Source organism: Chiloscyllium punctatum, chromosome 12 (assembly GCF_047496795.1).
Source record: "Chiloscyllium punctatum isolate Juve2018m chromosome 12, sChiPun1.3, whole genome shotgun sequence".
NCBI lineage: Eukaryota > Metazoa > Chordata > Chondrichthyes > Orectolobiformes > Hemiscylliidae > Chiloscyllium > Chiloscyllium punctatum.
This window is the reverse complement of record NC_092750.1, coordinates 94,940,998-95,013,086: the sequence shown is the minus strand read 5'-3', so window position 1 is coordinate 95,013,086 and position 72,089 is coordinate 94,940,998. Positions and strand designations below refer to the sequence as shown.

The 72,089-nt window shown below is 42.2% G+C and overlaps 1 long non-coding RNA gene across 3 annotated transcripts; it reads left to right on the top strand.

The window, feature by feature from the left end:
• Window positions 1-22,342: 22,342 nt before the first annotated feature.
• On the top strand, window positions 22,343-48,431 carry LOC140483961 (uncharacterized). Of its 3 annotated transcripts, XR_011962098.1 has the most exons (7): window positions 22,343-22,439; window positions 25,175-25,257; window positions 28,410-28,496; window positions 32,148-32,252; window positions 40,923-41,037; window positions 43,105-45,824; window positions 46,132-48,431. It is a non-coding gene; the product is annotated as an uncharacterized lncRNA (long non-coding RNA). The 3 variants fall into 3 exon arrangements; XR_011962099.1 differs by lacking the exon at window positions 40,923-41,037 and having other exon boundaries at window positions 22,362-22,439; window positions 45,706-45,824; window positions 46,132-48,421; XR_011962100.1 differs by lacking the exons at window positions 28,410-28,496; window positions 32,148-32,252; window positions 40,923-41,037 and having other exon boundaries at window positions 22,371-22,439; window positions 45,706-45,824; window positions 46,132-48,421.
• The last annotated feature ends 23,658 nt before the right edge of the window (window positions 48,432-72,089 follow it).

Below are 72,089 nucleotides of genomic sequence, written 5' to 3'. Positions count from 1 at the left end.
TCAGAAAGAAAGTTGAGGTTGGTACAAATGTTCAAGAGAGCAATATAAGTAGACAAGGCAGGCAAGAACATAGCAGACAATTAGGGCAAACTGGTGGATTAAACTGCAGTTATTTCAATACAAAAGGCCAAACAGATAAGGCAGATGAACCCAGAGCATGGATGGGAACATGGGATTGGGATCCCATAGATATTACAGAAACACAGCTGAGGGAGCAACAGGAGCAGCAGCTCAATATTCCAGAGACAGCTGCTACAGGAAGGATAGAACAGGAGGGAAAACAGGAGGAGAGCTGGTGGGTTTGATTGGGGGGAAACATCCCAGCAGTACCTAGAGGGAGAATTCATGTCGGATCGCCCAGTTAAACGATATTAGTGGAACTGAGAAATAAAAATTGGTCATTAGTTTTCTGCGGTCGGACTACAGCGATAGGCAATGGGAGATGGAGGAGCAAATATGTCAGGAGATTTCAGATATCTCTTAGAATAACAGGGTTGTAATGATAGGGGATCTTAACCGTTCCAAACCTGGACTGGGATTGCTACTAAGTTAAGCATTTGGATGGAAGGTATTTGTTAAGTGTGTTCCGAAAACTCCCAGTCATTATGTAATTGGCCCAACTGGAGAATGGGACTAAACCTGACCTCCCCTTGGGAAACAAGGTCAGGAACGGGACTGAGGTGTTAGTGGGGGAGCACTTTGGAAAGTTACCACAATTGTATTAGATTGAAAATAGCGATGGAAAAGGACAGGCCTGGTCCACAAGTTAAAGTTATTCAATGGAGCAAGATAGTATTAGACATGAATTTTTAAAGTAGATTTGGGGAGGCTATTTGCAGATAAAGGGAAGTCTAGCAAGTAGGAATATTTTAAAACCGAGATAAAAGGAGCGTTCAGCGCCAGCGTGTTCCTGTTATTGTGCAGCTCAATGCTGACTGAATTAGGAAACACTGGCTGAGTTTCGAGGCTGTGGTCAAGGAGAAAAAGGGGTCACATGTCAGATATAACTGGCTGACTCAAGGGAATCCCTTCAGGAGCATCGGGGCTGTAGGAATACACTTAGGATGGAAATCAGGAATGAAAAAGGGGACATGAGATCACTTTGGCAGAGACAGTTAAGGAGAATCCAAAGAGACTCTACAAGTGTATTAAGAGCAAAAGAAGAGCTCGGGACAAACCCGGTCTCCTTAATGATCAATGAAGGCAACGATGTGTGAAACGACAAGATCCAAAACAAATATTTCACTTTGGAACTTACTGTGGATAAAGACTGGGGCGCTCAGGGAACGAAACAGTGTTTGGCCAGACCACTATTGGAATAATGTGTGCAATTCTGGTCTCACTGCCATCGGAAGGATGTCGTGGAACATGAAAGGGTTCAGAAGAAATGACCAAAGATGTTGCCAGGGTTGGAGGGTTTGTGCTTCAGGGAAAAGCCTGAATAGGCTGGGACTGTTTTCAGTTGAACATGGGAGGCTGAGGAGTGAACTGATAAAAGGTGTTTAAAATCATGGTGGGCATCGACAGGGTCAATAGTCAAGATCCATTCCCCAGGCGAGGGAAACTTTTCAAAGGGGTCTAAAGGACAACTGGCTCCCGCAGAGTGGATGGAATAAGCTGCCAGGGCAAATAGTGGAGGCTGATAGAAATACATTTAAAAGGCATGTGGATGGGTGTATGAATAGCAAAGGTTTAGAGGGAAATTGGCAAAATTGTGGCAAATGTGACCAGAAACGTCATGTAGGAGTTGGTCCGAAGGGCCTGTTTCTGTGCTGTACATCTCAATGACTCAATGTCTTGAAATGAGTCCACTTTATAGAAAAGGAGGTGCTGGAGGTTTTAAAACATAAAGGTAGATAAATCCCCAGGACCTGATCAAATGGATCTCAGGACATTGTGGGAAGCTGGTGAAGAAATTGTAGGGCCCCTAGCAGATATATTTGTACCATAGAGAGCTATGTGTGATAGGCTGATAGACTGGAGGGTGGCATTGTGGAGCGTGAAGAAGGTTTTCTGAGATTACAAAGAGATCCTGATAAAATGTGTGAATGGCTGAAAAACTGTAGATGGAGTTCAATCTGAATAAATGTGAGGTAATGCATTTGGTACAACAAACACGGGCAGGCCTTACACAATTAATGGCAAGACCTTTGGTAGTGTTGTAGAACAGAGGGACCTCAGGGTTCAACTACATAATTCTTTGAAGTTTGCAACATGGAGAGACAGGATAGTTTAAAAAAAGGTGCTTGCCTCACTTGCTTCCATTGCTCAGTCCTTTGGATATAGGAGTTGGGAAGTCGCATTGAGATTATCCAGGCCATTGGTGAGTCCTCTTCAGGAATACTGTGTCCAGTTCTGGTCGCCCAGTTATAGGAAGGATATTATTAAGCTGGAAAGGGTTGGGAGATTTACTGGGATGTGGCTGGGTATGAAAGGCTTCAGTATAAAGAAAGGCTGAATAGGTTGGTATTTTTCACTGAAACCTGAATGTTGACAGATGACCTCATCGAAGTTTATAAAATCATGAGGGGGATAGATAGAGTTAATGGGAGCTGTCTTTTCCCATGGACAGGGGAGTTTCAAGACAAGGCACTACATTTTTAAGTTTAGAGGAGAGACATTTAAAAAAAAAGACTTGAGAGGCACATTGTTACACAGAGGGTGGGTTGTGTGTGAAATGAACTTCCCAAGAACATGGGGACAATTACAATGTTTAACAGACATTTAGATTAGTCCAGGAATAGGAACGGTTTGAAGGGATATGATCCAGAAACAGGCAGGTGGGATGAGATCTGTTTTAGAGTATGGTTAGCGTTAACTGAACAGTGCGGTCTGATTCTCTGACTATGATTATAATGTTGTGTCATTAATTAAGAAAGGCTGCAAGAGAAATCCAGGGAACTACTGACTGATGAGCCAGACATCAGGGTGGGTCAGTTGTTGGAGGTCATTCTGAGAGGTAGGACTTACATGCATTTGGAAAGACAAGGACTGATTACGGCAGCCAGCATGGCTTTGTGCATGGGAAAACATGTCCCACAAACTTGACTGGAGTTTGCTCAAGATGTGACCAAAAAGATAGACGAAGGGGCCAAGGAATGAAAGATGGAGTTTAATTCAGTTGTTGGATTTAGTTCAGACAAACCAAGGAGGACTAACACGGGTAATGGTTGGGCCCTGGACAGTGTTGTAGAAAAGGGAGAGACCAAGGGGTGCAGTTACATTATTCCTTGGACTGGCATCACAGGGCGACAGGGTGTTGAAAGCGGCAATTGGCACACTTGTCTTCATTGGTCAGAGCATTGAGTACATGAGTTGGAGATATTGGTAACACTGTCGTCAATGTTTCTCCTGGGCAGAGGAGGCCACGGGGTGACCTTATACAAGTTTATGAAACCATGTATGGTCTAAGTAAGGTGAATTGCCAAGGGTAGGTGAGTCCAAAGCTAGAGGCATAAACGTGAGGTGTGAGAGCAACGATTTAAAGAGGGAGCTGAGGGGCAACATTATCCACAGAGGATGGTGCATAGACGGAATGGACTGCCAGAGGAAATGGGAAAAACATTTACAACATGGAAAAGACACACATGGAGAGGAGAAGGTTTGAAGGGATATGAGCCAAACACAGGCAAACGTGACTCAGTCCATTTAGGAAACCTCAGCCGAACAGTCGTGCCGCACAGAAACAGACCCGATGTCTCCAGTTGTTGGAGGAGGAGACTATCGAGACAAGGCATGTTGTAGAGACTGAAGCAAGTTACAGCGATACGGATGGTCATCTGGACTGGAGGTTTCAAATATGTGAAATAATTGGTGAGAGGGGAGGGGATGACAGAGATAGGAACTGTTATAGGAGTTAGAATGATTGAAGACACTGGTCCTCAATACAAGCCATTGATACAGTGTTGGAGAGGGAATAGGGAACAGAAAGATCCCAGGCAGCATTACCACCCTCTCGTGGGAGGCCTGCTTTCCCCTCAGTTGTACTGATGCTCCCTAAGAAAGCACAGGCCTGGACTGATAACTGGGAACTCCCGATGCTGTCTCATTACAACGAAATGTGCAGCAAGCGTGGTGATTGAGCCTGGGGTGTGTCTGTACTGTGCTCCCCCTCCAGCACTTTCTCTATGTCATGTCTTGTTAGCTGATGTTTGGATCCCCCTTATTACTTTCTGCTCTGTGCACTGGAATGATCTTACCTGGCAGCAGGATTTATTGAAGACTCCCGACCTCCCTGACTTTGTCTTTCTGGCTGACCAACCATCATCCCAACCAGCAGTTGGCAAGTCTATTGAGTCTGGAACTTCATGAGTACCTATAGAAGACACAGAAATAGGCAGAATGGGCAATTAGACGAATGCTTTGAGGGTTACACATATAGAATGGCACTGAGCCCACAGAGATCTGGAAAATCCCAGTCTCCATTCCTGGCCTGTGCTGCCTCATCTCTCTGGAGTGGAGAATTTTGTTGGCTCATGATCTGGAGTAGCTTCAAAAGTGAGAGACGCTGACAGAGGCAGCAATTAGACCCACACAGTGAGAGATACCACATGGAGAGGTACTGAGTCACATCACCAGAGTGCCGGCTCAAACAATTGTGCAGGAAGAAAGAGTTTTGATTCATGTTGCACTGTGATATACAAACTGTGAGCAGGCGAAGTGATGGCCTAGAGGCATTATTGTGTGAGAATTTATCCAGAAACTCAGCAAGTGTTCTCTGGACACAGGTTCAAATCCCACCATTGCAAATGATTGAATGTGAAGTAAATGCTTCAAAACAATGTAATTAAAAACCTGTAAGTGAGTATTAAACAATTGCTGATGTTAATAAAAATCCATCGGGTGCATTCCTGTCTTTAGTGAAGTAATCTGAGATGGGACTGGGATATCACAGGTATTAAAGAAACAACAGGTGAGGGAGGGAAAGGACAGGCAGCTCAATGTTCCAGGGGACAGATGCTACAGGAAGGACAGAAGGGGAGCTGAGAGAGGAGGAGAGCTACTGGTTCTGATGGGGTGAAACATCCCAGCAGGACTGAGAGAGGATATTCCTGCAGGATCGCCCAGTGACGCTGTGTTCGTGGAATTCATCAATAACAATGGGGCTTCCCTTTCCTCTGATTGTTCTACAGACCCCCAGAGCCCCGCCCTCCTGCACCTTGACCTTCTCAAGATGGCGGCCCTGAGGCCCGCGCTCCCTCTTCCCTCAAACAAATGGCGGCCGTGACTCTGGGCCACTTCCCTGATCAGAGACCGCCACCTCCTTACCCGGGCCTGGAGGGTCTTTTTCGAGTTATTTTTAACCTGATTCCAGGACTTGTGAAATCTCTCCGCTCCTTTCTCCCAGCTTGGCTCCCACACAACAACTCTGAGCGCCGCTCTCTGAAGCTGATCGCAGCCGCTGCCGGAGAAAGAAGCTCCATGTCTATCTTTCTCCGTGACCTGATCAATGTGACACTGCGCATGCTCTGTATGGAAACCAAACTGCGCGTGCGTTTGAGATTGCCAGTGAGTTTATCGATAATATTCATAACTGCACAGGATTATGGGTGAAATATTAGTCATTAACAAATGCTCTGTCGAGTTGCAATCATTGAGTGGTTTGTATGCAAATAGATTGATCGATCCAATTTAACCATGCTAGCCAGGTATGTAAATTACCAATTGTTCTTGGAGTTTCAAAATAAGTTTCTTACTCGACTTGTGTAAACCGACCTGTGAATTATTCTCAGCTCGTCCCCCTACACTATTTCAAAATCACCCATGTGTTTCTCTCAGGATTGTTTAAATCTCCCTAATGTACGTTATCAGATTCACATCTCAACTATTTCTTAAAAATCTCACATTGATTCATGGGAGAGGTGTCATGCTCCACTGTGTCGTGAGGATGATCAATTCTGCAAAATAGTTTGCTTTCTGACAAATCCTGAAGCGTTCAACCCCGAGAATTCTTTGGCCCCGCTCCTCACTCACTCTGGTTGGCGGACCGGCCGCTGCTCGGTCCTCCAGTCCAGCCCCTTCCTCCCAATTGCAGAGTTGATTCAGGCGTGACTCAGCAGGCTCAGGGACAAGGGAAGTTAGAGTCGATGCCTTGTGATATCTTGAAACTATCCCGAATCTTGGATCGAGAGGCCTGAGAGGTGCAGGTGTCCCGAAGATATTCCCTAAAGTGCTCTGCTCGGAGGTGTCCAGTCTCCCCAATGTAGAGGAGACTGCATCGGGAGCAACGGATACAATAAATGATATTACTGGATGTGCAGGTAAAACTTTGAGGTAATTGGGAGGCTCCTTTAGGGCCTTGGATAGAGGTGAGGGAGGTAGTGTGGGCGCAGGTTTTGCAATTCCTGCAGTGGCAGGGGAAGGTGCCAGATTGGGAGTGTGGGTAGTGGGGGGGGCGTGGACCTGACCAGGTAGTCATGGAGGGAACGGTCTTTGCGGAAGTCAGAAAGGGGTGGGGAGGGAAATATATCCCTGGTGGTGGAGTCTGTTTTGAGGTGGCAGAAATGTCGGCGGATGATTTCGTTTATGCGAAGGTTGGTAGGGTGGAAGGTGAGCACCAGGGGCGTTTTGTCCTTGTTATGTTTGAAGGGGTGGGGTCTGAGTGCAGAGGTGCGGGTTGTGGACGAGATGCATTGGAGGGCATCTTTAACCATGTGGGAAGGGAAATTGTGGTCTCTAAAGAAGGAGGCCACCTGGTGTGTTATGTGGTGAAACTGATCCTCCTGGGAGCAGATACAGCAGAGGCGGAGGAATTGGGAATACCGGATGGCATTTTTGCAAGAGGTAGGGTGGGAACAGGTGTAATCCAGGTAGCTGTGGGAGTCGGTGGGTTTGTAAAAAATATCATTGTCAAGTCGATCATTATTAATGGAGATGGAGAGGTGTAGGAAGGGGAGGGTGGTGTCAGAGATGGTCCAGGTAAATTTAAGGTCAGGGTGGAATGTGTTGGTGAAGTTGATTAATTGCTCAACCTCCTCGCAGGAGCACGAGGTGGCACCAATGCGGTCATCAATGTAGCGGAGGAAGAGGTGGGGAGTGGTGCTGGTGTAACTATGGAAGATCAACTGTTCTACATAGCCAACAAAGAGACGGGCATAGCTGGGGACCTTACGTGTTCCAATGGCTACCCCCTTGTTCTGGATGAAGTGAGAGAATTCAAAGGAGAAATTGTTAAGGGTGAGGACCAGTTCAGCCAAATGAATGAGAGTGTTGGTGTAAGGGTACTGTTGGGGAAGTCGGGAGAGGAAAAAATGGAGGGCTTGGAGGCCCTGGTCATGGCGGATCGAGGTGTAGAGGGACTGAATATCCATGGTGAAGATGAGGCATTAGGGGCCGGGGGAACTGAAGTCTTGGAGGAGGTGGAGGGCGTGGGTGGTGTCTCGAACGTATGTGGGGAGTTCCTAGACTAGGGGGGATAGGACAGTGTCGTGGTAGGTAGAGATGAGTTCAGTGGGGCAGGAGCATGTTGAGACAATGGGTCGGCCAGGGTAGTCAGGCTTGTGGATCTTGGGAAGGAGGTGGAACCGGGCAGTGCGGGGTTCCCGGACTGTGAGGTTGGAAGCTGTGGCTGGGAGATTTCCTGAGGCGATAAGGTTCTGCATGGTCTGGGAGATGATGGTTTGGTGATGGGGGTGTGGGGTCATGGTCGAGGGGGCAGGAGGAAGAGGTGTCCTCGAGTTGGCGTTTGGCTTCAGCGGTGTAAAGGTTAGTGTGCCAGACTACCACTGCGCCCCCTTTATCTGCTGGTTTGATGGTGAGGTTGGGATTAGAGCAAAAGGATTGGAGGGCTGCGCGTTGTGAGGGTGAGAGGTTTTAGTGGGGGAGGGGGGAACGACAGGTTGAGGCGGTTAATGTCCTGGCGGCAGTTGGAAATGAAGAGGTCGAGGGCAGGTAATAGGCCAGCGCGAGGTGTCCAGGTGGATGCAGTGTGTTGGACATGGGCAAAGGGGTCCTCGGAAGGTGGGCCGGAGTCTTGATTGTGAAAGTAAGCTCGGAGACGGAGGCAACAGAAGAATTGTTCGACGTCACGGCATGTATTAAATTCATTGATGAGTGGACGGAGGGGGATGAAGATGAGTCCTTTGCTGAGGACTGATCGTTCGTCCCCAGTGAGGGGAAGGTCTGGAGGGATGGTGAAAACTCGGCAGGTCTGGGAGCTGGGATCTGGTGTGAGTGTGGAGCTGGGAGTGGGGGCGGAGCCTGTAACTGGAGTGGGGGAAATGGAGGTGGAGTCATGAGCAGGGTTCCACCCCCATTCCCCCCATGCTGACGTCATCATCCTAGGAAAAATACCTCCATTGTCTACCTTTCTAATCCTCTGATCATCTTGTATATCTCTATCAAATCCCCTCTCGCCTTGTTCTTGCCAATGAGAAGAGTTTCAAGTCTCTCAGCCTTTCCTCACAAGACCTTCTCTCCAGACCAGGCAATGTTCTGGTAAATCTCCTCTGCACATTTTCTAATGTTTCCAGATCCTTCCCGAAATATGGGCACCAGAACTGAACACAATATTCCAAGTGTAGCTGCACCAGCATTTTGTATACTTGCAGTATGGTATTTCAATCCCTCCACGAATGAAGCCGAACACACCGTTTGCCGCCTTAACAGCACTATCAACCTGGGTGGCAACTTTCAGGGATCTATGTACATGGACTCAAAGATCCCTCTGCACACCACACTACCAAGATTTTTTCCATTGACCCAGTATTCAGCCTTCCTGATATTCTTCTCAAAGTGCATCACCTCACATTTAGTTGCATTGAACTCTATTTGCCACCTCTCAGCCCAATTCTGCAGTTTATCCAAGTCCGCTTGCAACCTGTAACATTCTTCCATATTGTCCACTACTACACTGACTTTAGTGTCATCTGCAAATTTCCTAATCCATTCACCTATACCTGCAGTGGTCCCAAAACAGATCCTGGTGGCACATGACCAGTAACTGGACTCATCACGTTTGCCTCATACGCAAAAGGTCCCCAGTTTGAAACTGGGCAGAAACTGCTTTGTTATTCAACTGCAGAATTTTACATGGACAAGAACGGAGCTTTCTTGCTTGCTTTCCCATCTGCAAACCTGCCTTCGAATTTGCTTGAACAAATCTGCTCTCGTAGTGAGACTTGTTTCTATGCCTCTGCATTTTCTCCAACAGCCTACCATGTGGAACCTTGTCAAAGGCTTTACTTTTGTCCATGTATACCACGTCAAATGCCCTACCCTTATCTACAAGCTTGATGACCGTCTCAAAAAACTCAGAGGTTTGTGAGACATGACCTGCCCTTGACAAAACCAAGTTGACTATCTGAAATCAAATTGATGTTTGCCAGATGATTTTAAATCTTATAATCCTTTCCTAAACCTTTCCTACAACAGAAGTAAGGCTCACTGGTCTATAATTACCTGGATCATCTCTCCTGCCCTTCTTGAACAAGGACACAACATTTGCAATCTTCCACTGCTCTGGTACGAAATCTGCAGACAATGACAACTCAAATATCCAAGCCAAAGGCTATGCTTGTCCATTTTCACTCCTTCCAGCATTGATAACACCTGTTCATAACTAACCTTGATGATTTCTAGTCTAATATCTCATACCTCATTCTGCTCCTCTACAATATTCTCCTTTTGCTGAGTGAAAACTGATGAGAAATGTTCATTTAGCATCTCTCCGATCTCCACAGGGTCAACACTCATCTTCCCATTCTGTCTGTGATTGGCCCTATTCCTACCCTAATCATCTTTTTATTCCTCACATACCTATAGAAAGCTTAAGGGTTCTCCTTTATTCTATATGTTAAAGACTGGTCGTGTCCTCTCTTTGCTCTTTTTAACTCTCTCTTTAAATCCTTCTCAGCTGATCTGTAATTCTCCATCTTCTCATCTGAACCATCTTGCCTCATCAACATTTAAAAGCTTCCTTCTTCTTCGTAACAAGAGATGCAGTTTCCACAGTAAACCAAGGTTCCCTTACCTTATCACTTCCTCCTGCCTGACAGGGACATACCTATCAAGGACACGCAATATCTGTTCCTTAAACCAGCTCCACATTTCCATTGTCTGAATTCCCTGCATTTTGCTACCCCATTCTGTGCATCTAATTCTTGCCTAATAGCATTATAATTGCCCTTGCCTGATCAATAACTCTTGAACCGTGGCATGTACTAATTCCTTTCCCTCACTAAACTAAAATTAACTGAATTATGGTCACTCTTTCCAAAGTGCTCACCTACAACTAAATCAAACACCTAGTCTGGTTCATTACCAAGGACCAGATCCAATGTGGCCTCCCCTCTTGTCGGCCCTTCAACATACTGTGTCAGGAAACCCTCCTGTACACATTAGATAAAAACCGATCCATCCAACGTATTAGATTAATAACATGTCCAGTCAATTTTGGGGAAGTTAAAGTCCCTCATGTTGACCACCCTGTTACTTTCACTCCTATCCAGAATAATTTTGCTAATCCTCTCTTCCACCTCCCTGGAACTCTGCAGAGGCCTATATATAAAAAAAAATTCCAAGCAGTGTGACCTCTCCTCTTCTGTTTCTAACCTCAGCCCACACTACCTCAGGAGACTAATCCTCATCAAAAGTTCTCTCAGCCACCGTTATACTCTCCTCGACTAACGTGACATGCATGGGCCCATTGCAGTGCTTCAAACTCCATGAGGCAGCCATACTCTCTGACAGACAGACTCAGTCTGGAATCTCCTCTGTCCTTAAGACATTATGCTCTGTCTGTGCTCCTCCATTTCCCCTTTGCACATTCCCTTTCCAACCCATCCCACTTGCATCACTCCACGAATGGTGCTGTCAAGGGCAGAAGTCTATGGAATACCCTCCCTCACCTTCTCTATCCTCCTTTTAAGATGTATTTTAAAATCATTCTCTTTAATCAATATTTTGATCATCCATGAAGCACCTTAGGGGATTTGCCATTGTAAAAGACTCCATTCAATGCAAATAGTTGTTGTTATTGCTGTACATTCGGAGAAACTGGAATGATGCATTTAAAATTCCAACAAGAAAGTCACTGACAGATGTTGTGTGCAGGCCACCAAATAATAACATCACATTGGGATGGGCAATAAACAAAGAAATAACTATTGCCGGTAAAATGGTACAGCTATTATCATGGGTGATTTTAATCTACATGTAGTTTGGTCGAACCAGCTCAGTCAGGGTAGCCTTGAGTTTATTAAGTGTATCCATGATAGTTTTCTTGAACAGTATGAAATGGAACTGACAAGGGAGCAATCTATCCAGCATTTGGCCCTGTGCAATGAGACAGGAATAATTAATGACCTCAGAGTTAGGGATCCTCTTGAAAGAAGTGATCACTGTATGGTTGAATTTAGAATACATATGGAGAGTGTGAAGATAAAATCTAACACCTGGGTCCTGTGCTTCAAAACAGGGAACTACAATAGAATGAGGGAGAACCTGGATAAAGTAGACTGGAAACAAAGATTTTATGGTGGGACAGTTTATGAGCAGTGGAAGATTTTCAGAGGCACTTTACAAAGTGCTCAGCAATGATATATTTCAGTGAAAAGGAAGGACTGTAAGAAAAGGCATACTCTGTGATGGGTATCTACGGAAAGCAATCAAATTGAAAGGGAAAGCATGCAAAGTGGCCAAAAACAGCCTGAAACTAGAACTGGGAAAACTATAAAGGTCAACAGAAAGCCACAGAAGAGCTATAAAGAAAAGTAAGATAGAACATAAGAAAACAGACTATAAAGACAGAAAACAAAATTTTATCTTGAATGAGAAAAGAGTGGCTAAAGTAAATGTTGGTCCTTTGGAAAATGAGAAGGAACATTTAATTATGGGATATCACAGTGGAGGAAACTAATATCTTGCCAATAATTAGCAAAGAGACAAAGATAGGTGAGGATTTGGAAACTGTCATTATTACGGAACAGCTAGTGTTGGACTGTTGGAGTTAATTGAGCTAATGACAGAAAAGTCTTCTGAGCCTGATGGAATGCATCCCAGGGTACTAAAGGAGATGCCAGGAGAAATAGCAAATGCACTGGCAGTAATTTTCCAAAATTGACTGGACTCTGTGGCAGTCCCAGCAGATTGGAAAGCAGCAAAAGTGACGCCACGTTTTTAAAAAGGAGGTGGACAAAAGGTGGGGAATTATACACAAGTTAGCTTATTCTCTGTCGTGGGAAAGATGCTTGCGTCTATTATTAAGGAAGAAATAGCAGGGAATCTTAATAGCAATTGTCCCATTGGACAACAGAGCGTGGGTTCATGTAGGGCAGGTCATGCTTCACAAATCTTTTGGAATTCTATGAAGACATTTCGAGCAAGGTGGACAACAAGGACCCAGTGGATGCGGTGTACCTGGATTTCCAAAAGGCCTTCAACGAGGTGCTGTGCAAGAGGCAGTTGCATAATATAAAGGTGCATGGTGTTAGGAGTAGAGTATTATCATGGATAGAAGATTGGTTGACTAACAGGAAGCAAAGTGTGGGGATAAATGAGTACTATTCCGGCTGGCAATCAGTTACTGATAGTGTGCCTCAGGGATCAGTGTTGGGACTGCGATTATTTAGAATTGATACAGATGATTTGGAGTTGGGGACCACATGTCGGGTGTCAAAGTTTGCATATGAGACTAAGATGAGTAGCAGAACAAAGTGTGCAGAGAACTGTGAAACTTTGCAGAGGAACAGAGATACAGTGAGTGAGTGGGCAATGGGCTGGCATTTGGAATAGAATGTACATAAATGTAAAGTCCTACTGTTTGGTTGGAGTAACATTAAAAAAGAGATTATTACTTGAGTTTTAAAAAGTTGCATTATTTGCTATGTAGGGGCACCTGAGTAACCTTCTGCATGAAGGTTGGTCACCAGGTACAACAATCAATTCAGAAAGCAAATGGAATTTGGGCCTTCATTGCTGAAGGGATTGTGTTTAAAAGCAGAGGTTATGTCCCAGCTGTATTGGGTGCTGGTGAGGCCACACCTGGAGTACTGCATGCAGTTTTTGTCTCCTTACTTGCTCAAGGATGTACCGGCACTAGAGGGGGTGCAGAGGAGGTTAACTAGGTTGATTCCGGAGTTGAGGGGGTTAGCTTAACAGAGACTGAGTAGATTGGGATTATATTCATTGGAAATCAGAAGAATGGGAAACATATAAAATAATGAATGGAATGGATAAAATAGAAGTAGAGGGAATGTTTCCACTGGCAGGTGAAGCTAGGACAAGAGAGCATCACTATAAGACTAGAGGCAGCAAATTTAGGACTGAATTGAGAAGAACTTCTTGACCTCTGTGGAATTCATTGCCCAGGGAAGTAGTTGATGCTAGTTCAGTAAACGTTTTTAAAGCTAAGGTAGCTTTTTAAAAAAGAATTAATTAATTAATTAAGGGATATGGTGAGAACGTTAGTAAATGGTTCTGCGTCCACGAAATGATCAGCCATGATCTTAATGAATGGCAGAGCAAGCTCAAAGGGCAGGACGGCCTTCTCCTGTTCCTAGTTCTTTTGTTGTTATATTTTGCATTCCTCCCACACTCTTGACTTTCAGGTGCTGGTGTTAGATTAGGATGGACAAAATTAAAATTCACAGAACACCAGGTTATAGTCCAACAGGTTTATTTGGAAGGACTAGCTTTGCAGCTTCTTCATCAGGTGGTTGTGTGATTTTTAACTTTGTGTCTCACTCTTGTAACTGATAAACAGCAACAAAAGCCGTGAAGCAGTGCGCATGCTCCAGGCAACAATGGGCCCCTGGTAGTTGATGTCAGCGGAAGACCAATGGAAAGGCAGGGGCACAGCTGGAGGACCTGGCGGGGCATTTGGTGCTCCGACCAATCAGAGTAAATGAGGGACGGGACTAGACTATACCACGTGATCATCCTCACGGTGGGCGCGGATGTGCGGGACATGTGGATGGAGAGCTGTTGGTAAGGAAAGAAATAAACAGCAGGAAGCGGGAGGGAAATGGTATTGGTATGGGCTAAGAGGTTTTACAAACATTTGGTGCACATCGGAAAATACAAATTTGAAACTTACAGTCCTGTTTTTGCAGTAAACTGGAAAATAACCTCATTGTGTGATCGCTGCCATCTTTATTCGGGGCAACGATTCACTGGACACGTGCGCGGCTGCCAGCTTTGTTGGGGGCAAAGTTCAGAGGTATGTATGTGCAGCCCTCCCTGGTAGAGATTCATAGGGCAGGATTTACCCAGAGCACATTCAAACCCAGAGAAATTGATGTTTTTTTTCTTGGATTTGTTTCTTCATCCATTTAAATGATTTGATTGTGAATAGAGCCGGTACTGTTCGTAAGTTTGCAGATGACACCAAAATTGGAGGTATTGTGGACAGTGATAAAAGTTGTCTCAGAATACAATGGGATATTGATCAGATGGGCCAATGGGCTGCGGAGTGGCAGATAGGGTTTAATTTAGATAAATGTGAGGTGCTGCATTTTAGAAAAGCAAATCAGAGCAGGACTCACACTGAATTGTAAGGTCTTGGAGAGTCTTGCTGAACAAAGTGACCTTGGAATGCAGGTTCATAGTTCCTTGAAAGTAGAGTCACAGGTAGATAGGACAGTGAAGAAATTGTTTGGGATTCTTCCCTTCGTTGGTCAGAGCATTGAGTAAAGGAGCTGTACAGGACATTGGTTAGGCCACTTTTGGAATATTGTGTGGAATTCTGGTCTCCCTCTTATCAGAAAGAGGCACTGAAACATGGAAGGTTTGAGAATTGATTTTTTTAAGGATGTTGCCAGGGTTAGAGGATTTGAGTTACAGGGAGAGGCATAATAGGCTGGGGCCATTTTCCCTGGAGTGTCATAGGCTGAGGTGTGATGTTGAAGAGGTGTATAAAATCGTGAGGGGCATGGATCGCATAAATAGACAAGGTGTTTACCCTGGGGAGGTGGAGCCCAGAACTCGAGGATATAGGTTTAGGGTGAGAGGGGAAAATTCAAAAGGAGCCTAAAGGTCAACCAAAATTGTAACATTTAAAAGGCATTTGAATAGGAAGGGTTCAGAGGGATGTCAGTCAAGTGCTGGCAAATGGGAATAGTTTAGGTTAGAATATCTGGTTTGCATAGATGGGTTGGACTGAAGAGTCTGTTTTTGTGCTAGACATCTCTGACTGTGGGATCATAAAAGTGAACAGTGCTCTGATTCACCTCTGGGCTCCTTGATGTCCACTTGTTCGTTATCTAGCTTCCTCAGTCTCACGTGAGTGTATTTTTGCCATGTTTAGTATTTTACTACTGCGTTCACAGACCTTTTCATAAATGGATTGTCCACTGCTGCCCGACTCCTGACCGTATGCTGCTCCATGATCAGGTTATTTTTTCCACAATATCTTTGACAGTCAAGAATTCTTGTTTTCCAATAGTGAGTGGATTTTCCTTCCATTTCTGACAGTCAAATTCTGCACCATTTTCATTCCCTATAATTCATATTGCACTCCCTGAAACATCATGTGTATTTCTCCTTCCACAGATATCAGTGATCAAGGCCAAAGCCGTGTTGCCTGTGGAGAGGCTGATGTTTGACTTCCTTGTACAGCTGCAGTTGGTATGGTGAAGATGCTCCCACAACGTGGTTGGGTAAGAGACATTACAGATTATTCACTCAGCAATAGTGAAGAGTAGAAGATATCTGTACAAATCAACATGTTTTTAATTTCACAAAAATATTGAGAACTTTTGACATAAGGCCACAGCTGGAGAATATTATGTCCAGTGACCAAAACCATTGCCAAATAAGCTATTTTTCAGGAATGCCTTAAAGGAAGAAAGCAGATCTTAGAGGGTGGGAATTCCTGACCATTTTGCCTTGGAATCTATAGAAACAGTCACACAGCTGAACTCAAAAATAAACCCATCATTGGGAGTCTAAACTAAGTTATTGAGATATGAAAGGGTGTGTGGTGCAGGAAGATAGGAATGATTACAGCCCGGAATTAAACCAAGGGTGTGAAAGTAAATTGCTGTTGCTTATAAATGGGAGCCTTTTGATGGATCAGCAAGTTTTGGTACAAGTGAGCACTTGGCCGGTAGAGTTTTCAATATTCTGGAGATTATAGGGAGGGTGATTGTGGGATGCTGGCCAGGAGTGGGTTAAGATAATGAAATCTAGAGTTAACAAAATAAATGAATGAGAGTTTCAGTAAATGAGCTGAGACTGTGGTGAGGTCAGGTGATATCACTGAAGTCGAAATAGTGGTCATGGAGTGGGACTGGGCTATCACCCTCACCTCACCTCTGGAATTCAGCTGTTTGTCAGTTTGTGAATCAAGTCTGTGACAAGATCAGGAACTGAGTGGCCCTGGCAGAACCCAAACTGGGTGTCACAGAAGGTTATTGCTGAGCAGCTGCATGACAGCACTGTTGATGACACTGCAAAGTGAATGTCGACTGATGGAGGGAAATTGGCTGGGTTGGATCTGCCCTGTGTTTTTGTGTTGAACATCCCTGAGCAATGTTCCACAATGTCAGTAGGTGCCAGTGCTGGACTTGTCTTGGTGGGCAGCAATTTCTGGAGCACAGCCATCAGTATTATTGCCACAATTTTGGTAGGGCTGACAGTCTTTACACTACTTCTCCATTTCTTGATCTGATTTGAAATAAGTTTTCAACCAAGTCGATTCACGTCTGTGATGTCAGGGACCAATGTAGAAGGCTCATCCACTTGGCACTGCTGGCTGAAGATTGCTGCAAATGCTGTTGTCTTGTCTGTTGCATGGATGTGTGAGATCCCTCCATCACTAAAGTTGGGGATATCTGTGATGCTTCCTCCAGTGAGTTGTTTAATTGTCCATCACCATTCCTGACTAGGTGTGGCAGAACTGCAGAGCTCAGATCTGATCCATTGGTTGTTGGATCACATCGTTCTATTTGGTGTTGCTTGCACTGTTTGGCATGCAGGTTGGGTAGCTTCACCAAGTTGGCATCTCATTTTTAGTTATGCCTGGTATTGCTCCTGGCATGCCCTGCGGAACTCTCCATTGAACTAGGGTTGATTCCCCTGGCTTGATGATAATGGTTGAGTGGGGAATGTACCAGGCCATGAGATTTCAGATTGGGCTGGAGTACAGTTCTGCTGCTGTTTTGGCCCACAGTGAGACAGAAGTTGCAGGGTCAAGAGGGCTGATTGTGTTGTATTTTCCAGTACATTGGTAGATGTAATGTGGTCCATCCAGTTTCATTCCTTTGTTGAGACTGTGCAGTGATTAATACAATGAGTGATTTGATGGGCCAATGTCCGGGATGCAACTTTTAAAAAAAGGTTTTGTGATTTACACATGAAAGAAGTGAAACTATCATGGTATTCGAACAGATGAAAGACTCAACAGACAATCAAGGTATTTTTCAGTGGATAATTTCAGTTACATAACACTAAATTTTTGCTATAAATTCCGTGCCTTAGAATTGTGCCCTCCACAATCACCTGATGAAGGAGCGGCCCTCGGAAAGCTAGTGTGCTTCCAAATAATCCTGATGGACTATAACCTGGTGTTGTGTGATTCTTAACTTAGAATATTACAGCACTACTAACAGGGCTGCATGTAAACAGGCTCAGTCCAGTTAATCAATATATTTGGAAGGATTTCCTCCAAGTTTGATGATGCAATATTCGTCAAAACCGTCAACATTTACCCGCAATGTTGCTCTTAACAAAAACTTCAGGCTGAACCAAAGCTCCCCACCCCACTGCAATGTGGTAACTGCGCCCGGCCCAGGAATTGGAACTGGGACATTTGTGAAATGTGATCTCAAAGGACGCGAACAAACACAATTCTGACAGATTAGTCCTCAAAGATGAGTAGCAATGTTGAGACAAGGCCAGTGGTATACCATCTTGCACTTAGCTTAATTGTATTTCTTATTTACAGTCATGTTTTGCAAAGTATAAAGAACTATGTGTTCTTTTTCATGGTAGGAGAGTTTTATTCTAGTTGATCACAGTTGCTGCCTCTTGCTCCCCAAGTCAAATCATAGGATCTATAACAAAACAATAAACTGCAGATGCTGGAGATCTGAACCCCAGAAACAAAGTGCTGGAGAAACTCAGCAGTTCTGAGGGCATCAGTGAAGAGAAAAATAATGTTACATTTCAATTTCAGTGACTCTTCGTCTGAACGGACAAAAGGTCACTGGACTTGGAGCTTTCAATGATTTATTCCCCTCAGAGATGCTGCTGGACCTGCGGTTCTCCAGCACTGTGCTTTCTATAGTGAACTTTATTTCCAAAACAGATCGGAAAAATACTAATCTTCAAAAGTTAAATTCTTCATTGCAAACGTGAGCATAGTTTCCACATTTGAGTTACACAAGCACGTCTCAGTTGAAAAACAAGATTTAACTCAAAGTAATATTCCATCTCAAAATTAGCCAAGTTACACCAGTAATAAAGCTCCTCCACCCAATTAGGCACTTCAGCACAACATCCTGCAGTGTTGCACACAGCCACCTTTACCAAAGAATGATCACATGTCACAAAATTGAAGGCCGGGAGCATGTCTCTTTAAAGGAGCTGAGGTCAAACTCTCAATTTTTGGAAAGATTTTTATTAAACCTGATTGAACACTTAAATCTCAGAGCATAATCTTTGCTTTTTTTAAACAAAGTGTGTGGGAAACATCCCACATCGTGCTAAAGGTTCAGTTCGGTCTGATACATGGAGCCAAAGGTCAAGCAAACATTACACTTTCCATTCACTTCTACAAAGGGCTGACATCACATTTCTTCAGGATTTTAAGTATTTTATAAATTGTTTGTAAACTCATTTGTCACATTAAAGAACTGAACAATAAATGTCATTATATACAATAAGAGTGAAGCCTGTGACCGCAGATTTAGCTTTGGAGGGCAGTGTGTGCGCTTTCTAAATTCTGGGAGCACTTTGGGAGACTGCTCCCAGGTGGTGATAGTGAGCATATCTGGAATGCACTGTTTAGATCTGGGAATCCATGGTAGACAATCTGTGGTTTCACTACTACTTGGCTTGTGTTGTTGGTGTACAGTAAGCAATTCATAAAGTTACTTCTGTATTGTTGTTGACTACCCGAATGGTATTCAAATCTGCCAGGTTGCCTTCAATAGTGTAAATGCACATATCCATCTTAAATCCTTTCTACTGATTATCAGTTTATTTTACTTTATCAGCACTTGAAATACCGACTTTTTTCTTCTCCCAACATTGGTTAAAGAAATCACAAGTTCATTCATCCAAGTTAATTTTGTAATCTTTCACAAAGAAACAAGTGAGAACAACATATTGCCGAGCGCAAAACAAAATACTGCAGCTGCGTGATATCTGGGAACACTCTAAAGGTGAGGCACTGATCCTGCACAAGTTTGTCAGCACGGTTTCAATTACTGACAATAATTTGGTAATGTCTTAGTCTTCACATAGTTAAGGTAAATGTGAGATATCTGAATTTATTGAATTGGTTCCTATTGCACTTTGTTCAACAAAAATTATTCTTAGTTTAATCTCCTCAAAGGAGAAAGTGATGACCAAAGAAGCTGGACATCAGAGTCGAAAAGTGTTGTGCTGGAAAAGCACAGCAAGTCAGGTAGCATCCGAGAAGCAGGAGAGTTGATGTTTCGGGCATAAGCCCTTCATCAGGAATCACAGGCTTCAGAAAAATAACTGGCATAGACTTATGCCAATACATATGTAGAAGGGTCAGACCATGTTACTATCAGATTAGAGACTAATTTCAGATTTGGTACTATTCAGTGCAACATTTCAGTATGATATTTACATATGTACCTAAAAGAGAAGTTGTCTAAAATTACAAGCTCTAGAATGATTATAGAATTAAATCTGGAAATAAAGCTGGTGAACAAGAATGGCAAAGTGAAGTCCCATCAGTATCGCCTTGGGCAGTGTCAAGTAAGAATTTGACAACAGAGTTGCCACTTTGGTGTAACCTGCAGTCTGGCCAAATTGCAGCAAAAATCTGTTCAATTTTATCTGCAAACTATTGATTGCAAAATCCTCCTTGCACAATAATGAGGCAGCATTTTGGGATGTCATTTTTAAAATATATTATTTTCAAAGTTACTCACAATTAAGAGTGATCACTTGGTGCTGTCTGCATAACACAGTACGAAAAGGAATTAATAGAAAAAACATTATAACCCAAATTCAGAATCACTAATTCATTGATATTGCATGGGTCCAGCATTTATAAATAGTCAATTTTTAAAAAGAAATACAGATACGTTTAGTAACTATATTGGAGTACAGTCAAGTTTCTTACTGAACAGTGACAGGATTGGACAGAGTCCGCATGGACTTAAGAGAGGCGAATCATACTTAGCAAATCTACTGAAAGAATCTACAGAGTCAAATATTAAAGTAAGAAATTGCAGGACATTTGGAAAAGCTTATCATTAAACATGGTAGACTGGGTTTTGTGAATGAGAAACTATATTTGACAAATTTGCGACAGTTCATTGAGGAGATAACAAGCAGGGCTGATAAAGGGCAATCCAATGATGTTCTGTATTTGGATTTTAAAAATGCAAATGATAAGGTGCTACATAAAAGTTAATTGCACAATTTAGGAGCTCATGGTATCGGCGTAATGTGTTAGGATGGATTGAGGATTGGTTAACTACACTGGCTGTTGCTGAGTCCTCACTTGCAGTGCTGTATACAATGATAGCTCCCATATTTAATTAAGGATAAACCAACATTGGAGACCATTCAAAAAAGATTTACTTAGCTGCTTTGACCTATCAAGAATAGATAAGCAGGGGTGATCTTATGGAAACAAGATTCTGAGGAGCTTGACAGGGTAAATGTTGACTAGATCTTCTAGCACCAGTGAAGTCTCAAACCAGGGGACATTATATAAGGGAACATTCATTTTAAAAAACGTAAAGAATTTTTTTCTCTCAGTGAATGGCTAGAATTTTCTCGCCCAAACAATTGTGAAAGTTAAATGTGGGAGGGGAATGGTTGGGTTACTCTTCGGAGGGTTGTTCTGGCTTGTTGGGCTGAAGGGCCTGATTCTACACAGTAGGGAATCTGTGATTCTGTCTCAAATTATTTTAAAAGAGGGCAGATAGATTTTTGAAATATTGAGCAGTTGAGGGCTATGCGGATCAAGCATAAAAGAGGTGTTGAGGTCTGGGTTGGCCAAGCCATGATCTGATAGAATGGGGGAACAAGCTGAAGGGAATGAATGCCCTACTCCTGCTCCGATTCCTTGAGGCTCCATTTCATGCTTTTTTGTTTCCAAAACGAGCGTGATACAATGAGCTAAAGATCCCGAATGTGAAAATGGGGTGTTTATGTACTGGTTCAGATGGCATTGATTAATCAATCACACCTATACAGTCATGAGTAGGAAGGGAATTCCCTCCATTAATAAAGGAAATCTACTGCAGAGCTCACACAAAGGGAATTCTTCCCCTCAGCAAACTCTCCCATCACATGACCCAACATATGCGCAGTGTGTCCTGCTTTAGCTGATGCTTTCGTCAACAAAGGCGACCCCGGGTGATTGATGTCAGCACCGGACCAATGAAAGGACGGTGGGCGGAGCTGGTTGACCGAGTCGGAGTTGTTGGTCCTCCAACCAATCAACGTGAATGAAGGGCGGAACTAAACAACCATGTGATCACCCTCGCGCACGGCGCAGAGTCGCTGTAATGAATGCTCAGGAAGTTATGGAGAGAAAGCATCCGGTAAGGAAAGAAATAAATCGGGAAACGGGAGAAAAACTGTGTTGCTATGAGCGGAGAGGTTTTACAAACAAATTGTGCACGTCGGAAAACACAAATTTGAACGTCCTAGTCCCGTGTTTGCAGTAAATTAGGAATGGCCTCAGCGCGGCTGCAGGCCTGAGCGCGCGCCGCCATCTTTATTCGGGGCAACGTTTCACTGGACACGTGCGGAGCCGCCATCTTTGTAGGGGGCAAGGTGCAGCCAGGCGCATGTGCAGCCTTTCTCTATTATAGAGTCATTGTGATCACAGCAGCCAATACTGCTCTGATTCACCTCTGGGCTCCCTCATGACCACTTTGTCAATATCTAGCTTCCTCAGTCTCGAACTATGGGTGTATTTCTGGTCTGTTTACTCCTGTATTATTACTTTTATAGACCCTTTGTAAATGAGTTTTTCACTGCTGCCCAGCCCCTGACCATGGACTGCTCTATTATCAGATTACTTTTTTCTTGAATATTTTTGACAGTCAAGAATTCTTTTTTTCCAACAAGCAAGTGTATTTTCCTTCCATTTCTGATGATCAAATTCTGCACCATTTTCATTCCCTGTAATCCGTTTTGCACTCCCTGAAACATCAACTGTGTTTCTCCTTCCACAGATACCAGTGATTAATGCCAAATCCCTGTTGCCTGTGGAGAGGGTGATGTTTGACTTTCTTGTACAGCTGCAGTTTGTGTGGTGAAGGTGCTCCCACAATGTGGTAAGAAACATTACAGAGTATTCATTACAGCAACAGTGAATATTTGAAGATAATGTCAAAATCGAGAACGGTTTGTAGTTTTATTATCATGCTTATAATTTCTCAAAAATACTATTGAGAACTTTAGACATAAGGCCAGAGATGGAGATATTAGGTCAGGTGACCAAAAGCATTACCAAAAAGCAGGTTTTGAGGGATGTCGCAAAGGTGGAAAGCAGACCTGAGAGGTTTCGGCTGCAAATTTCAGACCAAGCTGCTGCAGCAACTGTAGAAACAGCCACACAGGTGAAGTAATGACTTAACAAATGGTTGAGAGTCTCGAAGAAAATGGATTGTCGAGGCCTCAGTGTGTGTGGTGCAGGGAGCTAAGGATTATTACAGCCAGGAATTAAATCAAGTGTGAGAATTTTAAATTGAGGGACATTGGCCAGGTGCTGGCAGGTGAGACTAGATTGGGTTGGGTTATCTGGTCAGCATGGACGGGTTGGACCGAAGGGTCTGTTTCCTTGCTGTACATCTTTATGGCTGTATGTTGAGTATAATTAGGAGCCTTTTGATGAATCAACAAGCAGAGATTTAGACTTGAGATTACAGAGGAGGTTGAATGTGGCAAGCTGGCCCTGAGTGTGTTTGGAAAATGAAGTCTGGAGATAACACAAGGTGGATGAAAGTATATGAGCTGATACAAGGGTAGAATCAGCTAGAAATAGTGGTCTTGGAGTGGGACTGGGCTGTCACACTCACCTCACCTCTGGGATTCAGCTGGTTGTCAGGTTGTGAATCAGGGTGGTAACACAATCGGAAGCTGACTGGCCCTGGTGGAGCCTAAAATGAGGGTCGCTCAGCTGACTGTTGCTGAGCAGTTGCTGCTTGATAGCCATGTTTATAACACCTTCCATCACTTTACTGCTGATCGAGTGTGCACTGATAGATGGAAATTGCCTGGGTTGGGTTGCCCTGTGTTTTTGTGTTGAACATCCCTGGGCAATGTTCCACATTGTCGGTAGATGCCAGTGCTGGAGCGGTACTTGGATTGGTGGGTGGCAAGTTCTGGAGCACAAGCCATCAGTATTATTGCCAGAATATTGGCAGGGCCCATAGCCTTTGCACGACTTAACCATTTCTTGATGTTATTCAAACTCAACTGAACTGCTTTAAAACTCACATCTGTGATGTTGGAAACCACTGGAGAAGGCTGAGATGGATCATCCCACTTTGCACTTCTGGCTGCAGATTGCTGCAAATGCTGTCATCTTATCTGGTGCATGGGGTGTGAGGCCCCTCCATCAGTAAGGGTGGGGATATCTGTGATGCTTCCTGCAGTGAGTTGTTTAATTGTCCATCACCATTCACAACTGGGTGTGGCAGAACTGCAGAGCTCCGATCTGTTCCACTGGATGTAGGATCACTTAGCTCTGTTGCTTGCTGCTGATGCTGTTTGATATGCAGGTAGTTCTGTTTGATAGCTTCACCAGGTTGGCACTTCATTTTTAAGTCTGCCTGGTGCTGCTCATGGCATGCCCTCCTTTCCTGTCCATTGTGATGGGTGAGAGTAGGATTTACAAACCCATGAGATTACAGATTGTGCTGGAGTACAGTTCTGCTGCTGTTGATGTCCCACAGTGCCTCAGAGATACCCAGTTTGAGATCCTACTTCTCTTCAAAGTCTGTCCCATTTAGAATGGTGATAGTGTCACTCAACACAATGGAGGTTTTTCTCAACTTTAAGGCAAGACTTTGTCTCCAAAAGGAATGTGTGATGGTCGCTCGTACTGATACTGTCATGGACAGATGGATCCGCAGCTGGTCAATTCATAACAATGAGATCAAGTATGTTTTTCCCTCTTGTTGGTTCCCTCACCACCCGCTGCAGACTCAGTTGAGCAGCTATGTCCTTTAGGAGCTGGCCAGCTCAGTCAGTAATTCTATTATAGAGCTAGTCTCGATTGTGGACATTGAAATCCTGTACCCAGAGTACATTTGACACCATTTTATTGCCTCAGTGCTTCCTCCAAATGTTATTCAACATGAAGGAGGAGTGATTCATCAGCCAAGGGAGGACGGTACGTGGTAATCAGCAGGAGCCATGAGTCTCCGGAGCCAATGCTGTGTACTCCCAGGGCAAATCCTCCCTGTCTGTACACCACTGTGCCACCATCTCTACCTGGTCTGTCCTGCCGGTGGGACAGGACATATCCAGAGATTTCAGGAGAAAGTGAAGACTGCAGATGCTGGAGATCAGAGTCAAGCGTTTGGTGCTGGAAAAGCACAGCAGGTCAGGCTGATGAAGGGCTTAGGCTAGAAACGTCGATTCTCCTGCTCGGATGCTACCTGATTGTTGTGCTTTTCTAGCACCACACTCTCGATATCTAGGGATGGTGATGGTGGTGTCTGGTTATTGTTTGTAAGGGATGATTCCGTGGGTATGACTATGTCAGGCTGTTCCTTGACTAGTCTGTGAGACAGCTCTGCACATTTTGGCACCAAAAACCATATGTTAGTGAGGAGGACGTTGCACCATCGAGAGAGCTGATTCTGTGGTTGTAATTTCTGGTGCCGTGTTAGTTGCCAACTGGTCCATCCAGTTTCATTCCTGTGTTGAGACTTTGCAGTGATTAATACAGTGAGTAGCTGGCTGGGCCGCTGTCAGGTTGGCAGGATTTGTTTCGCCATTGACAATGGTTTCATGGAGATCAGCAGATTCCTAATACGTTGTTTTTTTTTCTTGAATTCAGATTCCACCATCTGCCAAGATGGGATTCGAACCAGGACTTCAGCCGTTTGTTTTAAAATTCTAGGTAAAAGCTAAATACATCAGGTTTGTTGATTCATTTTAAATATCACTAACCCTGGTTTTGTTTCTTTGTAAAACACTGCCCATCATCCTGTCTCCTCCATCCTCCCCTCCAACAACGAGTGAGGAGCACATGGAGTTTCTCTGTCACTAAGACTGAGATAATCCGATCTGCTCCTTCTCTCCCTCCCACTAGCCTGCTGAGCCAAACTGCCTCACGTGGTGTTCCTGGTTTTGTCCTAAACCTACATCTTTCTCCAGTGTCTTTTCAAGCCTTATCAGAGCTCACCTTGACCCTTTACCCGAATCTCGCTAAACTCACTTTCCAACTCTTTCCTCCACTGCTGCCTCATCACTACCCCCCCCCCCCCCCCCCCTGCCAATTCATGGATATTGTTCCTTGTTCTGTCTGTTGGTCTTTTTTTGGTTATGTCCTTCTCTCCCATTCTGTGAAAAACTGATATTTGACCTCACTGTTGTTGGAAAATCCTGCTCCATCTCTACTCTCCTTTTCCTTTCTGAATTCCTTGCATTTGGTGTCCCTCAACGATCTATCCTTGGTCTCTCCTGTATCTCACGTACATAGTGCCAGGAGGTGATATCATCCAAAAACACTGTGTTAGGTTTGACATGTACACTGACGATGCCCAGCACTCCCTCCCCATCATCCCTCTCCATTACTCCACTGTTCCTCAGTTATCAAACTGTTTACCACACTCCTACTACTCGATTAGCTGCAGTTTCCTCCAATGAAACATTGTCACGGTTAAACCCATTGCCTTACCTTTACCTTTCTGCTGAGCCCCTCCCTCCCACTGGGAACTCTCTGAAGCAGAATGACACTCTTCACAACATTGCTGTTATATCTGACCCCAAGGTGACCTTCTGATCAGACATCCACGCAATCACAACACCAGGAACTCCAATCTCTTAAACGTTGCTTTTCTCCACCTCACCCCAGCTCCATTGCTACTGAAACCCCTTACCCATGTCTGTGTTGCCTTAAACTTGAATCCAAAACAGAATCCTTGATTCCGTGACTCAGAATCTGGTTTCAGACCCCCCTCTCAGTATTTACCCTCAGACACATCCTCTCAGTATTTATCCTGTCAAACCCCTTAAGAATCCCATCTATCTCAATGAGATCACCTCTCTTTCTCCAAAATCCAGTGAGTAGAGTTCCAAACTTTTCAGCCTTTATCTAAAAGATAATCCCTCCAAACCAGGGATCGTCTCATTGAATCTTCCCTGAATTGCCTCCAATAAAGTGACACATTTCCTTATCTAAAGGGACCAAAACTGCTCTCATTACTGCAGATATGGTGGTCTCACCAGCACTTCCACACGTTACTCTCAGGTAGAGACCCCAAACTCTAATACTGAAAACCTTTGAAACAAAACATTCGATTCCCCTTCCTGATTCCCTGTTGTAACTGTGTGGTAGCTTTCTGTGTTTCCTGAACAATTACCCCTGGTCCCTTTGTGGTGCAGCTTTCTACAGTTTCCAACATTTAAATAGTACTTTGTTCTTTTATTATCTCCTCCAAAATGAGCAATTTCCCATTTTTCCCAAGTTACACCCCATCTGGCAACTTGTTGCCCCCTTCTCCTGTGCATCTTTCTTTTTTCATAATCCTCTAAGACCTTTACAGTTATGCCTTTTCTAGGAGATATCCCCCCTTCCCATTCTTCCAAACATTTACTGGGAGCACTGGGCAGTGGGAAGCAGACAGAGTTGCTGTCTTTTTAGGGATACGCTTTGGAGTGATTGAGAGGATCTTCCTACCCATTGGTCAGGATGGAGACAACTTGCCCATCGTTAGGCATTAGCCTTTCACACCCATGTCTTATTGATGAGGCAGAGCGGCAGCACGGAAAGAAAGAAAAGAAAGGAATTCTTGTTCCCCATATCTCACTGACGCTTGGATCATTTTCTCCAATGTGTCAAAGAACTGCTGTGTTCAGTCACATGAGATCTCAGGTTGGAATCTCCTAGAAACCCACAGATTTCCCTCTGAGTTGACTGCTGATGTCCTCTAGGGTAATATGTACAGTAATCCTGGGCCACAAGGAGGGGATGGTGTGAGTTTCTAACTTAAACTGATAGTGACAGATTTTATAAACTTGTATTACGGGATATTATTGGTGGACATTCAGTTGGTAATCTCAGTAAATATTCTGCTAAACTCTAATTGAATTACTCAGTATATCAGGATCTGGATATTCGCATTGTGTGTGTGAGTATTGTGTTCCAGACCAATCCCATTTGCTGCTTAAAAATTCTCCTTTGAATCATCGCATTCTCTCAAAAGGTCTCCCCAAACCTTCAATGTGTCATGTAATCCTTTTATGATGACCTGATGAGTGTAAGGTTTATTATTCGAATGTGTAATTTCTGTATAAGGATTTCTCAGAGAGGGAGCAGAATATTCTTAAAGGGGAGAATAGCCATTTTGAGGGGAGGCTGTTGTTTACTAGTATCAATGACATAGGAATAGAAGAGTTCACATTATTGGATCATTGGAATCTCTTGTGGGGTAGAATTGCCCTCCATCAGAAGGATGGATTGTACCTGCACTGGAAGGGAACAGTGGCTAGTGCTATTCAGGAGGCATTAAATCAGTTAAGGAATGTGGGTAAACCCAGAGAGAGAGTGAGGGAAGAGCTCAGTCTGACGCTGGTACAGTTCAGACGTCAAACAGTCAAGGCAGACAAGGGCAAGGCACAGAATGAGCAGTTACACTGCATTTATTTCAATGCAGGAGGCCCGATAGGTCGGGCAGAGGAGCTCAGGGTATGGTTTTGAACATCGCACTGGAATATTATAGCAATTACAGAGGCATGACTTAATGATGGATAGGACCAGCAGCTTAATGTTCCAGTGTATAGATGCTATAGCAAAGATAGAAAGGGGGCAACAGAGCAGGGGGAGAGGTATTTTTGATAAGGGATAACATTACAGCTGGGCTTCAAGAGGGTATTCCTGGGAGTACATCCAGGCAGAACTGAGAAATAAGAAAGGGATGATCTCCTTATTGGGATGGTACTATTGACCGCCCCCCAACTTCCCCAATACTCAGCAGGAAGTTGAGAAGCAAATTTACTAAGAGATCACTTATCTGTAAGAATAGTATAGTTGTGGACAAGACTTGACCTTCTTTGTTATTCATTCACAGGATGAGGGTATCACTGACTGGGCCCAAAGGGCAGTAAAGAGTCAACTACATTGCTGTGGGTCTGGAGTCACATGTAGGCCAGACCAGGTAAGGATGGCAGATTCCTTCCCTGAAGGATGTTAGCGAATCTGATGAGGGTTTTTTTCGCAATAATCAACAATGGATTCGTGGTCTTTAATAGATTCTTAATTCCAAATTTTTATTGAACTCACATTCCACTGTCTGCCGTGACCTGATCCAAACCCTGGGCCTCAGAACGTTATCTGGGTGTCTGGATTATCCATCTAATGATAATCTCACTAGGCCATTTGGCAGGGTGAGAGACTGAAGTATCCGTGGGGCAGCACATCAGCACCAAAGATCCCATGGTCTCTGCAGAAGATAGAAAGGGCTGGGGAGGGAGAAATATCCCTGGTGGTGGGGTCTGACTGTAGGTAGCAGACATAGCAGAGGTTAATGGAGATTAGTGGGTGGCAGGTGAGGACCGGGGGATTATATTCTTATTGTGGTTGGAGGTGTGGGGGGAAGGCAGAGGTACAGGAAGTGGAGGATATGCGTTGGAGTGCATTGTTGATCAAGTGGGTGAGAAACGCGGTCCTTGAAAGAGGAAACCTTTCTGGGATGTCCTGGAGTGGAATTGCTTCTTCTGGGAGCAGATATGGCAAAGGCGGAGGAATTGGGAGTACAAGATCACGTTTTTACAGGAATATACTCGAGGGTAATCAGGAGAGCAAAAAGGGGACTTGAAATATCTCTAGGACATAGTTTAAGGAGAATCCAAAGAGATTCTACAAATACTTTAAGCATAAAATAATAACCAGACAGACAATAGGACCCCTTAAAGATCAACAAGGCCATCTATGGAACAACAGGATGTGGGAGAAATACTATGCTCTTCTATTCTACAGAGTTTGGAGAAATAAGTAGTGATAACTTGAAAAGTGTCTATGTTACAGAGGAGGAAGTACTGGATGTCTTAAACAGTAGCAAGGTGGATAAATCCCTGGGACCTGATCAGGTGTATCCCAGAAATTTGTGGAAAGCTAGGAAGGTTTTGGCAGTGCCCCTCCCTGAGGTATTTATATCATTGTTTGTGACAGGTGAGGTGCTGGAAGATGGGTGCCATTATTTAAAAAAGGTGGTAAGGAAAGGCCAGGGAACAAGAGAACAGTCAACCTAATGTCAGTGGTAGGTAAGTTGTTGGAAGGGATTCTGAGGGACAGGATTTACATGTATTTGGAAAGACGAGGATTGATTAGGGCTAGTTAACATGGCTTAGTGTGTGGGAAATTCTTCCTCTCTCTAACTTGATTGAGTTATTTTGAAGATGTGACAAAGGTGATTGATGAAGGCAGACTCTGGACGTTGTCTATATTGACACTGAACCATGTTCCACAAAGCAGACTGGTTAGCAAGGTTAGATAACATGAAATGTTGGGAGAACTAGCCATTTGGATACAAAACTGGCTTGAAGGTAGGAGGCAGAGGGTGGTGATGGAGGGTTGCTTTGTGGACTGGAGGCCTGTGAGCAGCATTGTCCTGCTGGAATGGATATTGGGTCCTTAAATAAATGACTTGGATGTGAATATATGAGATATGGTCAGTGGGTTTACAGAAGACACCAAAATTGGAGGTGTAGTGGACAATGAAGAAGGTTAGTTCAGAATGCAACAGTATCTTGACCAGATGGGACATTGGAGCAAGGAATGGCAGACTGGGTTCAATTTAGACAAATGTAAGCTGTTGGATTTTGGAAAGACAAATCAGAGCAGGACTTGTACACTTAATGGTAAAGTCCGTGGGAATGTTGCTGAACATAGAGACCATGGAATGCAAGTTCATTGTTCCTTGAAAGTAGAGTCGCAGGTAGGCAGACTAGTGAAGGTGGTCTTTGGTATGCTTATATTTATTGGTCAATGCATTGAGTACAGAAGCTGGGACGTCAAATTGTGGTTGAACAGGACATTGATTAAGCCATTTCAGGAATTATGTTTAAAGTTCGAAATTCCCTGTTCTGGAAAGGATGTTGTGAATCTTGAAAGAGTTCAGACAAGATTTACAAAGACTTTGCTAGGGTTGGAGGATTTGGGCTACAGGGAGAGGCTGAATAGGCCAGGGTTAATTTCCCTGGAGAGTCAAAGACTGAGAGGTGACTTCATGGAGATTTATAAAATCATGAAGGGCATGGATAAGGTGAACAGCCAGGGTCTTTTCCCCCCAGTTAGGTGGGTTCAAAACAAGATCACATTGGTTTACGTTGAGAGGGCAAAGATTAAAAACGGATCCAAGGGGCAAAGTTTTCAAGCTGTGTGTGGTGTATGTGTGGAATGAGCTGCCAGATGAAGTAGTGGAGGCTGATACAATTACAACATTTGAAAGGCATCCGATTGGGTACATGAATAGGAAGAGTTTCCAATAATACGGACCAATAGCTGGCAAATGGGGCTCCATTTGTTGAGGATTCCTCGTTGTCATGGACCAATTGGACCAAAGGTCTGTTTCTGTGCTGTACATCTCTATGACACTAATAAATGAAAATAAGATGTGTTCCTCTTTTGTGGAGAGCTAGCAGAAGCACAGATAATTGTCCTTTGAGCTGAGAAGGTTAAGCAATGATTTTGACCATGTGCAAATTTGTTTCTAGGATATCTAATCTGCAGAGAGAGAGAGGGGAATTGTTAACAATGTCACAATTTTAGTAACTATTTTCAGGTAATTGGCAAATAATGTGAATATGTGAACTTTTTTTATTCAGTAAGTTCTGAGTATCTGGAAAAGTCTGAATGGCAGCTGGACACAGACTCAGCAGTTATTCATAAACAGATTTGGAATTTTACTTTTTAAGGGAAGATTTGGGGGTCTATGGGCAAATGGGAAGAGAATTGGGACAGATTTGCAGCATCTCCAGAGGGAGAGGGTACATCCCAAATGGGCTGAATAGCCCCAGCCCCTGTGCTCTGTGATACTGCCCCATTGACTGTGAATATTGAAGCTCATCCCAGGGCAGAGAGAGGGAGGATCCCACCACTCACCTCACAATGGGCCCCGAATGATTGATGTCAGCGCAGGTCAATAGGGGACAGAGAGCAGTACTGGAGGACCAGGTTGTACCAGTTTGTCCTCCAACCAATCGGAGTGAATGAGGGCATCCTCAAGGCTGGAACTAAAGAAAGGCACATATCGCAGAGATCTGAGAAACTGGAGGACATGAGATAGGGAGCGTTCTGTGGCTGGTGAGGAATTATATAAATAAGGAAGAGTTGTGAGGCTGGATGAAGTGACAGTGATCGGGAGAGTTGAGGATGGAGGAATTTAGAGTTAGTGAGGATTAGAATCATATTGTTATCCAGCAAGGAAACAGGCCCTGTGGTCCAACCAGTCCATGCCGACCATAATTCCAAACTGAACTAATTGTACTAGCCTCCGCTTAGTCCACATCCATCCAAATATTTCCTATTTATGTACTTATGTGAAAGTCTTTTAAATATTGTGATTGTATTCACAGCTACCACTTCCTCTGGAAGTTCATTTCACACGTATAATTTGTTTTTAAAACCCTAATGTCTTTTCCCAAATCTTTCTAATTTCTTCTCAAAATGAATGCACCTGAGTTTTGAATTCCCCCCCCACCCCCGGCTATCCAGCCTCTCCTTCGAACACAATCCCTCTATTCATGGCAACATGCTGGTAAATCTCTTCTGAACCTGCTCCACTTTAATAATATCCTTCCTATAACAGCACAACCAGAACTGGACAGAGTATTCCAGAAGAGGCCTCTCCAATGTCCTGTACATGCTCAACATAACGTCCCAACTCCTGGACTCAGAGGTCTGAACAATGAAGGTAAGTTTGCTAAGCACCTTCTTCACCAGCCTGTCTGCATGTAACACACACTTCAAAGACCTGAAGCCCTCGGTCGCTTTGTTCCCATATCACTACTCAAGACCCTACTTTTATTGAGTGTAAGTCCTACCCTCGTTTGTTTTGTCAGGATGTTATATTTTGCATTTATTCCAATCCAAAAAATTTTTGAGTATAAAGGCAGTAGGAGTATAATTAAGAGGGGAATCAGGAGGCAAAAAAGGGGACGTGAGATAGCTTTGGCGAATAGGGTTAAGGATAATCCAAAGGGCTTTTGTAAATACATGAGGAACAAAAGGCCAACTAGGGAGAAAATAGAGACCCTCAAAGATCAGCAAGGCAGCCATTGAGTGGAGCTGCAGGCGATGGGCGAGATAGGAAACAAGTATTTTGCATTAGTGTTTACTGTGAAAAAGTACATGGGAGATATAGAATGTGGGGAAATAAATGGTGACATCTTGAAAAATGTTCATATTACAGAGGAGGAGGAGGAGGTGCTCAATGAGTGGCTAAGGAGCTGGTGCAGGGGAAAAGGATTCACGTTTTTTGGATCGTTGTGATCTCCTCTGGAGTAGAGTTGACCTGCATAAGAAGAATGGTTTGTACCTGAATTGGAAGGTGTCTAATATCTAGGCAGGGAGACTTGCTGGTGATACTCGGGAGGCATTAAACCAGTGAGGGAGTGGGTGTAAACCCAAGAAGATGCTGAGAAAAGTGGTATGTCTGAGGCTGGTAGAGCTCAGAAGTCAAATAGTCAAGGCAGGCAAGGGTCAGTATTAATATAATGGGCTGAATGAAGTCGGACTGAGCAGTTGCACTGCATTTACTTCAATGCAAGAGTCCTGACAGGGAAGGCAGATGAGCTCAGGGTATGGTTTTGAACATGGCACTGGGATATTATAGCAATTACAGAGGCACCACTCAGGGATGGATAGGACTGGCAGCTTAATGTTCCAGGGTATAGATGCTATAGGGAGACTAGAAAGGGGACAAGAGAGGGAGTGGCATTTTTGATTTGGGATGGCATTATGATTTTGCTTAGGGAAGATATTCCTGGGAGTACGCCCAGTGAAGTTATTTAGGTGGAACTGGGAAATAAGAAAGGGATAATCACCTTATTGGGATTTTCTGCAAGGATTTCGTCCGGGTGCTCTGGTTTCCTCCCACAGTCCAAAGATGTGCAGGTTGGGTGGATTGTCCGGGCTGAATTGCCTACAGTGTTCAGGGATGTGCAGGTTGGGTGGATTGTCCAGGTTGAATTGCCCACAGTGTTCAGGGATGTACAGGTTTGGTGGATTATCCAGGCTGAATTGTCCATAGTGTTCAGGGATGTGTAGGTTGGCTGGCCCTGGGAAATGCAATGTTACAGGGGAAGGTTAGGAGGCTCTCCAGGTCAAGATCAATGTGATGGGCTGAATGACCTGCTTCCACACTGTTGGGAGTCTCTGATGATTCTACTAGTTTTAAAATAGTTACAGAAAATAATATACCAGATCTAAAAGTTAAGGTTCTGAATTGGACAAAGGCCAATTTTGATGGCACAAGGCAAGAACTTTCATCTGGCCCCTTAAGCCTGCTCTGCCATTCAATAAGATCAGGGCTGATCTTTTCATGGCCTCAGCTCCACATTCCCGATCTCTCACCATAACCCTTAATTCCTTTCCTGTTCACAAATCTACATTTTGCCTTAAAGGCATTCAAGTTGATAACGTCAAATGATGCACTCGGCAGGGAATTCCACAGATGCACAACCCTTTAGCTGAAGAAGCTCCTCCTGAACTCAGTCCTAAATCTGCTCCCCCTTATTTTGAGGTAATGCTCTGTAGTTTGACCCGCCCGCAGTGGAAATAGCCTCCCTGCTTCTGTCTTATCTACTCCCTTCATAATTTTATTGTTTCCTCTCCAACCTCCCATTCTTCTAAATTACAATGATTATAGAACCAGTTTTCTCAATCTCTCCACATACACCAACCCTCAACTCCCAACTCAAATTAGTGAACCTCCTCTGTACTCCCTCCAGTGCCAGTACATCCTTGCTAATGCAAGGGGACCAAACCTGTACACAGTACTCCAGGTGTGGCCTCTCCAGCACCCTGTACAGCTGCATCATAACCATCCCTCTAGCAATGAAGGACAATATTCCCTTCACTGCCATAATTACCTGCTGCACCTGCAAACCAACTTCCTGTGATTCATGCACAAGGACACCCAGCTCCCTCTGCACAGCAGCATGCTGCACGTTTTCACCATTTCATCATCAGTTTGCTGTTAGTCCGACCAAAATGGATGACCTCACATATCCCAACACTGAACTCCATCTGCCAGACCCTTACCCACTCACTTAACCTGTGCAGACTGACAGAGGCCTCTGCAGACATTGCTCTACCTCATCTTTGTATCAAATATGAACTCTGACACCATACACTTGGTCCTCAACTCCAAAACATTTGTGTAAATTGCAAACAGTTGTCGTGCCAACATTAATCCAAACACCCGTTTATTCCCATTCTTTATTTTTTGTTGGTTAACCGATCCAGTATCAATGATAATACATTACCCACAATGCCATGCATTTTTACCTTATTCAGCAGCCTTTTGTTGGCAACTTATCGGATACCTTCTGGAAATCCATGTACACCACATCCACAGAGTCCACCTTGTCCAACGTACTCGTCGTATCCTCAAATAATTCCATTAAATGCGTTAAATGTGACCTGCCTTTCATGAATCCATGCTGTGTCTGCTCAATGAGACAATTTCTACCCAGATATCTCACCACTACTTCCTTGAGAGATTCAAGCATTTTCCCCACTACAGAAGTTAAGCTAACGGGTCCTTTTTGAAAAATAGTAACACCACATTTGCAGCTTCCAGTCTGTCAAAACCATCCCAGAATCCAACAAATGGTAGTAAATTATCACGAGGTCTATTTGTTACTCCCCCCCTCCCCCACCATCTCCTTTAGTCCCTGGGATGCATTCCATCAGAGCCTGGATACCCATCTACCTTTAGGCTGTTATCTTTCCCAACATTTCCTCTTTACTGACAATGATTGCTTCTGTCTCCTCATCTGCCATTGCCTCCATAGGCCTGCGACAATGAGAGTGCACAGACAGTATGTTCCTGTTAAGGTCAAGGCTGGTAGGTGTAAAGAATGCTGCCTGACGAAAGATATTGTGGGCCTGGTCAAGAAAATGAAGGAGGCATATGGCAGGTACAGAGAGCTTTGTTTGTGTGAATCCCTAGAGGAGTATAGGGGCAGTAGGAGTATACTCGAGGTAAACCAGGAGGGCAAAAAGGGGACATGAGATAGCTTCAGGAAATAGGCTTAAAGAGAATCCAGAGTGATTGTACAAATACACTAAGGACAAACGAGTAACCAGGCAGAGAATAGGTACCCACAAAAATCATCAAGGCTGTCTGTGGAACCGCAGGAGGTGAGAGCGATTCTGTATGAGCGGTGAGATTTTACAAACAAAATGTGCACGTCGGAAAACACAAATTTGAACGTCCCAGTCTCGTGTTTACAGTAAACGGGGAATTGCCTCAGTGTGGCTGCAGGCATGAGTGCGCGCCGCCATCTTTATTCGGGGCAAGAATTCTCTGTACACATGTGGAGCCACCAGTTTTGTAGGGGGCAAGGTGCAGCCAGGCGCATGTGCAGCCTTTCTCTGGTACAGATTCATTGGGCAGGATTTACACAGAGCACATTCAAACTCCGAGAAATGGATGTCTATTTCTGGATTTGTTTCGTCATTCATTTAAATAATTTGGTATCGTAAATGAGTTTACAGGTCATACAAAATTGGAGGGGTGTGGATAATGAAGAAGGTTACCTCAGATTACAATAAGATATTGATCAGATGGGGTTTAATTTAGGTAAATGTGATGTGCTGCATTTTGGAAAAGCAAATCAGGCCAGGACTTGTACACTGAATGGCAAGGCCCTGAAGACGTTTGCGCAACAAAGAGACCTTGGACTGCAGGTTCATAGTCCTTGCAAGTCAAGTTGCAGGCAGATAGGATGATGAAGAAGGTGTTCAGTGTATTTTCCTTTATTGGTTTGAGCATTGAGTATCGGATGTGGGAGGTCATGTTGCTGTACAGGACATTCATTAGGCCATTTTTGGAATATTGTGTGCAATTCCGGCCTGCCTCCTATCAGAAGGGTGCTGTGAAACATGAAAGATTTCAAAAAAGACTTACAAGGATGTTGTTCGGGTTGGAGGATTTGAGTTGTAGGGTGAGGCATAAAAGGCAAAGATGCTCCGGTGTTAGAATCATGAAAGTGTTGGCCCCTTAACAGCGCATCAATGAATATTCATGGGCTATGCATATACCTACATGAACACAGGCCACTCACAATATGAACACCTGTCTCCCTCTCTGTGCCTACATTCCTTGTCTGTGTGCCCTTTCCTGCTTCCCTTGTAACATTGTGGGTCTGATTACCCTCCCTGTACTGCAGCTATTCCCCTGTGTTTCTGTGTTTGCCTCAGCTCTCATGGCCCAATTCAGAATGTGGTTAGAATTATCTCCCACTGGGAGTCCCATGTTTATAATTACAGTTAAATAGGGTCCCATGTCATCTTTTAAATACATCAAACCTATTTCATCATCACAGTTTGGGGTTTGGTAATCCCCTGTGGCCCTTACACACATCAGGCTTCCTTTCTGTATGATCCTCAATATGACCCTTTTGTCCCTAAGTCACCAAAGTTATTTCAGCCCATTCAGCCTGTCCCCTCCCCAGTGTGTCCCTGTACTATCTGTAAATGCCTGGAGCCACTGATCGGCTGTGCATTGGGGGAACCGACTCTCACCCTCACCCTCTCATTGCAGGGACAGATTCTGCTGTACACGTCAGGGCATCTTGGCCTGAGGGAGGGTCCGTACATCATCTTCGGTGAGACTGTGTACCTCTACTAATTCATCCATATTGTCCCAATAAGGCCCATTATTACCATTTCCCTATCAGGCTGGGTCTTCATTCACCAACATCTGTCATTCAGTGGGTGAACGGTTCAGGTTTGGTTTCTGTTAGTTCCCCTTGTTGCTCCCTACTGTCTGTCCAAGTTTGAGCTTTGACGCCCAGTGGAGCCATAGACAGGGCCTTCTGGACCTTATAGGGCGGTGGGTCATCCCACCCATTGCCGTCCCTCTGTTCATACGTGGGCGATTCACCATCTAACCCGTTCCAGTCAGTGTCACCATCCTCACTGCCTTCTGAGGAGAGCAGGGCACTAGGTACCTCCCCCCACTGTAACTACCACCTGGCCTTTTGGCTTTAAAACCTCACGTCTGAGAACCACCACCTTCACTTGTTCCTGTTTCCCATAATAATTCAACATATCCTGTCATTCCTGGATTCAAACAGAACAAAATATGAATTTGGTTTTACTTGAAATATTAATAATTTGACATTCACTTTGACATATCTATAAAGGTGAGAATTGTACTGTGATTATTCAAGTGAATTTAACGTGCTCATACAATGAATATAACTCTGATAATCAACGACAATGAATGAACTGAATAATATGTGATTATTTGTACCAGTTCTTGCATTGAAAATTCAATTTTATTTTAATGCTTGTCACCCATTACACCGTGGGCATTGTTATTAGGGAATAAAGTAATGGAAGGATATCAGAGAAAATGCATAGACTTTAATTTTAGCTTCACTGCAAGAATGAACCAAAACAATATTTGGAAATATGGTTAAACTACATAACAAAGTTTCCAGTGTCATTATTGACATGAAAACTATTTTAGATTGCAAGTTGTTTTGCTCTAAGAATAATTGGAAATGAATTGTGATTTATGAATTGACCATTTAAAATATATTTTGAAGAGAATAGTCAGATATTTTTTTTGGAGGAAACTTAGGAAAGGAAATAAATATGTATGCATTGGTATTAATAGTTTTAAAATGTTTGGAAGTTGACTAGAATTATTTGATCGAGAGAGGCTGCATGACTATTAAGACTAATTCACCTTTTTCATTTCATTGTTGGTTTCCCTAGAATCTGTTGTGGTCTAAACTCCTGTTGTGTGCAATGGACTGTCACTAATAGCTTAATTAACCTGCGAGTCTCAGATCAGGTTTCCTTTGTCTGTAAGTGCGCGACACACCTGCTTTTCTGAAGGAAAACAGAAACTCTTTTCAAAGGAAATAAGTGGCAGTTCTCACTGAGAATGATTTCTACCACGCACCATAAGCAGGGAAGTGTTTTTCTGAAGAATTTCATTGTCTATCTACTACTATCTACACACAGGTTTGTCATATACCTGTGTTTGTCAGTTTGTGGAGGATTCAGCACCTTTGTTTTGAGCTAGTTTTATACAAGCAGTTGGTTCATTCTGTCTTTGCCAAGAATGTTGTTTACTTTCCCCTTTTACTGTGATTCTGCAGGTTAGAATATTCTGAGAGTCAGTAATATTCAATAACTGAACGTTGAATGATTTTGACTCTAACAGAGCAGTGGCCTTGTTTTCAGCTCATTATTCACTTTCCATTTCCTGGTTGTGTTGAATGTTACAGAATCAGGCTCTGAGCAATGTTTCCATTCACTTGTGTTGGAGTCACTGACAGCCACGTGGTCAGTCAGTTTCAGGCTGATGGATCAGTTTCTCTGTCCTATTAGATGGTGGTCACTTGCTCAGTTTCCGATGGCTCACCTGAGCATCAGTCCATCAGCTGCTGAAACCCTCCATCCAGCATTTGTTCCCTCTCACAGTGACTACTCCAATACAGTCCCAGCTTGTCTCCCCATTTACCTCCACATACTCATGGTCACCTCAGATTTTACTGTCTGTGTCCTTAAAGCAAGTCACGTAAGACATCTACCTCCATTTTAACCTCATCTACATTATGTTCAGAAATATGATTTTAAAATTTGGTTCACTGCTTTTAAACCTACCCATGCCTTCACCCTGTCCTCCCAGTGTAGTACCACACCTCCCTGAGGGAGCTGCACTTATCCAATTCCAGCTGCATGAGAGTTTCTTGTTTTCATCTCCTCCCTGTTGGTGGCTTTAGTTTCAGCTGCTTTGAACCTAAACTTGGTAATTCTCTTCCCCCAATCCCTTCAACTCTCCTCCATTCTATCAGCACTCCTTTATTTAATCCAGTTTGATCAAGGTTTTGGTTTCCACCCGTAAAACTGTCCCTTTGTCGCTCGGTAACAGCCTCGTGTTATCATTGCTGAACTGTTAATCCAGAGACCCAGCGAATATTCTGGGGACCCTGATTCAAATCGCATTACAGCAAATGTGGACCTTGAATTTAATAATCATCTAAAATTATGGGTCTGTTGATGACCATGAAACTATTATTGATTTTCAGGAAAAACCCATCTGTGTCACTGATGTCCTTCAGGGAAGGAATCTACCATCCTTACCTGGTCTGGCCTACATGTGACTCCTGACCCACAGCAATATTGTTGACTCTTTACTGCTCTCTGGGTAATAAATGTTGCCCTAGCCAGTGGCGCCTACATGCAGTGAATGAATTTTAAACAAAGCTCTCAGTCCTGGGATCATGTGAGAAAGAAGCAGAAGGTGACCATTATGCCCCTCGAGCCTGCTCCACCATTCAGAAGACCAAGCCTGATCTGTTCGTGATTTTTATACCATCTTGCCCCAATGCCCCTTAACACGAATCTATCAACCGGTGTCTTAAAAATACTCAGTGAATCCACCTTCTGGGGCAGAGTTCCAAAGTTGCACAGCCTTCTGAGAGGAAACAAATTTCATTATCTATGTCCTGAAAGGGTGAAGCCAATTTTAAAGCAGTTCCCTCTAGTTCAGAAATGACCCACAAGAGGAAATATCCTTTCCACATCCACCTTATCAAACCATGCAGGATCTTATTGGGCGGCACGGTGGCACAGTGGTTAGCACTGCTGCCTCACAGCGCCGGAGACCCGGGTTCAGTTCCCGCCTCAGGCGACTGACTGTGTGGAGTTTGCACATTCTCCCCGTGTCTGCGTGGGTTTGCTCCGGGTGCTCCGGTTTCCTCCCACAGTCCAAAGATGTGCAGGTCAGGTGAATTGGCCATGCTAAATTGCCCGTAGTGTTAGGTTAGGGGTATGGGTGGATTGCGCTTCGGCGGGTCAGTGTGGACTTGTTGGGCCAAAGGGCCTGTTTCCACACTGTAAGTAATCTAATCTTATATACTTCAGTCATGTCACCCCTCACTCCAACTGAAACAAAACCAGCCTGTCCAACCAACCCACATTTTATTTCTGTCATGCCGGTATGAGTTGGGTTGAAATGTTGTCTAATGTTTATTATGCAGTGAATGTGTTGCTTCACTGGGGGGTTTCAAGAATCAAAATGAGCCATACTAGCTTTCCTGTCTCACCGTATTACGTATAGCTTACATCACTGTCGTGTTTCCATGCCTCCCTACGTTGTCTAATGAAAAGGAAGGAGAGATAGATTGAGAGAAGTTGTTTGAAAATTTGTTGTCGTCAAAAAAATATTTGGTCTTTTTGTAGAGATTGCATTATAATTGAAATAACCAGTTCGTTAAATATTACTGACAAAATAGTACCAACAATTTACCAATGACTGAGGCCAGGATTAATAGCCAGTTATTTCCCTTCTTTTTCCTTACTCCCTTCTTGTGGTTGGGGGTTATATTAGCAATGTTCCTGTCCTCTGGGACAGTCCCTGACTCCAGTGATACCGGAAAGCTCACAATTAAAGCCTCCACTATCCCTTCAGCTATCACCTTCTGGGGCGTGGTCCATCTGTCCAGGTAATAGATCTATTTTCAAATTTTTCAATTTTTTACCATTTTCTCCTTGGTGACTCTTAAATGCTCTCTGGGTAATACATTTTTCCCTAGCCAGTGGCACCTACATCTAGTGAATGAATTTTAAACAAAGCTCTCAGTCCTGGGATCATGTGAGAAAGAAGAAGAAGGTGACCATTCGACCCCTCGAGCCTGCTCCACCATTCAATAAGACCAAGCCTGATCTGTTCGTGATTTATATTCCACACTCATCTCTGTTCCACTGCCACCCGCCCCACCCCCACCCCCGCCACCCCGACTGTCCCTGAAGTTTTGGGATAGTATTTGTGTCTTCCACCATGAAGACTGATGCAAAGTACTTATTCAGTTCCTTATCCATTTCTTTGTTCCCCATTACTATTCTTCCAGCCTCAATTTCCAGCAGCACAATGTCCATTTTCGCCTCTCTTTTGAACTTTATGTAACTAAAGAAACTCTGGCAATCATGTTTTTAATATTACTGACTAGCTTTCTCTCATGCTTTATCTTCTTTCTCCTTATGTTTTTTCTTCATTGTTCTCCATTGTTCTTTTTTGGCTTCCCATTTCACTGACATCCCACTACCCTTTGCCATGTGATATGTTGCTTGTATGCTTTCCCTGACTTCCCGAGTCAGCCATGGTTGCCTCACCCTCCCTGATCCATGCTGCTTTTTCCTCGGGATGAATTTTTACTGTGTCATCCTGATTACTCCCAGAAACCCTAGCCATCACTGTTCCACTCTCTTTTCTGCTTGACTCCTCTCTCAGTCAATTCTCTCCAGCTTCTCCCTCATGTCTCTGTAGCTGCCTTTATTCAGCTGGAATACAGTTACATCTGATTCCATCTTCTCCCTCTCAAACTGCCGCGTAAATTCTATCATATTATGGTCCCTGCCTCCTCAGTGTTCATTCACGTTAACCTACCTTATCAAGTCTGCCTCATTGCACAACACTAAATCCAGAATTGCCTGTTCCCTAGTGGGCTCCACTGCAACCTTCTTCAAAAAGCCATGTTGTAGAGATTCCACAAATTCATTTTCTTGCAATCCACTATCATCCTGATTTTCCCAGTCCCCCTGCATATTGAAATCCCCCAGATCACTGTAAACTTACCTTCCTTACATGCTTTTCCTATCTCCTCATGTAACTTATGCCCAAATCCTGACTATTGTTTCGAGCTCTGCAGATAACTCCCATTATATTTTTTTTTAACCTTTGCGGTTCCTCATCTCCACCCACACAGATTCTACATCATCTGAGCCAATGTCATTTATTGCTCTTGACTTAATTCCATTTCTTACTGTTCACTAACCCCAGCCTCTCTGCCCACCTGCCTGCCTTTTCATTTGGATGTGCATTCTTGGATATTTAGCTCCCAGAATGCTTCAGCCTAATCTTTTGCACTGATGTGTTCAGCTCTTCCATCATTGATGATGGGAATATTTGTAGAACCTCCTTTTCCGGTGAGTTGTTCAATTCTCCACCACCATTCTCGACTGGATGTGGAATGAATGTAGAGTTTAGATCTGATCTGTTGGTTGCTGCATCGCTCAGCTCTATCTGCAGGTGGGACCTGTCTCCAAAAGGACTGTGCTGTGGTAACCGACACTGACATGGACTGTCTCATTTTCTTCTTCAATCCAATCAAGCGAGCTATTGCATTTTATTCCCTCCGTTTTCCGATCTTAATAAATATCCAATCAATTTCAGAGCAAAATGCTTTCAAAATATTGAATCAATTTATTTGTTTAGATACTAGCACTAATTATCAAGTCATTGCCTTGACAATAACTGCATAATAATTTAAATTAGTTTTGCTAACAGGTATATTGTGGTTCATATATCAATTTAATTTATTGACTCTTAGGACAAATAGTATAACATTTTCTTTTTTCAGAATTCTAACAACAATTATTAAGTCATCAGCATTACAATAATTACACAAAGCTTTAACTTATTCTGGCTAACAATTACAGTGAATTTCATATTTGAAAATAATCTCGTGTTCGCTTGTACTAATACAGTAATATAAAAATCCATTTTCTTTCAGATCATCACACATACAAAAGAATCAATGATTTCTGATACAACACTCGTTGTAAAAATCTGACTTTTTTCTCATTAAGAGTCATCGAGTCATAGAGGCATACAACATGGAAACAGACCCTTCACTCCAACCCATCCATGCCGACCACATTTCCCAACACCATCTAATCCCACCAAATCCCTCCAAATTCTTCCTATTCATATACCAATCCAAATGCCTCTTAAATGTTGCAATTGTACCAGCCTTCACCACTTCCTCTGGCAGCTCATTCTATGCACTTACGACCCTCTGTGTGAAAAAGTTGCCCTGTAGGTCTCTTTTATATCTTCCCATCTCAACCTAAACCTACCATCTTTAGTTCTAGACTCCCCGACCCCAGAGAAAAGACTTTGCCTACTTACCCTATCCATGCCCCTCAAAATTTTGTAAATCTCTATATGGTCACGCCTCAGCCTCCAATGCTCCAGGGAAAACAGCCCCAGACTGTTCAGCCTTTCCCTGTAGTTCAAATCCTCCAACCCTGGCAACATCCTTGTAAGTCTTTTCTGAACCCTTTCAAGTTTCACAACTTCTTACCGGTAGGTAGGAGGCCAGAATTGCACGAAATATTCCAACAGTGGCCTAACCACTGTCCTGTACAGCCCAAAACATGACCTTCTGACTTCTGTACTCAATACTCTGACCAATAAAGGAAAGCATACCAAACGCCGCCTTCACTATCCTATCTACCTGCGACTTCACTTTCAAGGAGCTATGAACCTGCACTCCAAGGTCTCTTTGTTCAGCAACACTCCCAAGGACCTTACCACGAATTGTATAAGTCCTGCTAAGATTTGTTTTCCCAAAATGCAGCACCTCGCATTTAACTGAATTAAACTCCATCTGCTACTTCTCAGCCCATTGGTCCATCTGGTCCAGATCCTGTTGTAATGTGAGGTAGCCCTCTTGGCTCTCCAGTGCACCTCCAATTTTGGTGTCATCTGCAAACTTACTAACTATACCTCTTATGCTCGCATCCAAGTCATTTATATAAATGTCAAAATGTAGAGGAACCATCACCGATCCTTGTGGCACTCCACTGGTCACAGACATCCAGTCTGAAAAACAACCCTCCACCACCACCCTCTGTCTTCTACCTTTGAGCCAGTTCTGTATCCAAATGGCTAGTTCTCCCCATATTCCGTGAGATCTAACCTTACTAATTAGTTTCCTATGGGAAGAACGCCTTACTGAAGTCCATATAAGTCGCATCTACTGCTCTGCCAAAATCAAACCTCTTTGTTACTTCCTCAAAAAACTCAAGCAAGTTTGTGAGATATGATTTCCCACGCACAAAGCCATGATGACTATCCATAATCAGTGCTTGGCTTTCCAAACACATGTACGTCTGGTCTCTCAGGATTTGCTCCAACAACTTGCCCACCACCGAGGTCAGGCTCACTGGTCTATTGTTCCCTGGCTTGTCCTTACTGCCCTTCTTGCCCTAACGTTGGCACCACATTAGCCAAAGTCCAGTCTTCCGGCGCCTCACCTGTGACTATCGATGATACAAATATCTCAGCAAGAGGTCCAACAATCACTTCTCTAGTTTCCCGCAGAGTTCTCGGGTATACCTGATCAGGTCCTGGGGATTTATCCACCTTTACCCATTTCAAGACATCCAGGGTTTCCTTCTCTGTTATCTGGACATTGTGCAAGATATCACCATCTATTTCCCGACAGTCTATATCCTTTCCATATCCTTTTCCACATTAAATACTGATGCAAAATACTCATTTAGTATCTCCCCCATTTTCTGCGGCTCCCCACAAAGGCCGCCATTTGAATGACCTCGGTAACTTCAAATTTATTAATTTTGGAAACCTTAATTACTTTTCCCTGCAATAATTCCTGTTTATGTCCACACATAGCTCAGTCAAATAGCAAGGTGAGATTTATCATTATTCTAATGTTCGCTAATAGAGCTTTGAAAATCTATTTGTTGCTAATATGTAATAACTGTTCAGTTCAGTACATAGAACATCGAACAGTACAACACAGTACAGGACATTTGGTCCATGTGCTAACCTTTTATCCTCTTCTAAGATCAAACTAACATATATTCCCTTCATTTTGCTATCATTCATTTACGTAGCCATGAGTTACTTAGATACACTTACTGTATCTGACTCTACTACCACTGCTGGGAGTACATTCCGCACACTCATCACTCTGTAATAGGAACCTACCTCTGACATCTCCACTAAGCATGCCTCCATTCACCTTGAAATTATGCCCTCTTATGATAGTCATTTCCACCTGGGAAAAAGAGTCTCTGGTTGTTCACTCGATCTAAGCCTCTCATCACTCTATCTAAGCCTGTCTGTCAAGTTGCCTCTCATCCTTCTTTGCTCCAATGAGAAAAGCCCTAGCTCCTTCAACCTTTCATCAGAAGACGTGCCCTCTACTTCAGGCAGGATCCTGGTAAACCTCCTCTATGAGGGATCTATGGACATGGACTCCAAGATCCCTCTGTTCCTCCACACTGCCAAAAATCCTACATTTCATTCAATAGTCTGCATTCAAATTCAAAATTCTAAAATGAATCTCTTCACACTTTTCCAGGTTGAACTCAATCTCCTACTTCTCAGCTCAGATCAATGTCAATGTCCCGTTGAAATCTTGAAACACAGTTTAAAAGACAAATCAAATGAGTCCTAGATGAGTGTTCGCTACAAATAAAGGTACGTAGAATTCAGGAAGAGCTGACCTATTTGAATGATTAAACAATTCCTTCTAGAAAACACAGTAACTAAATCTTTCTTACAATTCAGTAATCCTGCAACTAGATTATACTTCTCAGTTTACATATCTTAATGAATATCTAATTAATGTCTGTGTAAACTGCTGGAAAATGTTTAATCATTTCATTTGTTGAAACGCCACCGTTAATTATCACATCGCTGTCACAATAAGTGAACTCTATTTTAATTATTGACTGAGGTCAAGTGACCTGTGGCCCGAAATTGAATGTTTGAAATTCACCGACAGCCACAGAAATCTGATCGAAAAGAAACCTGCTCAAATGAAATCAAACAGAGCCAGCATCATTCAGCTCCAGAAAAGAGGTCACAAAAGTTCCGGGGATCCAGTGACAACCAGCCTGAGAGTTGTGTATTCGAGAGGTTGAACCAGATTTTCTGGCATCTTGGCTTCCAGCCAGTTCCTGAGCATAGCACGCCTCTCATGGGAAGGAAAACAGTGAAGGATGTTTGTACCAACCCACTGGATGGATCGAATACAGCTCATGATCATCCTCAAAATTTTGTCACAAGATTATTAATCATTTGCCAAATCATGCAAAATAGCCCAATGCTACTGAAATCAAATTACTCTTAATCACTGCACATAAAACCAAACGATGGTCTTCAAGGTCACCTAATCACTGTTCACTGAATATCTCTTTGTAATAATCTTATTTTTCCCAGGATGAATAACCACAACAAACATCACCGTAACACCCCATCCAAAGATATGCAATAGGCACCTTCTTATAATTTACACACATCTTTCTCTGACCAATAATCACCCTTCATCATTAATAGATGAGCAAGCTAATACTGACATTTATTGAGATGAAGAAATTCCTGAATATTACTAATGTTTGTGATAGGTTTCTCGACTATTCATCACAGCAAAAGTGTAATTATGGCTCACTGTATTTGTAGCTGCAAGCATTTGCGCATAACCGATTATACATTTTTTCAGTGAAATTTTGAAAATAATTGTGCGACAAATACTGTTGCCTATTTTTTGCTGTGATACCCACATTCCTTATCTATTTATTCTCTTCCCAACTCTGACTCAAATTTGTAAATATTGATGATAAGAAAAATTCCATGAAATTATTCTTTTTGGGAAGAAATGTAAAGCAAGAAATTCTTGAATAACTGAGAATTATGAATGACAAAACAATGATAATTAATAATCACTGAATGTCTAATATGTTTTTTGTCAATCTACCAAAAAAGCAATTTAATCTTCATGTCTCTGATCTCAATAAAAAGTCTAATCAACATTAGAGCAAAATAATTTTAAAATATCGAATCATTTAATTTGCCAGAGTACTAAAATTAATTGTAAATTCATTGTCACTCCATTAACCAGACGGTAATTCAGTTAAATCTTTGTGACAAGCATCGTGAGATTCCCATTTTAGTTTAATATGTTATTTCTTACAATGAAAAATGTAGTCATTCTATCCAGGTTAAAACATCCACAAACCAACCAATGAAACAACCAAGCATTCATAGTAAATATGTTATCTCTTCTTGATGTGAAAACACAAAGTAATCATGGAATTAATATGAAACCTTAAGTCATGTCAGATTGCTATTCTACCCTAATAATTACTGTTCATGTCTACACTTTACACAGTTGCACAGTAAAATCAGATTTCTAACCAATTTAATGTTTGACATTAACTGTTTTTCAGACTAATTGTTGCTTATATCCAATATTTAATAATAGTTCAATCCAGTACATTCATCCCAAAGTGTAGTATCATGTTTCCATACATTGACTTGTGTAAACACATTGCACTGTACAGTTTTGCAATCATAGCAAATGCTGATTTTTATTGTAATAGTGCAATGCTAGTTGATTTTTAGTTCAATAATGGAATTCGTGTTGATGTTTATTTTAATCCTGTTTCATTTGCTTTGATTATATTTCAATTCCATACGAACATGCATTTTAATTTAAATGATTACACTAAAAGCTACATTGTGTTTCTTGCTAAAAAAAATTTTAAAGTTCCCATTCCACTTTCTTTTGTGAGAAATGAAGTTACCTACATCTCTTGTTCAGGTCAACAAACACAATAACTTTTGAATTCTTGAAAGTTGTACCCCTTTTTTTTTAAAAAAAAAGGAAAGTATCTTTTAGCTGAAATATCACGTCAAGAGATTTTTTGCTTTTTCAGATCATGTGCCCTGCAGAAGTGTTTTTATGTTCAATTTGTTACAACAAACAGCTGCTTTGGAACTGTTGATTTTGTTTTAATGTTTATTACAACATTACTTATTAATGTTCAATAATCACAAAATCATTCAAATTGATTTTCTATCAAATGTCATTGACTGTATCTTGTGGTCACTCAGATATTCACTTTCTTTACCAATAATTTTCTTCCAAATTCAGGTACTAATGTTTCAACATTGATCAGGATAAAATCACATAAATTAAAAATACATGTTTCTACAATTAATTGAATTGAATGAAATGCATTACTGTATTTTTTGCGAGAAATGAAGTTACCTATATCACTTGTTTAGTTCAATAAACACAATAACTTTTGAATTGTATTGTCTGCATTTTTCATCAAAAATAAATTATTTTCAATAATAACTGGCTCATTTATTGTTCCCAGTCCATCAATCTCGCGACTATATTTCAGTTTTCAGTTTACTGAGCATAATGAACGTCTAATCAACATCAGAGCAAAGTGTTTTTAAAATATTGAATTGATTTATTTGTTCAGATTACAGCATTTATTTTGAATTCATTAGCCTTATAATAATTGCAGAATAATTTGTTTGTGTTTCTAACGTGATCCACATTTTAATTTAATGTATTGTTTAATTTAATCCACTGTAACAATATTGTTGTTTTCAGGTCAACTATCCCACAATGGAACCAGTGATTTTGCATCCAACATATTTTGAAAGTATCTGACTTTTACTGATTTGAATGATCGCATTAATCTCAGCCGTAGAAATTCAGGGAACTGCAATTACATTTCACTGCAATAATTCTTGTTCATGTCTACACATTGCACAGTCACATTGCAAAATTAAATTGCTCCTTCTTCTAAGTGCGTAGATAGATTTTCAAAATTCTAATTTCTAATAATTGTTCAGTTCAGTAAGGGGTATAAATGTGCAATAATGGCTCAGTGCAAGAACTGTTGTGAAGATATTGCAGTGTACAATCTCACAATCATTGTAAAGATCAATTTCTGCTTTAACCATGGAAACATAGTTGAATTGATTTAATTATATTTCACTTCAATGTTCATATTCATTGTGTTTTTAATCACAATAAGAGTGAACTATTTTACATGACAAAATTAAAATTCATTCCACTTTATTTCTGGACACAAAACAGAATTAACACACGCTCGTTCTCTCCTTTACCAATCACAGTCAACTTTGAATTGTAGAATGGTAGATTGGCACAGCACAGAAACAGCCCATTCAGCCCAACTTGGCATGCTGGCCAGGTTTCCTAAACTAAACTCGTCCCATTTTCCTGTGTTTGTTCCATACCCCTCTGGATGTTTTCTATCCATGTAACTGTCCAAAAGTCGTTTACATGTTGTAATTGTACCAGCCGCTGCCCCTTCCTCTCACAGCTCATCCCATATGTGCCAAACATATTGTACGAATAAAATTGCCCGTCAGATCCCTCTTCGATCTTTCCCCTCTCAATTTAAATATTATTTACACTGTAGAATCTTTAATACTGCAAAGTTGATAGGTATTTAGAAGCAGCATAATCCCCTTTATATTTTAATCAGTGACCTAAAGCCAATAAAGTGCAGATATTGTGGTCATAGCAATGAACAACGGATACAAGTTGAGGAAATGTTGGATTGAAAAGCAATTCAATAGACACCTAGATATGTTCTAACCAACTCACAGAGGTGCTTTGACACATCTCTGTTGAAGGTGGGAATTCAACCCATGCCTCCTGGTGTATTAGTACAGACATTACCAGAGCGCTCAATAATGTTCCCATGCAGGATGGGCAGGACTATAATCATATACTTACTATGGTTACTCAATGGGAAACTGCTCAGATATTTATTGTGATAATTGGACTAGGATTGTATTAGACAGTTCAGTGTGTAATGGACCAATTAAAATAATTAGTAATTTCTAATACTGATGGACCGAAGCGACATTGATCTCAATGAAATAAAAATGTCACGATAGTCAAATAATTCGATATGTTTGAAACAATTATTCATATACAGAAATTAAAATTAAACTGCTTTGTAATGCATATGAATTGGAAATAAAGAATTAGTCATTCAATGTGACTACTCAGCGAAAGACAACTTCCCTCATTTTCACAAAATTGTGATTTCTAAGAATTCAAGTTTTACTGTAATAGAACAAACATTTCGGGTGTAGGTTTGCTCGCTGATTTTTAGGTTTGATATCCAGACGTTTCATTACCTGGCTAGGTAACATCATCAGTGGCGACCTCCAAGTGAAGCGAAGCTGTTGTCTCCTGCTTTCTATTTATATCTTTCTCCTGGATGGGGTTCCTGGGGTTTGTGGTGATTTCATTTCCTGTTCGTTTTCTGCGTGGTTGATCGATGGCATCTAGATCCATGTGTGTGCTTATGGCGTTGTGGTTGGAGTGCCAGGCCTCTAGGAAATCTCTGGCATGTCTTTGCTTAGCCTATCCCAGGATAGATGTGTTGATCCAGTCGAAATGGTGTTTTTTTTTCATCCGTGTAAAAAAAACACATTTCAACTGGGACAACACATCTATCCTGGGATAGGCTAAGCAAAGACATGCCAGAGAATTCCTAGAGGCCTGACACACCAACCACAACGCCATAAACAAGCACAGAGATCTAGATGCCATCTGTCAACCCCGCAGAAAACGAACACGAAATGACATCACCACAAAACCCAGCAATTCCACCAAGGAGAAAGATATAAATAGAAATCAGGAGACAACAGCTTCGCTTCACTTGGAGGTTGCCACTGATGATGTTACCTAGGCAGGTAATGAAACGTCTGGATGTCAAACCTACAGCTCAGCGAGCAAACCTACACCCTAAACCTCAACCTGAGGTATAAACCGTCACAAACCTTGCGAGAACAAACATTTGTTAATTCTGTTTTGCGTACGGAAGAAATACATGAAATTGAAATGATATTTAGCATGAAAACAGTTAGTTCTTATTGTAATAATCAGAAAACAGAAATGTTGGCATTGAAATGAAAAACAATCAGGACAAGAATGCAAAAAACGGTGGCTACTGGAAATCAGAAACAAAATCAGAAATTGCTGGAAAATAGTTCAGCAGATCTGGCAGCATTTGTGAAGAGAAATCAGAGTTAATGCTTTGGGTCCAGTGACCCATCTTCAGAATGCATTTTTGCTCACAGTCAGTTCAATCCAACTAAGCTTCCACACTTCAAACTATTTTTGGTAAGATTAAGAGATTGTAGAGTGCAATACGTTTTGCATCAGTTGATGTACTGAGCCGTAATTCCTCATCTAAAGTTGGAGATATTAGATTTCAACAATGATTACCGGTTTGTTAATTGCAATAATTAGTTTTAAAATGGCTGATAGCAAATTTAAGAATGATGAGAAAACCCTTATTGCAATGTAATTGTGCAATATGTTGGAAAGAACTGAAATATTTATGTGAAAAATAGTTAGCCACTTCTTAATTGATAAGGCTGATTAATATTCCTTCCATTAATATGAGAATTCAAATGAAAGAAAACGAGATAGTTATTATGAATTTTGGATGAGAAACCATTGGTGGATTGCAGGTCTGTTGACCTGAAAAGAAAGTTAATATTTCATTATGATACTTGCAATCAGAAATAATGGATTAAACTGAAATGTGAATCGCCTGATGCTCATTACTAAGATTCAAATACATTATGGTGTGGTAATTGAAATGACAATAAACTAACAATTAATGTTAGAACTCAACACTTAAAATGATTCAATATTTTCAAAGCTCTTTTTTTACTCGGTATTCATTAAGATCAGAAAACTGAGAATTAAAATATTGGGTTAATTTAAAAACAAAAATAGACCTTCAGAGATTATTCATCAGCATTGTTCTGTCATTGAAAAACCACATTTATTCAAGAATTCTGCATTTCTTTCATTTTCTGTCTTTTTTTCCAAAGGGATCTGTACTGAAACTTTTCTGTTTGTGATAAAAATGGATATAAGTGACATGGATTAAAATCGAATTGAGTGAGTTAATAGGTTTGCAGGCATTCCAAAGTTCAGTGGAGTTGTGGATAATGTAGAAGGTTGTCAAGGAATACTGCAGGATAAAAGATAAATTGCAGATATGGGCAGAGAAATTCAAGGTGAAGTTTAATCCATATAAGTGTGAGGTGTTTCACTTTGGGAGATCTAATACTCAGGAAAAGTGTATAATGGCCGGACCCTGAACAGCTTTGTTGTTCAAAGTGATCTTGGCGTTCAAGACCATGGCTCCCTGAAAATGACCATGCAAGTAGATAGGGTGGTAAGGAAGGCAAAGGGCATGCTTGTCTTTATTGGTCAGGGAACTGGTTACAAGAGTCAGGAAGTCATGTTGTAACCAAAGTCATGTTATAAGACTTTGGTTAAGGCATACTTAAACGATTGTATTCATATCTGTTTGCCACATTACAAGACGGGTATGGAGGCTTTGGAGAAGGTACAGAGAGCAGTTACCCGGATGCTGTCTGGATTTGGAGAGGCGAGAAAAACTCATTCTACCTTTTTGTGGAGTGGCAGAGGCTGGGGGAAGACTTTATGTAAGTCTATGCAATCATGAGATACATAGATAGGTTTGACACTCTGAATGTTTTTCCCAGAGTTGAAACGTCAAAACTATGTGACTTGCGTTTAAGGTTAGGGGAGACAGTTCAAGGGGCAATTTGTTTTTTTACACGGGAGTGGGGGTAGGTGTCTGGAATGAACTTCCAGCGATGGTGGGAGAGGCAGATGCGTTAAGGCTCTTTACTGTTCATTTAGATAATTTGGAAGGATATGGACCAAGGGTAGGCCGAAGCGGTGAGTGTCTTTTGCATTATGTTCAGCACAACGTTTTGGGCCAAATGACCTATTCCTGTGCTGCACAGATCATTGAGAGAAAACTAATGTCTCACTCATATGACATTTAATCTAATCAATATTAATCACTGGTGTCAGAAATACGAATAAAGTAAGTAGAGAATGAACTTAACTATAATCAAAAGATATAGTCAATGACATTTACAGAGGTATTTTTTTTATATTTGTTCTGAATTGTCAGATTAATAACTTTGGTGATGTATTGAAATGTTTACAGTTACAGAATTAAAAAAAACCGTTCAAAACTACACCAAAAAGCATTGCTTTTCCACCCAATGCTCATTGGAAATATTTGAATGCTACTCATTTCTACAAGAAACGTAATCACAACCTGATCAATTATGAGATATCTAATGGCATTTCACCAATAATTACTGTTTATTTCGACACATTGCTCATTCAAATAGCAATGTGAGATTTCTCATTAATATTCAGTTCACTGACAGTATAATAATAATTTTGTTATTGCTAATATCTAACCATTGCCTATCCAAATGGAGTATGAAGTTGGAATTATGGCTCAGTACATCAACTGGTGGAAATAAATTGCAGTGTTCACTCCCCCAATTATTGTGAATATCAATGTGTATTTTAATTTGGTTTGATTATATTGTTCTTCAACGCCAAGATTTATTGTATTTCTGTTCACAGTAAGATTTAAATATTTTAAAGCTAAAATAAATTTCAAATTTGTGACATTTTGTGTAAACAAGAAAAAAGGATTTTACAGCTGTTTGCTCTTTCCTTTATCAATCAGAGTGAATATGGAATTGTTGGAAGTTATACGTTTGTGGAAGGAGGGGAAGTTCTCTGCAGCTGAATAGTCACTGTGAATAACATTTTCTTCAGATTGCGTCCTACTGCTAAATGTTCTAATGATCTTTCTATTATAAGAAAAAAAACACTTTAAACATATACAGCAGTTGTATTTTTTTATGAATTTACAATAAATGCATGATGTGTCTATTTATCTTTCTCTCAATTATCATAATCTTAATTTTTAAGTAAGAGCATATGTGATTAGTTCCATCATTATTGTGAATTGCCATTTCATTCTCAGTCGATTACACAGAAACAGTCTAATTAATTACCAGCCCAGTTATCGGAATGAACACTGGTTCGTTTGCATTTGAGTAATCCCAATCGATTATAATCCCACCCTTCCTTGGTGGGAAGATAACGAAAGGAACTTGTGGAGCTCTACTAGTGTCTCTCTCCTAGGAGAATCAAAGTAATCACAACCTGATAAATTATGAGATATCTAATGCCATTTCACCAATAATTACTGTTGGAGGTGTGAGTTCATCTTGAACAGAGATGCATCAGAGCAGCTTCGAATGGTGATTAGAATATAACTAAGCGGAGTTTGCATTGTTTTTAAATCCAGTTTTGGATCTGCTTCTGTCTGTGATTCATTCTAATAATCTCACAATCTGCAATCTTTTATCTGCAGGTTATTAATAAAAGGATGTATCACATTGCATTGTCTCTAAATTTTAAGTTTGAGGACTTAGTAGTTTTCAAAATTTAATATATCTAAGAAATGAAATTCATTTGATTTTAAAATCAAAATACCTTGCTACATCCAATTATTATGCATATGGTGGACAACAGGATTTTAATGCCAATCAGATCATGAATGCCCAAACATTGTTTATTCTGTGAACTTAATTCTGCAGAAGAGATTCAATAAGCATTTAGCACATCAGTATTGTATATTTGAACACCTCACATGTACTTATCCTTATTTTCTAGTCCAAGCAAGATGAAAAAAAAGTTCGATTTTTCTTCAGTAAAATGAAGCAAATGCCACTTGCTATTACCCTTCAGTTCTTCAGATTACCTTTATTATACAATACAATGTTGTAATTCATCTCATTATTGCTATGTCTTTTATTAAGTTTAATTTCTACTTAATGTTCAATTGATGAACTGCCTGAGAGTTCGGTTTATTTTTCCTCCTAGCAGAGCGCTTTAGGGAACATCTCCGAGACACCCGCACCAATCAACCAAACCGCCCCGTGGCCCAACGTTTCAACTCCCCCTCCCACTCTGCCGAGGACATGGAGGTCCTGGGCCTCCTTCACCGCCGCTCCCTCACCACCAGACGCCTGGAGGAGGAACGCCTCATCTTCCGCCTCGGAACACTTCAGCCCCAGGGCATCAATGTGGACTTCAACAGCCTCCTCATTTCCCCTTCCCCCACCTCATTCTAGTTTCAAACTTCCAGCTCAGTTACTGTCTCCTTGACTTGTCCGACCTGCCTATCCTCTTTTCCACCTATCCACTCCACCCTCTTCTCTTTGACCTATCACCTTCATCTCCTCCCCCACTCACCCATTGTACTCTATGCTACTTTCTCCCCACCCCCACCCTCCTCTAGCTTATCTCTCCATGCTTCAGGCTCACTGCCTTTATTCCCGAAACGTCGATTTCGCTGCTCGTTGGATGCTGCCTGAACTGCTGTGCTCTTCCAGCACCACTAATCCAGTATTTGATTTTCAGCATCTGCAGTCATTGTTTTTACCTTATTTTTCCAATGGCCGAGTCAAATTGATTGTAAAGATGAAATGCTTTGAAAATCGATTTTGCATATATCTCACTTATCACATGTGGTTTTTCAGTTTGTTTCACGAAGTTAAAAAAATCACACAACACCTGGTTATAGTCCAGCAGGTTTATTTGGAAGCATTGGTTTACCTGGCGCTGTCTGTGCATCAGATCACCCGATACAGAGGCAGAACCTTGAAAACTAGTGATTCCAAACAAACCTGTTGGACTATAACCTGGTGTCGTGTGATTTTGAACTTTGTCCACCCCGGTCCAACTCCGGCATCTCCAAATCATTGTTGCACAAAGGAATCCTCGTAATTTTATAAAGAAAATATGACATTAGTTAAGACTTTTAACACACGATTATTAATCCCTTCCGTTATTAGTAAAATATCTCAATGTAATTTTTAAAAAATGCTCACAGACACGGCGCATACAGTCACACAAAGTCTTCCTGGTCATCTAATTACTGCTCAGGAGAAAAACCTGAGGAAGTATCTTATTGTTCCTGAGAACAAGAACCACAGTAAATATTTGGTGAACAATTCCACCCAATACATGCACTTGATTTCTTACATCTGACTTCAGTAATTGCACAGGAAATATTTCACTAAAACCAATAACCATGCTTTATTACAAATGACCGAGGATTCGAACATCAACATACGGAGCCGCTTTCCAATCAGGGTTCCAGTTGGAGTGTCGCACAATAAAGTAACTTAATTTTGACTTAGTACAACTGTAGGTGAAAACATTTTGAGCTCGCACTTTAAACATCTTTATCTGCTTAGTCAGAGAAAATACTGAATGGTGACACTGTAAAATTAATTTATTTTGACTTTCACTCCTGCAAATACTCGTGAATTGCTTCTCGTTTTCTTCCTAGTTCTGATACAAATGTCGAAATAAATTAGGATAATAAAAGTTTAGGAATAATAAGAGTGTTCTTTGCAAGGACGATATGAAGATGTTCACAGTCGTCGAATTACTGTTGAGTAGAACATTTTTCATAAGGGTCTTATTGTAACGAGCCAATGCTTTTTGTGACTGTTTTTAGTTGTGACTGGTATTTTTGTGACTCGTGTTTTTTGTGTTCAAGTGAGTAAATATTTAAATTTCAAACCTTCAAAACCTTTGAGGGACAAAGAAATGATGAGAGCAGAATCGCTGACACTCCAAGAATCTGTTATTCAAGATATTTGGAAAGGCACATTTGGTGACATACAAGGAATAAATTTCACAAGTATAGAAATAGCCTGTGGCGAGGTAAAGTTGTAGGGGTGGGGTGTAGTCGGTTGGAAGCCGCGGGGAAACAATGTCTCAGTTGTTTGACTTTAAAAGTCTAGAAATTACGTGAACATGCACAGCTGAATAAGATTTTGTTCCAAATACCCTGGATTTGGAAAGATTTGGCATACTATGCCATCTGAAGCATTGCAAATGGAACTCAGTGGATTTTTTTATTGTAAAGGAAAGATATTACATAATGAGCGGTAAGTGAACCGTTACTTGGAGATCGACTTCCTGCTTTAATCACGTGGCTAAAAGATGTGATCACCATGATGTTTGGTCCATTTAGTGATCATTGAACTCTGCCAAAGCACGAGCAACAGAACTGTTGGTTTTTCTTTTGGACTTTAATCGTCTCTTTTTCTAAGCAGTATTTTCTTTCAGCTGAAATAAATCAGAACAAATTTGCATATATCATTAATCGTTCCAATGAGATAAATCTTATTCACTTCCAATTATTACAATGAACAGTGTGACTTTCAGTTTAATTAATAAAATGAAACGATCAAAACAGCGTTTCTTGCGATTTAACCCAATTCAGTTAATCCATATGAGAATGGCTATTGAACCGCAACCTCGTCTTTATATCCCTCTCCATGGCTACTTCTTCAGGTGAGAGAGAACGTCACTGAAGAAATTATGAGTCAAGGCAAAATGTGGGTGTGAATATGACGGGAAATTCTTGTTTTCTGTTTCATTCTGACACAGTTCTGATTCAGAATGAATCAATGACAGATGTTCATTCCGACGAGCATGGCTATTTCTTGAATTTTGCTGTTATTGTAATTCTGGTGAAAGCGGAAACAGTATGATGTGGAATCAATTTAGCTCTAGACATTTCTCATCCACGGATTTCACCACATGTAACCTTGATGAGGTCACATGTCACCCCTTTCCAAAACGTGCTGAGGAGACCGGGAGATTATGGGTTATTATACTACGGTGCTCCACATTCACGGGTTGAGTCACATTTTGGTTGCTCTTTCCACATAACACTACTGCATTTTTATTTTGCATCTCACACCTCTGGTTTACACTGGATCGAGAATTTTGTTCTTGCCCTTCACTGCACGGGAAATTCACGAATGATAATCACCACATTAAAATTGAAATAAAGAATGAGAGCAGATGTTCTAATCAGTTGTAAATTAAATTGGTGTAATGAGAAGGTACACATTTTTTTCTTTATGTCCCTCATTCCATCTTGTCCTTCCATTAATTTAAATGACTGATAGAGAAATAACTAACAAGTGATCGGGAGCACAAGTTTATCCAATGGGATTATTCATGATTATTTTAAACTAACAGTCCACACAATGATTTGATCAGTATTTCAAACAGACACTCGGAATTGGAACCGCAGCAAACTGCTCCAATGAAACGAACCTTTCATTCTTTCACATGCAGCGTGATGACTGACTCGCTAACTGTACAAGGTCGACCAATTTTCTTCAGCAATCATAGCGTCTGTAAACCGCCACCTGTGCTGTGCAGAGTGTCATTTGTTGTTCCCAGGTCACTGCACATTTCTTCTTCATGACCTTATGAGCTTCGTTCCTGATCTGTTTGATAAACCTTTTCTATCATTTCATCGCATCCACTCACAATTCTCAATTTATGAATAAAATTTGGCGTTAGACCAAATGTTAAACAAAGTGGACGTATGCCATTCATCCCATCGAGTCTGTCCCACCATACAATGAACTCATGGTTGATCTGATAATCTTCAACTCCATTCTGCTCACTTACCTCGACAAACTTCATCATCTTTCTGATTAAGTACCTGACACAATTTGAAAATAACCAACAACTTAGCCTCTACTTCGGTTGCCAAAAAAAGCCACATATTCTCTGAGCATGGAAATTACTCTTCATTTCTCAATTAACTGAGCGCTATCTCATTCTGAGATTATGTCCTCTGGTGCACGGCACCTGCCTGTATCTACCCAAAATCCCACGGTTTTGTTTCGAGGAGAATAATCCCAGCCTGACCAATCATTCCCCGAAGCTCCATTTTATCCAAAGTTGACAACATCCTCGTAAATCTCTGCTGTCCCTTACAGCACCGGAACTGGAATTTGAAATGAAATTGCGATTGGAATCGGATTAGTCCACACAAATACAATAATAATAACTTTGACAAATGAGAATCTAATTATATTCTAATGACATTCAATGGTTTCGTTGTAACTGACGTCCTCCGTGCAATCGCCCTCAGAGCTAATATTTAGGAGAAATGGAACCTGACCGCCCATATAAAGAAGTTGACGACAAAAAAATGTCCGTCAGTCGACTTTGTTTGATTATTAACACAACTCATGTCTCCGTGAAGCCTGCATCATCTTTAAGGCACACATTAGATGTGTAACAGAACTCACTCCATTTGCCTGGATCTGTGCAGCTTCAATACTACTGAAGGAACTGGACATCCTCCACGACAACGCAGTCACTTAACTGTACCACGTTCAATACCTGAATGTTTATTACCCTCACTGCTAAGGCAAAATTGCAGTAGAGTGCACCACCTACAAGATGCGGTAGAGTAAGTCATCTAGGCTGTGTTTCCAGAACATTCAAAGCTCAAAAACTGTACCGACGAGAAGGACAAGGCTGAAGATGCACTGAAGCGCTACTATTTGCAAGTTACCCTCCAAGGCACATAAAGGCATGACTTGGAGATGTATCAGTGGTAAATTCACTGAGTGATGAAGCGGTCTTGATGGCCAAAGTTGTATACTTCAGCCCTCCATCATTTATCTTACATCTTTTAAAATGTCGATGATTGCATTGACCAGACTTGTGCTCATTCTTTTAGTTGTTTCCTAAACTGGTGGTTGCTAAAGATCGAATATCATCCACCGTCTGAGATCAACAACAGAAAATATCCAAAGATACTCTCGACCAACTGAGCTCCCTGTCCAAAAATCTTCAGTGATCTGTAAATATCCACTCCAAGATCTCTTTGTTCCTGTTTGTTCCGTTCACCATTCAGAATCCTCACTGTTATTGTTACAACTCCCCAAATTCATTACACTTACTGGTCTGGATTCAATTCCATTCGCCGCTTTTATTTTCCACCTGATTGATACATCTCTGCAGGCCCTGACATTATTCATCATAGTCAAATACACGACCAATTGTTGCATCCTTTGCAAACTTCTAAATCATGACTCCTACAACTAAGTCTGAATCGTTGATCTACATCAGGAAACAATGGAACTCCCCTGGAAACAGGCGTTCAAACATGCTTCATTGCTGGATGTGATGAACACCTGCAATAACAGCACAATCGGACCCCTGATGTCATTTGTAAACCTGATGGTGACTCTGCCAGTTGGCCTCCTGAGTGATCCCTTCTCACATATGGGAGTGGTGAATGACCTATCCACATTGTGCCTGGGCACGTAGGTTTACACTTCAGCGGGTAATTGAATCCTTTCCGGATGTCGCCCTATGGAGCTGACTTCTTGGCGGTGTGGGTATCCATGTGTCTATTTAGCTTGGATAATCAGTTGAATTTGAGTCCAAACAGAGATGACTCCCAATTTTCCACGTCATCCATTTTTCTATTCTTCTTTATTCTCCCACGGAGTGTGGCCATCATGATCTGAACATTATTTGTTGTTCATTCTTAATTCACCTTGAACTGAGTCAGAGTGATTCTATGGGTGAACCGCACTTTTGTCAGTCTGGAGTCATATGTTGGCACGTCTCGTTAAGGACGGCAAATTCCCCTTTCAAAGGGACAAGAATGAATGAGTATTCGGAAATCAAATTTTTTTGCCTCTGTTCCTCTGATCGGGGTTAATACTCCAGATTTTATTCATCGATGTAAATACCAGCAGCTGCCATGTTCCAGTCTCCAAGGGTTGCTCGCCCACGATATCGCCACTACATTTGCATTTGACTCGAGGATTGGTGAGTAGCAGAAAGCATAGGGATCAGTCAAAGAATGAAGAATATAGATAGACAGGAGAGTTGAGCGGAGAAGTGGCAGATGGAGTTCAATCGAGGCAAATGTGAAGTGATGCATTTTGGGAAGCCTAATTCTAGAACCAACTACACTGTAAACGGGACAGCCTTGGAGAAATTTGATGATCTGGGAGTTCAGGTCCTTTGTACCATGACGATGGCGGCACAGGTGGATAGAGCGGTCAAGAAAGCATATGGCATGCTTGTCGTCATAGGGCCGGGCTTTGAGTCTAAAAGCTGGCAGGTAATGCTAAAATTGTACAAGATTTTGGTTCGGCCACGTTTAGAATACTGCGCACAGTTCTGGTAAAGTTACCAAAAGGAAGTGGACGTTTCAGAGAGGGTGCAGAGAAGGTTAACGAGGATGTTGCTGGTATGGAAGATGCTTGCTGTGAAGAGAAATTAAGAAGTTTATGATTGTTTTCAGTAGAAAAAAACGAGATTGAGGGGTCCTGATTGAGGTCTACAAAATCTTGCAGGGTACAGACCGGGTGAATAGAGATATGCTTTTTTCCCCAGGTGAGTTATTCAATAATGAGAGGTCACGCCTTCAAGTTGAGAGGTGAAACGTTTAAGGAGGATAGGTGTAGAAAATATTTTGCACAGAGGGTGGTAGGTGCCTGCCAGCAGAGGTAGTAGAGGCAGGCACGGTCGTTTCATTCATGGTGCGCCTTGAGAGATGCGGGAGTAAGTGGGGAGCAGACGGAAACAGATGCTGAGGAATTGGGTGATAGGTTTAGACGGTTGATTTGGTTCAGCTCAGGCTTGGAGGTCCAAAGGGCCTGTTCCTGGGCTACAAATGTTATGTGTTCTTTATTCTTCTTTGTTCACTACACTACCATCTCAATGCTACGTTGCTCCATCTCAGAGAATGACATTGGAAATTCCAATCATCTCAGAGGCAGTGAGAATATGACATGTGGCTGTGTCGGAATGAAACTGATGTACGCTGTACTGGTGTGTTTGCTGGGAGCAAGAGGATGATGTGATCAAAAAAAACTGTTCTTACTGTCAAAATAACACAACATTGTTAAGGAAAATTGCACTGAATGCTTGCAATACATCGACCTCTCGCTTAAGGCTGCAGCACGCTTCCGCTGAGCCAATCTGCAATGCGGGTTAATGCTGTTGTTGTATCTTAATAATCTAATAACCGGAGACAAATATGCCCTTCCTCCCCGACTTTGACCAGGAGAACTCCCAGTCTCGGAATTTCATGCCATTCTGTACCATCATAGAAGGACAATGTGCTCACCGATCGCATTACTGGTGTGACAGAGTAGCTTCACGTGTTCATTTCCATCCCAATTTCCAGTTTGATCTTTGCAGCCCATTGATTCTGGGTGGAGGAACTGCGATTATGTGATCCACTGCAGAAATGGGTACTTCCTTCTGTGGGGAAGCTCGTGAGGCAACAAATGTGAAACCACATTGCTGATGAAACATACATTTCAACAATATCCTGCAGTATCCCTTGAGAATTTGATGTTTTGTAAAAATCTATCAACCTCAGTCTTCAATATGCAGTACTCGATGGATCTTCCTCAGCCTCTTGAAACATCCAATTTGAATATACAGCCAATTCTGAGTTCCCACATGTCTATTATTGCTCGCCATATAGTCCTGTTGTGTCTCTCCATTCTTCCTAACATGTCCTATGTTTCTGTCGTTACTGCTCTTTTCAAACACGCATGGCCCAGTGATCGTATAATGTTCAGTGTTGTGCGTTGTGGCCGCAGTAACCTCGTTAGAATCCGAGTTACGGCATGTAACCTTCTCCACTTTTTAACTCCTTGTGGTACATGCCAACGAAACACAGAAATGAATTAATTGATTTTACATGAAAACTTTCTCTAACATTAATGATTTTTCATCAATCCCTTCTCTCATACATCTCTGTGAGGTAAATATCAGAATTCAGACTCACCCATTCTTGGAGACTTCTCTCCCTCCCACAATCACTGACCTCCTTTACGCTCCCCCTCCTATTTCCCTTACAATCATTTTCACATTGAACCCTGTTCAGTCTGTGCTGCTGCGCTCGCTGTTGCTGGATGAACGTGCCACAATCATACCATTGCGACCTTCAGACCAATCAATCCATTTCGATACTGTGGTTTTGAGATCAATGGTCAAGTAACAGTTTTTAATGGCATGGATCAGATATTATTGGAACTTCAGGCTCAGGAAAAGAACACAGGGCAGCTCTGAGGAAAAGAAACTTTTTTCCAAAAAGACCTTTTTCTGCAGACTTCCACATCATTTATTTCACTTGCTCAATCGGCTCTATGTAGACTATTCCGTGCAGTTCTGCAATCACATTAGCACTGGAAATGATGCAGGGATGATTTGCCAGGACGTTGTCTGGGTAGAAGAGCTCCTGTTATGAAGAGATTGGATAGACTGAGAGCAGAAGAGATCGAGAGAAGACATGATTGAGATATAAAAAATAATCAGGGATACGGATGGCGTGGACTGAAATAAAGGTTTCCTTATAATGGAGAGATCACTCACGGGGTAATAGATTTAAGAACAGAGGAGGGAAGATTTGAGTGAATGCGCAGACAAACGTTTTGAAACGGCGAGTGGTTGAAAGGAACTCAGTGCATGCAAAGGTTGGAGAGGCAGAAATCCTCATAACTTTCAGAAGTATTTAGATGTGAATTTTTGATGACAAGACCTACAAGGCTGTCGGTCAAGTGATTTAAAAACAGAGTTCGGATAGTTAATCGATTATTGATTTCCAGTACTGATACATAGGCTTCTTTTTGCATAGAACTCAAGGGTAATACCACTGCCTGTCACTGCGTGAGATTGGGTTCAATTCGCATCCGGGACGGGCGCTTACAGATTGGGAGGGCTAAGAGGCCAGAAACCCGCATTCGATTCCAGACTGATGTGACTGACTGTGTGGAATTTACACGCTCCTTTTCTCTCTCTTCCGTGTGGGTTTCCTCTGATTGGTCCGATTCCTTCTCACGGTCCAAATGTGTGCACTTCAGGTAGATGGCAAACAAAACCTGAATGGACGGTATAATCAAAGACAAAGTCAAAGTCAAAAGTAGGAATTGCAGCTCAGGGAAAACAGAATGACCATTTGGGGTCAACATTCCTTGGAACAGTTTTTGATTTGGAATGTTAACTCTGATTTCTCTCCACCGATGCTGCCTGACCCGCTGAGCTTTTGAACTCATTTCTATCTTTGTAGCTGGATCAATGATGCGGGTTTAGAAAGATCGGCGGGGGAGTGTGAATCTCTTCGGCGGCACAGAGCAGACTCAATTGGCCAAATGGTTTCTGTCTGCGTTGTGTCTAATTCCATCAACTCTGATTCTGTAAGTTTTGTCCTTTTTTTAGGCTTTGGTATTTCACATCTCCCCTGAAATGTGGTTTGCAGAACAGGACAATCGCCAAACCGTTACCACCCGCTGCCTGGAAGAGGAACGCCTCATATTCTGCCTTGGGACCCTGTAACCATACGGGATAAATCATCTTCAATTCCCCTTCCCCCACATTATCACAGTCCGAAGCATCCAACTCAGCACCACCCTCCGAAACTATTCATCTTTTCCCCCTCTGACTTATCACTTTCTCCCCCGCCTCCATCCAATTATCACTTTCCCAGCTACCTTCCACCCAACCCCAACTGCCGCCCGTTTATCTCTCCGCCCCCACCAACACGTCTCATTCCTGATGAAAGGCTTATGCCAGAAGCGTCGGTTCTCCTGCTCCTCGGATGCTGCCTGACCTGCTGTACTTTTCTTGCACGACAATCTCGTCATGGCGAAGATAAATTAACTTAGCTCAGACTCTTTATCTGAGAGCGGAGAAGAGTGAGTGAGGGAGGGCTGAAGGTGTACAGTAAGGGGATAGATACGTGTTATAGGAATAAATTTGTTATGGGAAGTGTTTACAAACATAGATCTATGTTAAACGCAAGGTGGAGGATAGTCAGAGGAGATATAAGAAGAACATTTTCATTCTGAGAGTGTTGTATCATTGGAACTCACTATTTGAACGAGTGGTAAAGCTATGAGTCATCAAAACACTTCAGGAGTACTTAGCCGAATACTTGAGAAGCTAGAGCACAAATGGATAAGGACCAGATACTGGAAAGTTGGACGAAGACGAACAGCTATCTGATCAAATGTCCGAACACCGTAAGGAAAGTACGGAGCATGAAAGCATGGGAAGGGTAAAAGCATGGATACTACTGTCGATCTGTTACAAGGGGTCTGTAGAATGCTTCACGAGTAAAAAGGTCACTGTGGTAGGATGGGGCCACTGTGGCTGGATGGGATAAGCATAGTGGAATGCTCCTCCACCAATTAGCAGAGTCAGACTGGGGCTGAACGGTTACTGTGACAGGCTGAGATCATAGCAATTATTAACGTCAACCTTGCCAGCTAAATATCATCATTGCAGTTTGGGACAAGTCGTGACAATAAATATTTAGGACTTGACTTTAAATATTTAATTGATAGTTGCGTCAGCCTGCTTGAAACCTTTGTAGCAGAAAAAAAGACATTAAATATCTAATCAGCTTGGGACAGGAAAACATTGTGGCAGATGGGGTAGCTAAAAATCTAATCATGACAGGTTAGTCTGGGCTGGAAGATCACTGCAGCAGATGTGGCAGTAAAATACATAATCGTGACAATAGAAAAACCCTATTGGCAGAAGTAGAGCGATAATGGTTTATTGTGTACCTGGAGTGAAATAATTCTGACTAACACAGTTGGGCATCCTGGTAAGCTAATAGAAATATAATTAAAGAAAGGGTATAAAGAGCCACGGACCCTGAGTTTCGGGGTCGTTCAAGAATTTGCTTTCTGTGTGGCACGGCTTTTTGTCTGCTAATAAAAGATCTACTCCTTGAAGAACTCTCCGCATCTCCTGGAGATTTATTACATTTTCTCCACGACAACCACAACTTTGGGTACAGTAAAATTATGGCTAGCGCGGCTCGGTGGTGCAATGAAAAGCGCGTTAGATTTCTACAGCATTGTTAACATTGCTATACAAAGTTTGTTGTTTTGGGTTTCACCAGAATCGGCGTTCAGATATCAGCTGAATCAATTATTATTCTGCTGATTCATCGTTAATTCCCGTCGTCTGGGGTTCTTGAAATTGCTGTTTACCACAGAAATTTCCTGACCTCCTTGTTGGTGAGTTTCGACGGAATCATATCAATTGAAGCATGATCAGACCAGAATCAACTGCTAACCCACGAAACCTACAAAATTCGTGCAGAAACCCACTGTCTCTAAACGCATATTCCAGTCCAATAGTTTCACAGGCATTATCGATTGCTTAAATGTCTTTCTCCCTTTGGGCGACAGGCTGTTGTGGATGGACCGGGGAAAGATATTGATGTATTTGGTCAGTCATGACAATGTCAAATGGTGGGGTAGGACCGGTGTTTGGAATAGCGTCCTCCTGTTCCTCTCTGTCCGTGCTGTTTCTGACAGAGGGTTTTCAACAATAACATATTGAAATGTGAATCTACACCACGGAGTATCAAGGTCCTCCCATTTATCCAACCGCTCTCACAGCCAGAATGGAGAGCTCCTATTGCAGCCTTAGTTCAGACAATCGAGGATTCTCCGGGGCGCTCTGTCAGACTGCATGCTCCTTCACACAGGTTTCTCACTGAACACATAGAGCAAGCAAACGTGGGGATTCAGGGACAGATTACCCCTCTGATTTGCTGCAGTTCTGGACACGGAGACGTACATGAATTTCTGACATTCTGAGTCTTACTGTGCATTCTTCCGACTTTACAATTTAAACTGGAATTGAATGTATTCTTGCGTCACACTCCTACATCCTCGGTATTCATGGAAACCGTGTAACGTGTTCATGAATGTAGGAATGGTGGAGATTATTGCTAAATGCAGTGTGTTTCATGTGACCAGTATGAACTTTCAGAAGGAAGTTGCGAAGTTTTATCGATTCGAATTGAAGCCGATCGAAGGAAAGGTCTGGCGACAGCGGCAATGTAACATTGTCTGTAAACAACGCAGGAACCAACGGAAACCCATTTTTCAATGAAGTCTATTTTGCATATTTTTATGTGTGCCCTTCCTGAGCCTGATGCTTCAATAATCACAGGTCCATGTCAGTTTCACCTTGTCTGCGTTAGCTTTAATTTCAGAACCACAGCAAAAGTAGGGCAGTTGAGTTAAAGTTCCTAAGGATATGAGTAGGACATGTGACCAGCTTGCTTGTCTGCGGCTTCAGTCACGCAATTGTTTAGCGCCTGCTACTTAAAGGTGCGTAAAATGCAACGGTTGTGAGTTGAATGCTTATCTAAAGATGCTGTTACTGACATTGACAAGGGATTATTAGGGCATCATATGCAGTTGAAATCAATATTGAGTAAAGTAGCATTTATTTGAAAACTCCATTTTTCACATTTCTGTCAATTATTATCTGCAAAGCTACAAATATTCCCCAGTTGAATATCCATCTGTGGATAGGGAAACAGAGGTGAAATTTTAGCTTAATGACTTTTCTCAAATCGCTCAGCCTGCACTGGATTACATTCTGGGAAAGTCTATTTAACTCATTTCATATCATTCCATTTCCTGCAAACACGCACAGTTCATTATCCAATCGAAAGTATTAGATTTATCTCTTTGGGGAGTTTGAATGTTGTCAGTAACTCTGACAAAGGCATAACAAGTAGTTTTGCTGTTGGGAGGAGCAGAGGGTGCAAACTTGAATTAGGTCGAGTCTTGTCACCGGGGTCTTTAAGCGGAGATATGTGAGTATTAAATGGACTCACTCTCCTTTCAAGTGATTGTGACCAAATGTTCAAGGCAACAAATGGCAATGATAATGATGTTTTCCATCTACAGGCCAAATCTTACTCACTAGAGGCACCATAGTATTACAGATCAGGAGAGCAGAGTAGATGATGATCCTTATGCAAACCTGAGACAGTGAGAGAATTACTCCCATGCTGTTGGTCTCACTTTTCACATAACTAGTTAGTCAGTGGACTGAGCTAACAGAATTCCATTCAATGCAGAGATAAACCAAACAGCTCAGTGTATTTACAATATATAATATTTCATGTAGAATAAACTGCAACACCTATCAACGCCAGCAGCTCTTCTTATACGCAGCATTTTCAGATGCAGGTATTATGCCAATTCTTTCCGATGAATGTTATCCACTTCAAGAGTATGTCCCTTTTGCCTCGCCATCCAGGCAGCCCAGAATCCCTATCGTTGTTAAATTCACTCCTTGTGTGTCTGCACACGACCTTTGAACTATAATGAAATCAGCTCCTAAAATGTTTTTATTTCTGAAAATTCATCTCCGATTTCAATAATTCTCAGAATAAAAAATAAAAATCTGCTCCAACCATCTTCATCATTCCCCGTTGGTTTTGAAACTCCACCCTTTAGTTTCCACTCACTTAAACGAAGGAAGTTCCCTCAGATTTACTCTTACCAACGTCACATTAGCTGGATCACCTCCCTTCAGACACAACGAAGTCTTTCCTGATTTCTCCCGCATGGTTCTTTATCTGTCCCACCTTCCCATTAAATCTGCTCTTTCCTTTTCTAGTGGTGTTATCTCAAAGAAACCGTCATGTCTGTCTTTTTTATCGACTTTGTATCAAGTGAACACTGACCGTGTCATTCCTAACGTCTTTATATTCCAGTAAACTCTACCGTGTCTTTCACCATGCTTTTATATCCCAGTAAATTTCAACCTGAGAAAGGATGCTGGGTCCAATTCAAAGCATGAAAACTCACCACTAAGCTGTGCAATCTTATTACCGACACAGGAAAGGTTGAAGTAATTTCAGTTACAGCTGAATCGATTGGCTGCAGCAGCATCGGGTCAAATCCCAGTCAGATACATGACTGTTGTTCTTATATTTATTTCTTCTCTACGTGTGCTGAGTAACACAGTGAGGGATCAATTACTGTTGTCAGACATACATGTAGGGGCGTATTAAATACTGAAGCTGTGAGATGCGAACAGTTTTTATTAACAGAGACCATTCGAATCTCAGGCTCAGGAATTTGACAGAGAGCGAATTTGAGCAAAAGTTGAGCCGGGTGTTTCCCCCATGACGTAACACGAGTTTCTGCGGTTGCTTTGTTGTTCGCCTCATTTGTGTGTTTTGCATCATTGAGGATTTTGAAGTTGTCCCCTCGATAGAAAAGGCCCGTACTTTTGCAACATTGTACAAAAGATGCAGTACAAGAATAGCCGATGCTGATTCAACGATGTAAAAACAATGACTGTAGATGCTGGAAACCAGATTCTGGATTAGTGGTGCTGGAAGAACACAGCAGTTCAGGCAACATCCAAGTAGCTTCGAAATCGACATTTCGGGCAAACGTCCTTCATCAGGAATAAAGGGATGAAGGGCTTTTGCCTGAAACGTCGATTTCGAAGCTACTTGGATGCTGCCTGAACTGCTGTGCTCTTCCAGCACCACTAATTCCGATGCTGATTCAGTCTACTTATCCAAATATTGACCCCTGGAAACAGGACTGTGCACTCTCCTCGAGTCTGGAAAACAACTTCCTCACAGATAATGTTACATTCCCGCTCTCATGGCTCTTTTCATTCCATCGGCTTCTGTTTTGCTTGGAATCGGATTCAATACATCCTGTCACTGTGTCATTTCTTTCCATGTGGTCAGATCTTGTGAACAGTGGGATTGTATATGCTGGAACCAGTCGAGGCTGTCCGCTCTCCCACATCCAATTTATCCCCAGGTTGTGTTAAGATGATGATCTAAATCGCTTCCTTCTCTTTCCTGTCACTCTGGGATGATGTGAGCTGTGAAATCTATGATCTGAACTGGAGGCAACGTGGAAATCACATCAGCTGCGTGAGCGACAGGATTTGGTGCATTAATATCCCATGCTAATTCAGACAGCAGAAGCCTCCCCGTGACTTCGAGAAGCACAGACACTGTTCCTGAATAATGGGGAGAGATTCACTCTTTGCTCACAGTTCTGCATTTTCTATCTGTCTCAGATCGCATTATTTGGACAAGGGTTCCCAAAAGAAGATGATTTCTTGTGCATGCACGATCTCACTTTTCTACACCTTTCCAGAATTTCTATACTTCCCACTCCCAGCTGGACAAACCCGTGTTTAATGAGGGAGCTGAAGACCGCGTTCAAGCTGCTCTCCACCAACACTACGTGACAATGGCAGATGAGTTCGTCCAGTTCTCAATGAAGAACGCCCTGTTCCGGGAAAGCAGCTAGCACAGCCTCCTGGGAGAAGCGAGTCAGAATGGAAAGGAGCTGTGATGAAAACTCGGTGCTTCTTTCACTCTGAAACAGCAGAAATAGCAAAAAACTCACCTGGTTTATGATTACCACGTCTGGCGCCGTTCTCGCTTGTTTGTCTCGGGTGTGATATTGCCTCAGTCAGGTGACATACGTGTGAGAGGTCTCGGGTTCACCTTGCAGATGAGCCTTGGAATTTTGCACTCTACTTCATTTTTGACTGAGAAGATATGATTTCGATGAGATCGAGTTCAGATAAAGATTCCAAAGCTTGAAACCATACACAAGCAAGTTCAAAAACCGTTTCTTCTCGGCCGGTGCTGCTCTGAGAAATGAATTGTCTAACTTGAAATAATGCTGATCTTGCCAATTTGGATTTTGCTGAGCGCACGTATTATACATAGTAACCTGAATTCCCGAGTCTGGTCAAATTTTGCTTTTCTCACGCTGTGATCTGCATGTCCTTGATTACTCTGATCCGCCTTTACCTTTCGCAAACAACGCTTTCCACTGTACTTAGGTACATGTGACAATCAATCAATCAAAACACAGTCATTTCCTCATTGCGTGGAGCCAGCAGAGCGAAGGTGGGCTGCATGGACTCTGTCTGCAGTGTGGCACATTTTGTGATCCTCATTGAAATTACAATTAAAACAGCAGCATTGGGGAAGTTACACGGTGGTTATATTGACGCAGCCGGGACACATCTGTGAAACAGCGTATCACACAATAACAGTGAAGATCTTTTGACGTCATCCTCGAAGGTACATGCTACAAAAACCTGAAGACTGCGTGAAACTGCTGTGGTCAGCGATAACAGAGCGGCCCAGAGGGATCGTGGTGGGCGCATAATCCAGAAATTAATGAATGAAAAGCATCCTCTGCTCGATTACAATTCCAGCTTTCAGTGTGTGTACTGCCACTGCCAGTATTTTGCTATAACAGTGCTCCGTTCTTCGTATTACATATTGATGTGCCTTTTGCGTCCTTATACTGAATGGTATCTGAAATAGATACACCCGCCACATTTATACATTTGAGGAAACACACGTTTGAAGGTATGGAAGATTTTTTTGCTGTTCTCCGTCGGTCTGTTATGACCTGATTTGCAAAGTCACTTGCCTGAGCTGGGAATACACTGGCGAAGTTGAGAGAAATCAGTTGTGGTGTGGACCGTGCCACTGACGCCCTGCAGTTCTTCCCCACGCTGTGTCACACAGCAGGGCTCTCCGGTGAAATGAACAGCCGTGAATGGCATGTAGATCAGTATGTTGGAGACAGCATTTCCAGACAGACACAGTTCCCTATTATTAGAACAAGCAGCACTGATGATGAATAACCTCAGAGAGAGGCAAGTGACAGAGATTTGCCGTGGACTCGATGGGCTGAACGGCTTCTGTCGGCACGTGAATGGCGTCACACGTCTCTGCCGTCCCTCTGTCTGGCTCTGACAGAGTGGCTGAGGGTGAAATAATGGCTCGCTTTTAATCCTCCCTTCTGCTTTGGACTGTCTGCAGCCCCGCAGCCCCTGGTTGTGGGGATGGTTCTCAGTGAGTGAGGGTTTCATTCGGAGTCACTTCATCTGGGACAGTTGGGACTCAGATGTTAACTGATTCCCGATTGCAGCAAAGAAACCGACTCCTGTGAAACAAAAGCCTTTCTGCTGGATTGTTCTGTGAAGATTGATTCTGAACATCAAATGGGCAGCACAAAAATGCACTAATTTGAATTTTACTGAGGGAAGAGAGTCCACAGCCCATTTCTCTCTTTCCCACCAGCTCAGCACCTTTCTCTCTCTCTCAAATAAATGATATTTGGAGGAAGTTCGCAATCAAAGTTGCTAAGTTCCAGCGGCCCTCTTGCACCTGGCTGTGCCCGTGAGAGGAAGCTTCAGAGCATATCCGTTTTACATCATCTCATAATGCCTGCAAGTGGAGGGAAATGGCTGAATACTCTGCCAATAGAGACAGCTCAGTCCACGGGGATGGGATAAACAGCACCGTCCCGGTGGGGACATTC